This window comes from Rhipicephalus sanguineus, chromosome 4, assembly GCF_013339695.2.
Source record: "Rhipicephalus sanguineus isolate Rsan-2018 chromosome 4, BIME_Rsan_1.4, whole genome shotgun sequence".
NCBI lineage: Eukaryota > Metazoa > Arthropoda > Arachnida > Ixodida > Ixodidae > Rhipicephalus > Rhipicephalus sanguineus.
Genome location: NC_051179.1, coordinates 95,928,092 through 96,000,180, shown reverse-complemented (window position 1 = coordinate 96,000,180; position 72,089 = coordinate 95,928,092). Strand labels below are relative to the sequence as shown.

At 46.1% G+C, this 72,089-nt stretch overlaps 3 protein-coding genes across 3 annotated transcripts; all 3 read right to left on the bottom strand.

Annotated features, from left to right (window-relative positions):
* Positions 1-14,606: 14,606 nt before the first annotated feature.
* LOC119388890 (uncharacterized) lies at positions 14,607-23,132 on the bottom strand. Its single transcript, XM_037656260.2, has 4 exons — positions 23,021-23,132; positions 20,546-20,931; positions 17,367-17,513; positions 14,607-15,243 (listed from the first exon to the last, which is right to left on the bottom strand). Exons 1-4 carry the CDS (start codon positions 23,097-23,099, stop codon positions 14,911-14,913), a joined length of 945 nt encoding a protein of 314 aa, XP_037512188.2. The 5' UTR covers positions 23,100-23,132; the 3' UTR covers positions 14,607-14,910.
* Positions 23,133-23,810: 678 nt separating this feature from the next.
* On the bottom strand, positions 23,811-28,040 carry LOC125758259 (uncharacterized). Its single transcript, XM_049415281.1, has 3 exons — positions 27,864-28,040; positions 25,905-26,021; positions 23,811-24,091 (listed from the first exon to the last, which is right to left on the bottom strand). Exons 2-3 carry the CDS (start codon positions 25,951-25,953, stop codon positions 23,811-23,813), a joined length of 330 nt encoding a protein of 109 aa, XP_049271238.1. The 5' UTR covers positions 25,954-26,021; positions 27,864-28,040.
* Positions 27,933-36,363, bottom strand: LOC119388889 (uncharacterized). The gene is made up of 5 exons (XM_037656259.2): positions 36,183-36,363; positions 34,719-34,793; positions 31,392-31,664; positions 29,809-30,153; positions 27,933-28,004 (listed from the first exon to the last, which is right to left on the bottom strand). The coding sequence occupies exons 1-5, from the start codon at positions 36,267-36,269 to the stop codon at positions 27,933-27,935; spliced, it is 852 nt and encodes a 283-aa protein (XP_037512187.1). The 5' UTR covers positions 36,270-36,363.
* Positions 36,364-72,089: the final 35,726 nt, after the last annotated feature.

The window sequence follows — 72,089 nt, the reverse complement described above, 5'->3', positions numbered from 1 at the left end:
TCTGCAGAATTGTGCGCGCCATTCTGTTCGAGAGGGAACGCCGCGCTTATATAAAAAAATTGGGGGACTCTTAATCTTCGCCTTTAAGACTTGAACGCGACAGCGAAATCCGGCCCCTAGTGCGCACTTCAACCGCTAAATGCATACTTATTAATGTGTGTCATTACACACACACACGTGCGCGCGCGATGTATCTATAGTAATGGTACAGGTTTTCTATTTAAAGCACTTCCCTGTACTAGAGTCGAGACATGTTTCTCACAATGCCTCGCAGATGGCAGCACCTTATGTAATGTTTGCTTGGTATGTTTCCCGCTAGATGGTCATAGTTGGGCATTTTTGGAGCTGTTTGCAAGTTTGTGTGTTTTTAGCGGCGATGGGTGCACTTTCCCGGCTTTTTTCGATGCATGGCATTGCGAAAAAAACGTAGTTTCATGGCCTCGCCAATGCGTCTACAAATCGCCGGAATGGGCTCATTTGCGTCGTAAGGAGACTCCTTCATTACATGGCATTTATGTAGTGTTTTTTCCCGAAGTCACATCTGGCTTTGTGGTAGGACACCTGCTTGCCACGCAAACGGCCCGGGTTCGTTCCTCAATGGGACCGAAGATTTTTATTGTTTGTTTTATTTGCATTTTTCTTGGTTTTTCGCTCACAAGGGACGCCGTCACCGACACCGACATCGGAATTTCCGCGAAATGAGCTCTCTAACGCTATCGCGTTAAAATTAAGATGATAATCGTCGCCCTGTTTCCATCTTCAGTAAGAACGGGAATGCGCAGTTCTGCTGGTGAAGAGGCGTGGTGGTGCTGCAAGGAGAAAAACAGGTCGGCGGGGCTACTGGAGACGTGGTACGCAGCCCTTCGGCTTCAGTTGGTGTGAAGTGTCTACAAAACAACATCGCTTGCGGACGCTAGCAGTGGCGAATGTATGGATAGCGAATGGCGTAATGATTTTCTTCCGAGATTTACCGACGCCTATCCTGTGCAGTGCAATTCATTTTGTCTTCCCCGACTAGGAACTTCAAAAAAAAAATATTTCGCTGTTACAGTCCCTAGGCATCGCCTCGCAACATACACTGTTTAAAAAAAACGCAGTAGAGCGTTGTGAAGACTCTTTTCATGGACAAGTGCGTGTATGGAGAACATTCACGAAGCCAGAAAACTGGTGTCGGCTTACCATTGCCAAGAGCGATAAATAGTTAACCAACTTCAGTAAAGTAGAGAGGTGGGCGAGTTGGAACTGATGCATTTTGAAAACTTCTCAGCGCGAACGGGTCGGAGCACAAAGAAGAGGACACAAGACGAGCGCTGTCTAACAACTGAAGTTTATCGAAAGAAAAATTCAAACACCTGACAACCAACAACGCATGCGCAAAAGTTACCTGTAGTCAAAGAACTCATTAAGCTTACGTAGTTCACAATCTAAAAGGCAAACGGACGGCTCAGATATGCAATCATCTCCCGCATCTTTCATGAAGTATGCTTCCACGAGTTCCCGTGCCCTTTTATCTCTATGTTTGTGCAAGATGACAGTGTTGTCGAAGAACGGTTTACATCCACATGCCCTACAATGTGTCGAAAGGTGTGACGTCGGCGTTCCCCTTAAAGTGCTATTGTGCTGGCGGAGTCTTTCGTTGATACATTTACCCGACTGGCCTATATACACCTTGTCGCAGGAGAGGGGGATCCTATAGACCACACCAACAGAGCATGACACGGGGGGGGGGGGGTGCGATGCTTCACCATGCAACCCACACCCGAAGTTCCTCTAGCCTTGTTTCCAATCGCAGCACAAGCTTTACCAGCTTTTTGGTTTGACGAAAAAAGAACATCGACGTGAAAACTTCTTGCTATCTTCTTAAATCGACGAGACAGCCGGTGCACGTAAGACATGACAGCGTATCTTCAGCAGACGGGCTGACCCTCCTCCGGACGCCATCTTGAATCGCACAGCGCGCTATGTCGAGATGTTGGCTCCAGCGACATTCTACGTTTGAACTCTGTTGCTTACTTTAAGACTTCCATGTTCCTGCGTCGCCTATCTTCTCTCATTTTCAAAAAAAAAATGAAACATAGATAGCGGAACAAATACGAAACCATCTTTCCATTCTACAGCGTCGCTATTTCAAGAAAAAAGTGCCGTCTGTTGTTGCTGTTGTTGATTATTCTAATTGAATTTTTTAACAATTCCTGCATACAAATGCTCATTGGAATACATGCATACATGTTATCATTGCAGTACACTTACATCACAGCCCAAAACAATGCGAAGGTTTGCAAAGTAGGTTACTTACTCGTAATTTCTTGCACTTTGCCCCTCCTCTAAAGGCGCTCCTCGTTCGGGAATCGAACCTGACATCACGTGCATGTGCGTAATAATGCCATTGCCAAAGACACGCCTGGCCATTTGGAGTATATACCACAGATGATGGACGTAGTTTCAACGTACGTTGGGATCATTCCAACGCGACGCACACAGCTCTTCTTCTAAACATTTTGGCTTGAATCCATGGCACGCGCACTGTAAAGGGGTCCTGAACCCTTTTTTCAAGTAATGATAAACTTACCTCAGCAAGAGAGTTTATTGCTTCACGTATCGATGGCCGCAAAAAAAAAAAAAAAAAAATTCGAATTCGTCAAAACCGAGCGGAGTTCAGGGATTGTCGCACGCTTTAAGCGGCTTCTCTCATCTGTCGTCCCGACGAGCGATATGGAAGCTACACAGGGAGAGATGGCAAGGGGGAAAGAAGCTACGTCAACACACGTCATGACATGGAGCGCGCGTCATGAAATGCGATCGCTCTCTCCTGGTGTTATTCCGGTGCGCCCTAGTGCTGCTACTGTGCGATTTCAGCGCACTATACAGCGCGGCGCCCGGCTTGTGGCAACACTCCGCAGCAAGAAACGCTTATGCTCCAATCACCGCTCTTGGTTTACATCAGCTGTCGGCAAATAGCAGGAATTTGTTTTATGACAAAAAAATCTGCTGTATGATAAGCATTTCCACATCCAAATATGTTATTTTCCGCGCTTAAGGACACCGTGTGCCTGTTTGGTAAAAGGAAGTATGTAGCCACAACTTAACTTCGAACTGGTTCACCTATGGCTTATGTACACTAGTCCGAGAAGGAAGGAAGCTGTAGCGTCGCCATTTACGTTACGAGAAGATGTTATGGGGGACTCCCACTTTAGCTCAATTTGGTAACCATCATTTGACTAGTGCGTTACAAGGCGGTGGATTACCACTTATTCCACGCAGTCAAGTTAGCTTTCAAGTACACATAAGCCCAACACGCCCGCTCACAAGCATGCAACGTAACATAGGGAATGAAGGCGTTTCTCCAGCAGCGCTATGTACTGTCGTCTTCTGCCGTGGTGTGTGCGTTTTTCTCTCCTAAATCAGTTACAACAGGAATCTATGTCAACTCTTCCAACAAGCAGTTCTTTTACGACACGGATCTCATTAAGCTGTTGCGACAAGTAAATCTTATCCGCGGAAGATTGTGCGAAACGTAAATGAGACGCTGAAAATTGATGCGTCTTAATATCCCGACAAATGGCCCCCGTGTTCCTAGTAAACTCCCAATAAACGTTTTGTACTCACATTCGAAAGCCCCTGCGGCAAGTTCTCCACCGGACTGCTGACGATTTCCGGTGCCAGAAGAGCTAGCAAGAAAAGTCGCAATATACGAATCGCGTCAGCCCTAAGATATAAGCGAAAAAGCCATAGACATGTTGCTTGAAATGGTACCTATTTGCAGTTCAAAAAATTAAAATGGCGAATAACGAACAACAACCATTTTAAATATTTCAGTTCAGATTTGTTGGTTTTGTTTTACCTATACACAAGCCCTGCGTATGATTAATGGTTTATTCCTATTCCCATTTGTTTTGCGTGATAGGGGAGTTGCCCCGCGCAGTCGTTGATAATACGCACTTGTTGGGGCCATTTCTATGCTTCTATCTTCTATAAGCAAGCGAACATTGATTGCATACTATTTATGGCCTACATTATCATCAAAAGTTGCGTATGACTACATATTGTGAGGTCTGTATTATATATCACAGTCTGTGGATGTGCAAAGTAGCAACCGTGCATGAACTTATAGAAGATTGAAATAACGAAATGCATTCTGCAGTTGCAATGTGGACTAATTACTACCTCTATGATACACTTGCGTCATTACGAAATTATATATTCTTATATTGAACTGCTGCTTCTATATATTTGCTTCTCAATAATTTAGGCGCGGTGTGCACACATACATTAGCTGTGTCTTTATTCTTCCTTAGCGCCTATCCCTCACACAGTGATGCATATAATTCGTGACTATACCAAAGGGAAGCATTGTGCGTCTCTGTGCAAGTCCTTGCGGTCATCATTCATATGTCGACACCGCCGCGAAACATTTTCATCCTCGCGACATTGCTCTGTGCATTGTCTCGCACATTGCATGCTTGCAGTCAGGTTCGTGTTACGGCTTTCAGTGTACCCTATGGGCGGTGTGGCGCATTACCACGAGCATTGAACGAGATTAAACTTGCGACTCACACAGCCCGTTTCCTTCAGTAATGTAGAATACTGCAAATTGATTCAATCGCTAAAACGCGGACATAAGTGTACGTGTCGCGCTTGTATAGCGTTTAATATACCGCTTAGGTGGTTAGAGCTTTGTTTCTCACAGATCCAAAAAGCTGCGTTGGATTTGCACAATTTATTGGCGAGATGCGTTATGACTTGCTTGGGTGGATGCTAATTTTACGAGAAAGTTTTTCGCAGAGCAGACTGATGGGTTAGCTCGTACAGCGCATGCACAGCTTCAGAGTATAAAAAGGGGAAAAGACGGCGGACCGCAGACGAAATGAAGATACTGTGCCGCTAACCGCTGACAGTTTATTGCATATTGCTACAGCGTATATACCACAGTACTACAGCAACGAAGGACCGTACCGATGTCACCACCTGAGTATATTGCGATGGTGACTCTATAGTAATAATAATAACAGTAATCATGCCTGGTGTTTTACGTGCCAAAACCACGATATGACTACGAGGCAAGCCGTGGTGGAGGAATCTGGGAATTTCGATCACCTTTGGTTCTTTGACGTGCACCTAAATCTAAGTACACGGGCCTCTGGCATTTTCACCTCCATCGAAATGCGATCGCTGCGGCCTGGATCGAACCCGCGACTTTTGGGTAAGCGGCCGAGCGCCCTAACCACTGTACGACCATGGCAATCACGATGGTGACTGGTGATACGCTATTTCCATCCTCCTGTAATATGGTATATATGCTGAAGCATTATATCATGAACTATCATTCGTTAGTAGCGCGGTGTCCTGGCTTTTTTTCTGTAGTGCTACGTCTTTTCTTGCCCTAATGCTCGAGAACCTTTCATACTTCAAGCGGAAGTGCCGTCTCTTTCTTCGAACAAAGTGGTCACGTGCTCACCTCTCGGAACCTCCGGTCGCGGAATGAGGAAGGAGGCGGCGACGTCCACTGCGTGGTACAGCATGTCCAGGCCATCTCCTCGCTTCTTGATACGGTCCAGGAAAACGAACTTGTTGGTCAGTGGCGATTTGTAGTGAATGGAGTTCGCTGGCCGAAGGCACGCTAGAATAGACCATAAAAAAATTACTATGGGTACAACCTTACCCAACCTCACGTGAGACGCGACGTAGTACATATATATATATATATATATATATATATATATATATATATATATATATATATATATATATATATATATATATATATATATATATATATATATCTTTTTAAGTCTCGCCTCGTGTAGGGTAGCAAACCGGGTGCAACCTGGTTAACCTCCCTACCTTTCCTTTACCTCTCTCTCTCTCTCTCTCGCCCTACAGTGGTTGGATTCCAGCATGTAGCGTCGTTCAGTTGTGTCCATTTGTACGCGAACATCGCGTGACTGTATCGTGAGCCGCGTGGGCTACCTGCCAGCCGGGCCATGCGAAATTGGCAAAACAAAAAATTGGGCAATATATTTCCGGGAATGAGCAGAAGGAGCACCGAATTGTTTGGAGACGCAGCCAGGTCACGCCGGCGTTAGACGCAGGACACAAGGATTGCCATTAAGCGTTTTAATTCGAGTACATATATACAAGTTATAAAATATGGCTAAACTAGAAGTGCACACACAAATGAAAATTTACGCCAGTAAGTTACCGAACCACAGCTTCCAAATGTAGCTAAGAATAAGCTCCCCTTTGCTCTACTTAGCTACAATATATGCTACACGGCATAAGGAGATGCAAACTTAAATTGTAACGACCAACGGATGAGCTTTTGTAGTGAACAACCACGCACTACACAGTGAGTCGAGGCATGTTGGATGCCATAGTAAGAGGCAGCAACACAGTCATGTGGACAAATAAGCAAGTGGAGGAATTAGTTGTCCTAGAGCTGACAATGCAGGTAATAAATTCAGTAATATAAATACGGGCAGATATATCTCAAAGTTACACTGAATCGGTGCCACAGGAATGAAAGCCTACACGGCTTAACGCCTCATCAACATAATTGGACATGAACTATTTCGCCTAGCCATATTTATGCAGAAGTGTGTCTGCCGTTGCTAATGTGTTGTAAGTTCTTCCGTTTTCTCTCCTTGCACGTTATGTTTTCGTTGCATCCTTGGTTTTTAATGTCCTTAACGATCGCACTGCAGATATACGAATAAAAAAAGCAAGCTCGTTGAAAAAAATTTCGCCGTCAGCTCACCTTCCATAGCGTAAGCAGTATCAGAGAGCTTTGCCACGACGACAAAGTGTGAGGCACGGGCAACTGGCGCTGTTGGACCTCTGTTGGCCACTGCGTCTAACCAGGTTGAAGAAATTCGAATACACGGGGCTGTTGCAGCTCGAAAACCGGTCAGCCGCTGTGCAAGCCGTACTGACGTCCTCGCTACCCCGATTTCAACTTTTTTAGCACCTGGGAATAGATAGACAATCGTAAAGTTCTTCATACTGAAATATCTGCGTGAAGTAAACTTTCTTTTTGTGGATAAGTGCCTTATACAAAATACTGAACTTCGTTTCCACATGAATTATATTGTTCTCGATCTTCAACAGGTCCGTGCGTTCCACAAAAAAAAATTAGACATTCCTTTTCAACGTACCTATTTACACCCATAACTACGTGTTCTGGTTCACGTGTAAACGCCCATACGGCGTCCCTACGCGTCAGTGCTGCCCCAGGACACAATCCACTAGCAGATGGCAGATGCCGTGCTTATGCTGCTATTTATTTATTTATTCTTTTCGTATTTTTTTAATTTGTTTGTTTGTTTGTTTGTTTGTTTGTTTGTTTGTTTGTTTGTTTGTTTGTTTGTTTGTTTGTTTGTTTGTTTGTTTGTTTGTTTGTTTGTTTGTTTGTTTGTTTGTTTGTTTGTTTGTTCAAGTATACTTCGAACCTCGAAAGAATTATAGCATGTATGATTACCAATTTTGGAAATTCTAATCTAATAAAAATGCACAGCAAAATCACTTTCATATTGGTAGCGTAAGTATAAACAGCCTCGCACAAATAAAAAAAAACTATTTTTCGTTGCACACCTCTTGGAAAGACACATAAGAGGAAAAATGACTGTCACGAGCAAATGCTGTGAGCATTTATACTGCATATCAAACAAACGTCCATGAATATGTCCACATCAGACTACTTTCAAGCCCCCAGATGAAGCATTACATATTGCCACTCGCGCTTCTTTTTCTATTTTCATGCAACCGACCCGTTACACCAATAACCATTGCCTTGCGCGCGGCGCGCCGGAATATCGAACATTCCGGATTATTTGGATTGTTCGCATAAGCTTGAGCAAGCAACGAGAACAGTACAGTTTACTCTAGAACTAATGCGACCACCTACGATTAGGCAGGAACCTTCGATGCCACATGCATATATGCCGGCGCGCTTTACCGTTCATCAGATTATCACAGTGTACAATGTGTATTGCTTATAATTTGCAAGACTTTGCGTATGTACAAGCATGTTTATTTTTTAGATGCGGAGCATCTTATGGCGGAGTTCAATCCGGTGGTGGTGTGCAGCGTCACCACCCTTACTGCGCATGCGCAAGCCCTCTCCACACACCTCCCCTCCATTCCCCCTCCCCCTCTCTACTCCTCCTTGAAACGCGGGCTCGACATGCCGAAGCCTTGCTTCGCATCGCCTAATGGTTCGCTTTAGCGGGAGATGGTGTATTTTTTTTTTTTCGCTTTGTCTTGATCGCTCTTTGCAAAACAAAACATAATGTACCCTCCTTAACTCAATGTTCCCATGTGGAACCCGTGAGGTACTTGTAAAAATTAAAGAATAAATTTCACTTTTCGTTTCCCGGGCGCAAGTTCGCCCAATAAAGAGTTTCGTCTTTATTAGACCGAGTGCCGTGTTCTTCACAGTCACGCCCACGCGAAAATATACAGCAAGACAATGGCTTGAATATCGCTATGCTCAGGCATTAGATGATCTGCACCATTATAACGCTTGCAGACGTGGCAGCACTTCGTAGGAAGAGGGAAATTATTCGATAAGGCACACTGATATGGGGAAAGCAAAACTCCAGACTAATTTCACTGCGGTTGTTTGTGATGTTCATTTTTTTTCTGACCACAAACAGTTCAAAGGGGTATAGGACCTGACCATGATGCTTGCCCAATAATTACTGTTGGCGTCATATGTCCCAAAACCACGACATGGTTATGAAAGACGCCGTAGTGAAGGGCTCCGGAAATTTCGACCATCCTGGGGTGCTTTAACGCGCACTTAAATCTAAGTACACGGGCCTCAAGCATTTTCGCCTCCACTTAAATGCGGCCGTCGTGGCCCGTATTGGATATCGCAACCTCTGGGCTCAGGCTGCTCTTTATCCATGCCACGACTGTAAGAAAAATGTGGTTGTAGCTTTTTACGTTGGCTTCGTACCTTTTAACTCGCATGTACTGGGCGTTAGGCGAAATTCGCGTTGGTGGCAGAGTTTGTACAAACTTTTCGAGCGACGATTTTCTCCTATAGTATCTATAAAAATGCATTGAAGAGAGTACGCACCCAACGCCTGGTGTTCTTCTTCGTCTTCTTTATCATCCCATTAAAAACAGCTGCTCTAAGAAAATAGAGATTAAGGGCTGAATTTAGCCGCCTTTCATTCTGGTGTTTTCTCTCCTTCTTTTTTGTAACATCTCTCTTCTATCATCTGTTATCCCCCTTACCCCTTCCCCCAGCACAGGGTAGCCAGGCGGTCCAAGAACTGGCTAACCTCCCTGTCTTTCCGCTTGTTTCTTCCTTCCTTCTCATACGGAAGAAAAATGCACGACGGCTACGTGTTTCCTGTCTAGGTTGTTATGGACACTCTCTCAGCACCGTAACTTTCTATGCAAGATACAGTGGTGTCCTTCAAGGCAATTGGAAGTGATCGCAAAATACTCTTCCATGCCCCCCTCCCCCTTCTTCCACAGGGCTACTCTGTATCGTACCTTTGTCACTGATGCTTGCAAGTAAAAAGCATAGGACATACTTTTTAGGGTGTGGCCGATATAAATCACTGAGAAAGCGCCTTTTTCAACTTCGGCATCCTAAATTTCAACGAAATAGTAGTCACTTTCGGTGTCTCGGTATTTATTTTGAGCCCTTGATGCCAGTTCTGGTTTTATTCGAGCAAGAAAGTGTATACGCTTTCAATTCGTGGACACTTCGTAGTACGTTACAGTACAAAAAAAAAATGCGGGAAATTTTCACTAAGTCGCGCAAAGCTCGGTACAAAGAAGCACGGACCCGTCGTCGCTCGCACACCCCTGTCGACCGACACGCCTAGCTTCGAGATGCGCGGATTCCTCCTCAGGAGTACGCGCTCTCTTAGGACGTCCCATGACCGTCTGGGCACGATCGGGCGCAGCCAGGCTATGCACTGTTGAGTGGAGCGCGTGGCTTAGCTACTGCGCATGCGCGGCTTGGCCAGGTGGTGCGGCCTCTCTTTGGTTATCTTTAGAGAACATCTCTTAAGAGAGTTATCTTCGCTATTCTATTTCTCTCTTTCTCAATGTTTCTGCGCTACTCTACTCTCTCCCCTCCTCCTCACCATCACGTCTCTCCTCCTCACGCTCGCTTCCCTTTCCCACACCTTCGCTGCACTTTACTAGTGTACTATACATGGCTATGGTATGCTCTACTCGCGTTCCTGCTGGTTAGGACGACTGGTTAGGACGCTCGTCTTTGCATCGAAGGTACGGGAGTTCGAATCGCGCCCCGTGAAGAATCTTTTTTCGGCATGAATTTTTCTTTTTATTTCTTTATGTATTTCTTTCTGTACGTCTCTCTGTTTCTTTCTCTTTTTTCTCCCTCTGTAATCGTTCTCTCACCCATCAGGATTATTACAGGCCACGCAGGGGCGGTGAGTAGTGGGATTTGCCCAAACTTTGTGGCACATACCCGTTCATGATGATGGATAGTTTTTGGTCACGACAGGCATCTTACGCCGAGCTAGAGCAGCTTCGCTGTTAAAACAGCACATTTGTGTTAAATCCTTGTATCACTATTCTAAGATATGTCTCTGTTAACCGTTAAGCTGTCTGTTCTGCACACTTGCAGAATGCTTGTTGTGTTTTAGATACGAAGCAGCTTTTCCTTGGGGCTATATCCGGCGGTGGCATCCGCGCTCCACTGCGCATCGCGCATCGCGCTCACCGCCTTTTTCCGGCTTCTGCAAAGGGGCTGAGTAAAGGCGGATGAGCGAACTCTAAGGCGCTTGCAGACAGGTACTCTACTCTGTCCTGCAATATTAAAACACTATGATCCGAACACGGATGGGCGGTGCCCACACTGTGGGGAGACCTGTGATATCTTCCACATGGTGTGGGCATGTACTAAAAATCCCCACCTGCCCCCTTCCCCTACCCCTTCACGAGAGGCGTGGGAGACTGCCCTCCTCAACTGCTCCTCACTGGAGTCGCAACGGGCTCTGGTGCGACGGGCGCGAGACGGGGCCTCGTCATGCGGTGTCCCGGACTAGGGACGCCGACCATGTAGCGGGGTCATGCTTTGGCCCCCAAACTCTCTTTCTTTTTTCTTTTATAATAAATGTTTTTCATCATCATCATCATCCGCATTCTTTCCTGTGCAACGCCGCGATGAGCTCCCTCCTACGCCCCCCCTCTCGCGCGCCTCATTCTCTTCTGCGCAACACCGCGATGAGCGCCAGCACATGCGCGTCCCCTCTCCGTCTCTCTCCTCTCATACGCTCCCCCCCCCACTCTCGCGCTCCTGTCGACCGCGTTCCCCGCTCGCCCTGTGAGAATTAACGGCCAGGCTAGAGGGAAGACACGACGCGCGTAGCGTTCCTATTCGCGTTCCACGACGCTTTGAATGGATGGATGCAGCTTACAGCGCGGGACTTCGACCCAGCTTAAGAACCTGGCGAGCCAGCTCCTAAAGAAAACTACACCATCCCCCGCTCAAGCGAACCATCTCCCCGCTGCTTCGCATCCACACATGGTTCCCTTTAGCGGGAGATGGTGTAATTTTTACATTATCTTTTTTATCGTTTCGCAATAATATTTCAACGTTGGAGCTAAAAGTCCCGCTGCCCAGTTCTTGGCCAATGCCTCAGTAAAGGTATAATCTATGTTATGCGAAAATTACCATATCGTCACCCATGAGCCTTTAGCTAGGGGATGCTAAACTGTTTCTAGGTTGCTTCTAGGTTGTTGCTAGGCTTTAGCTAGGTGATCCTAGGTTGTTTCTAGGTTGCTTCTAGGCTGCTGCTAAGCTTTTAGCTAGGTGATGTAAGGTTGTTTCTAGGTTGCTTCTAGGTTGTTGCTAGGCTTTAGCTAGTTGATGTTAGGTTGTTACTAGGCTTTAGCTAAGTGATCCTAGGTTGTTTCTAGGCTGCTTCTAGGTTGTTGCAAGGCTTTAGCTGGGTGATGCCAGGTTTCTAGTTTCCTTCTAGGTTGTTGCTAGTCTTTAGCTAGGTGATCCTACGTTGTTTCTAGGTTGCTTCTAGGCTGCTGCTAAGCTTTTAGCTAGGTGATGTAAGGTTGTTTCTAGGTTGCTTCTAGGTTGTTGCTAGGCTTTAGCTAGTTGATGTTAGGTTGTTACTAGGCTTTAGCTAAGTGATCCTAGGTTGTTTCTAGGCTGCTTCTAGGTTGTTGCAAGGCTTTAGCTGGGTGATGCCAGGTTTCTAGGTTCCTTCTAGGTTGTTGCTAGGCTTTAGCTAGGTGATGCTAGGTTGCTTCTAGGTTGTTGCTTGGTTTTAGGTAGGTGATGTTAGGTTTTTTCTAGGTTGCTCCTTAGCGCAGGGAGGTTCGAGTTCAACGACAGTCACAGACTAGACACGGATGTCTAAACTCCAGTGACAAACTCGCGCTGAAACCGAGCGTTCGCACCTCCCATAGATGTAAGGGCTCGTCTTCGTTCGTGTAGGGCTTCCAGCGCTTTGGGGTCTTCTCTTAGCCGTCGTTGCCTTTCCCGCTCCCTAGTATTCTCTCGTTGTGTGTAGCGCTGAAGCACTCCGTCCGCGTGGTTCAGCAAAGCTCAAATATGCGGCCACGGTGTTTATCAATGGGTAAATCCCAACTGTTTATCAAAGCTTTTCTCAATTATTGGTTACGTCTTTCTAGAAACCTTAATTTGTGTGTGCCGCCCGCCTGTTGCCTTCTTCATTATAAGGCAAAAGCCTTTGTCTCATACTAGCGGTGTCCGTCGTCCGCCCGTCGTTGCCCTGGAACAGTCCCAGCTGTAGCCTCTCCCCCTCACTCTCTTTCAGCAATCACGTGATGGCACAGCTGCGCATAGCAACAGTTGCGCAACACGGCGGCGTCCGTCCGTGCCCCCTCGCACTCTCTCCGCAATCACGTGATGACACAGCGGCGCATAGCAACAGTTGCGCAACACGGCGGCGTCCGTCCGTGCCCCCTCGCACTCTCTCCGCAATCACGTGATGACACAGCGGCGCATAGCAACAGTTGCGCAACACGGCGGCGTCCGTCCGTGCCCCCTCGCACTCTCTCCGCAATCACGTGATGACACAGCGGCGCATAGCAACAGTTGCGCAACACGGCGGCGTCCGTCCGTGCCCCCTCGCACTCTCTCTCCGCAATCACGTGATGACACAGCGGCGCATAGCAACAGTTGCGCAACACGGCGGCGTCCGTCCGTGCCCCCTCGCACTCTCTCCGCAATCACGTGATGACACAGCGGCGCATAGCAACAGTTGCGCAACACGGCGGCGTCCGTCCGTGCCCCCTCACACACACTCCGCAATCACGTGATGGCACAGCGGCGCGCGCGGCAACGCTCCTTCGTCAGCGGCGCATCCTTCGCAACACGGCGGCGTCCGTCCGTGCCCCCTCAGACACGTCACAGCGGCGCATCGTTGAACACGCGGCGTCCGTCCGTGCCCCCTCGCACTCTCTCCGCAATCACGTGATGACGCGGCCTACCTTGCGCAACACGGCGGCGTCCGTTCTTTTCCGCAATCTTTCTCTGTCTTCATTCTCCGCAATCACGTTCACAGCGGCGCATAGCAACAGTCGCAACACGGCGGCGTTTCTCGCACTCTCTCCGTACTCGCGGCGCATAGCAACAGTCGCAACACGGCGGCGTCTCGGCCCCCTCGCATCTCTCCGCAATCACGTGATGACACAGCGGCGCATAGCAACAGTTGCGCAACACGGCGGCGTCCGTCCGTGCCCCCTCGCACTCTCTCCGCAATCACGTGATGACACAGCGGCGCATAGCAACAGTTGCGCAACACGGCGGCGTCCGTCCGTGCCCCCTCACACTCTCTCCGCAATCACGTGATGGCACAGCGGCGCGCGCGGCAACGCTCCTTCGTCAGACGTCTCGTTGAAGCAGTCTCGCGCCTACCTTGCTTTCTTTTTCTTTCTCTGTCTTCATTCTCTTTCTTCTTTCTCTCTGTACTCGTTCTCTCGGCCATCAGAGTTATTGAATCCCACGGCGGACAAATCGAAAGACGTGTTCTGGGAGTGAAGCAGAAGAGGAAGGCGATAAAGAGGAACATTAACAAAGCGTGGCGCTTCATGACGGTGATAATTTTCTATCGACGACACACGGCAAACCTCGATCATAACAGTTCTGCTGCAAACTACTCTTATAATCTGCATGGCCACAGCTGGTTACAACCTTCGCTGAAGCAATGCTATAGCGCTTTCTAGATAAAGATAGTGCGGGTAAGGAAAACTATGCCACTCTCGTTGGCGCTATATAATACGATTGGACAACGATATTTGATGAAAGACAACATAACTTTCGCCGTGACACACGTGTCACGCACATATCATTCGAATTCAGGGGTACAAGTTTTCGCTTTGATCACACAATACTGCGGAAAGTGGAAAAATATGAGATCTCTGGTTTAAGTTATCAGACATTCCAAATTACAACTGAGGCGCTATTTGCACTCTACATGTTATAAATAGTACTGGCTTAGAAAAATATTTCTTTTATTCGCTGAAACGTTGGAAATTAGCCGCATTAGTGAACATATTATACCCACATCGCGAGAAAGTTCAGCTGCTAAAGTGAGTGCATACACAAGGGCTGTCACGCCCGCCTAGAAGTTTTCAGTTAAATGAAGCAATTGGTTTAGCCGTGAATCAAGTGATCGTGTTCGCTAAGTCACTCACAACAGCCCATATGACTTCGCGCAATAGCGTATTGTATGAAAATGTTACAACAATCATGTCGCTGCCAAAACTTTATATACTTAGAGAAATAACATACCCAAGAGATACCATGCAGACGTTATTGACGATTATTCAACGCCTCTTTTCTTAAAACACATGAAATGTCAAACTCTGTTACACACACACACATAGTCACACAGACACTTCGTCGCCACACTCGTCTGCGCGGTGCATCCTGCGTCAAATGTAGCGGCATTGCTGCACGGGCAACAAGAGCGGATCGCGCTTGCACGGAATGGCTTCCGCAATGGATCCCCAGTCGCGCATCAGCACCGCGCAGCCGTCGTCCGGCATATCGGTGCCCATGGATCCCATGCGAGAGCAGCCGAGGATGCAGTGCTGGACGAAGAAGAGCACTTTGGGTGCCAGGTACATCTTGGGCAGGCCGTGGCTCCCGCTGCCCGGCAGCCTCCGCCAGGCGAGGTACGCCAGTCGGGCACCCATCACCCGCTGTAGAGGCACGCCGCTCTGCGCCGATTCGTTCACTGGTGCCACGGGGCGCTCCATGAATTCCTAGAACACACGAGTCCACCCAATCGCAGTTACAAATTCTGCTTAGCAAACCTTTTTTTTTTACTCTTTGATAAGGTACTGCGTGATTCCGCGATGCTCTCAATGTTTTGAGGCTCATCCTCTCAGCTGACGTCCCGCTCCGCACACGTTGCTAGGTGGGCAGCGCAACATCGACTTAGCAAATGGCTAAATAGAAAAAAAAGAACATCTGCTTTCAGCTACATTACTATTAGGAACTACACAATAAATACATACCGACTATCAGGAGACACAGCAATCGCTTCGAAATGAAAACAAGACGCTGTGAAAGCGCGATTGAGGCAGTGTTGACGCAATTGTCGCCAAGGTTGAATATAGTTTCTGTGTGAATCATCTTTTCAGTTAGCTGTGACCTATATGGGTAGGTCAAAACGCCCACCTTCTCGGGACAAGGGAACAACCATAATCATGGCGGTATGTGCGGAAACGGCCCTGCACCGCATCACGCTGTTTATTGAGGTTTCCGCCCAGCCGATCCTTGAGGCATCTCTGTCTTTGTCCCACTTGTTTCTTCGCAAGTTGACACTAGAATCGAATACACGGTTTCCGCTATGGTTCCGATGGGAGATGAATGCTCGAAGCGATGAAAAATCGCTCAACAAAGAATGTCGCTAGAGCCAAAGCGTCCACAATGGGTTTTTACCTTACGTGGACCTGGCGAAGGCTTGTTCGACGACGCCTCATGGTCGCACTTATAGCGAGTACCGCACTAGCTTTAGTACACGTATGATAACAGGTAACAAGACGCAGCAATAATTTTGATAAATGCCATTGTGCTGGAAGTACCACCGACATTCACCACAGTCCTGTTAAGTGGTCGAAGTGTCGAAACAAGCGCGACTGATAATGCCAGCTGTCGGGAAGCGAAAGAACACTAGGAAAAAAAAGTGAGTCAGAGGCCGGATATGTCTGACTTCATTATTATACCGTGCTCGAGATGCGTGACTACCCTCCACGAGAGTTTTTGAACTCATAGCAAACGTCTCAAATTCCCAGTTTCCATATGCACTCATTGTTCCTTTTTTATTTTTGTCGCAATTACTAATTATTTTCGGTGAGATTTCGCGTCACATGCGCAACTGTTCGCATTCTATTTATATTACGGCCTGCAGACTTCTTAATTTCATGTGTTTTGAAACGCACGTTTCATGGTAATTGATATAAAGAAATTTAATTTCGTCGCAACTAGGGAGACTATAAGCGCCAATATCAAACAAATTCATGTAGCGCCCATCATGCTCCTCTTATCTTGATGATCGCACGATAGCCCAACAATTTTCGCTGAAACAGATATGGACAGTTAACTGCTAGAAAGCAAAGGTTTCTTTTAAGCTACGAACTGCAAACTTGTCATCATAGCGATCACAGCACTGCACTCACAACACATGCTTTTTTTAACACTTTATGATTACATTGGGCTCTTCATACGTCGAGTGGCGATAATACCTTCCAAAAATTGGATGTTTTCAAAAATGTATTGTCGAGAATAAAGGCGGATCTCAATTGGGGATAAAATTGAAGGAACCCTGCATAATCACGAAAAGCGGGGTGGTAGTGGTTTGAAGAGGAAAAGGCGCCTAATTTCTGCAGCCCGGTCGGGAGCACGGCGCAGCGCCTAACACAAAAAGTCTGCTCGACACAAGAGGTGCATCGCAGTGCTTAAGAAATTCTCTCTCCATTAGACAGCAATCTGACGTTTTCGAAAGCTTCACCTACAAGGAACCGCTACTGCCTGAACATTTTAACATTTTTCACCCACGCTGGTTTCTTCAAGTGCGGCTTTCTTCCTACGAACATTTCAGCTTATATTTCATTATAAGGTAACACCCGTTCGTCACTACTGAATCAACTCTCAATCCTGTTCACATAAGTATGTGTCCCCCCCCCTTTCTTTTTACATTTTTTTTAACATTCCACTTGTGAAATAGCCCCTTTAAAGCTTCAGCATCTTTATATATAAATAATGTCAAGTTATCGTTTTCAAGTGATGCCCAGCTTTTGCGTTAGCATTCTGGTTCTTACAGCAGCTCCTCCTTTGCTTAAAGAGAGTAGGAAGAACCAAGGAGCACCAGCATAATTCCCACCTTCTTCTTCGTCGCCTGAAGGCAGTAGGCGGCGTTGAAGTCGGTCGCGGCCCTTTCATTCCAGAAAGTGCGCCACCTCGCCTTCGCCGCTTCCATGCCCGGGCTGTTCGAGGACGACAATTCCGCCACGGCGCCCTGGGCTAGGATCTGACATACAAGGAGGAATCCACACGCAAAGCACACATGTTACAGCTACACACTCCTATGGATGCTGCCATAGTTGATCGCGTGGTGATGCGTTATGCTCACGAGCCATATTCGGTAAAGTCAAATATGTGCAGCCCGCATATTACGTTTACGTGACGTCACGTTGGTGTGGCCCAGTAAGCCGCGACATCGGCGTTTGAAGGACTTCTAAGAGGTGGCGTGCGAACTCTTCAAATTCCAATACAGTGAATGTTACAGGCAAGCTTACCACGACAGAAATGTAAGTTTGTAAGGCTTCATCATGAAACAAAGTAAGGCGTGCGCAAGCACGGGCATATGAGAAGAGTATCGATTCGCTCTTATCTTTTGCTTCCGTATCTGCACGCCATTTCTTATTTCATGACGTTCTAATGTCACGTATTCGTAACCCGTGCTACTTAACCCTTGTCTAAGTGTCTCAAGCTCTGCCATATTGCTGCCCGTTAGGACTCATGTTCTTCATTACAGTGCTACACAATTTAAGCCACTGCAGCAAATCCAATTTAGATACTCTTATCCAAGCGCCTTGCTTTTTTGTTTTTTGTTTTTTTGTAGCAATTCGATTAACCTCTCAACCTCCTTCAGTCAGTTTGTGTCTATCTATCTAGTCTTGCACAGCGTTTCCTCTTCAATAACAAAAATACCTTATTTCAATGTTATCCTGCGCCACACTTCTATTGCGCCATTAAGTCAATTGCAAGGAAAATCTTTTATATCAAACATTCAAAATCTGAGAACAAACTAACATTAGTTCTTTATTTTTCGTATAGTAAGCTTCACAAAATTATCATATAAAGCGAGTTACAAGGATAGTAAATCAATCTAGGCTGAGTTGGTATTTTTCGCTTATGAAAAATACCTCTGAAAATGAAGACAGATGAGTACACATCACAAAGAGTATTTCTTTGTTGCCCCTTTAGTGACCCTGTCTTTCTGCTTTTCCAGCATTTGTCATTATGCCCTTAATCAGAAAGGTCGTTACCTCGCATCCGTCTGAAAGTATTTCACGCTTAACATTTCTGCGCATTTCGTCTGCCGTTTAGGCATTTGTAGAACTGCTTTGTATTAAGGCCACTTAAAGCTATGATTCGTCCCCTGCGTCATTAAAGCATAAGCTAACAAAGGCATGATTTATTTTGTTATGCCATGTCCCTCTATTGCTTATGCGATGACCACGCAAAAGCAGTTAACATAATCTAGCCCCTACGAGGAACGCAATAAACCAAGCCTTGCAGCACACGCAAGCTATTACCTATAAACAATTAGTTTACAAAGAGCGCGCATTAGGTGAGGTATCAGAAGGGAAGAACCTTGCTATGTCATTCTATGACGATATCGAGATGCATGCGTTGCTGGCGCGTCAAGGGTTCCAAGCTCTCTGGAGCAAAACAATGCGTTTAGTTGCTTAAGCGAATAACCCAATGGCATGTGTCGTCATGCAACACTAAATCGCTTGTAATGGAACTTGAATAAATTGTGCATAACATGGTGAACATTGTCGTGCAACTCATTCAATTAAATTAGATATGTCCTGCAGCAATTTCTTCGATACCTATTTTATTTAGCACGGGCAGAGTGCTTCTTCCTATCACCCCAATCAATTATAGCAAATGTTTGCGTAGCAGCTTTTGTCAGCTAGCCATCTTATTCATTGTCATTTCAGCTCACTATTACTCCTTTCCCAGCAATTGTTCTGTTCCTCCTCTTTGTTGTGGATTGCAGTTCGCTAGATCGCGAAATTACTCCAGGACTAGCACATCTCAAATGAACCCGATACACATCTGCAATACTGCCTCAGTATATCGCAAGTTATACCACACATTGTTTTAGACAGCGCGTCACTTTTTAAAACTTAATGTGGCGGATAGTCCAACTCTAATGTTGAAAGTACTTTGCCGGAAGTGGTTGGCATTACTCGCAGATAACATCGACATGCGGATGTGACTACTACACAGAATATCAACAAATACGCGTTCAGCTAGCTCCTTTATGAGAGATTGCAAATGACAAACTGTAGCCGGCAATGTACAGTCGACTGCGAAGGTTTATGGAGCACGCGAGGGCTTTCCAAGCTGCCTGTCTGCGCCACCTAGCAATGCGTCACCTACCGTCGCCAGCAGAGCTTGCCCGGAAATGACTCTTGTTGTTATTCCCTGGCATATTAATTTTCCACTGCAGTATAGCGTACTGTTCGTTGTTTTTACGCAAAGCGCTCATCTGCAGTAAGGCTTCTTCTTCGATAGCAGTATAACACCGCGTGCATGGAGCGGTGTACCACTGGGTAGACTCTGGGCGAAGTGTTGCGACTGATGATAGCTATACAGATATACTGCTCAGGAGACAGAAGCGCGTCGCCGTAGCTGACAAAATGCGCGTCGAGTAACAAGAGAACAATATAAAATATTCGTTCTTAGTGAGAAAATAAATTGGCTATTGATTAAGGGAGGGATTGTCTTCGGCGCCGAGATACTGTCAATTGCTGCTGATATAAGGAAAGTGTCGTGAAGAGGCTGTTTGCCAGGCGTTCGCGTGGTCCCTACACTTTTGCAGTTGACTGTGTGTACATTCGAATGAAACGAATTCCAAACAAACGAATTCATTTACTTTCTTTCCGGTTCTTATACACATAACCTTCCTCGTGCTTGAGCCACTGATATGTGTCACAGGAGATGTGGCCACTGTCGACGAGCACTTCACAGTGGCCATGTGTCAATTTAGCACCACGATGTGTGCTTTCATTGTATTTTGACGTGTCCCCTGAACCTCTCATCGCCATTCTTTGCCTGACCATCATCATACATCATCTCCAACCTCATCATAGAGAGGAGTAATAGCTTCAAGAGACAAGATTACACACGTCTCATCCGCCACTAGCATTGTCTTGGTAGCTCGAATGAGGTTCACCACATTCATATCCTTGTATACTGTTTAATGTAGTATATGTTTCTGCATTCTCTCTCTCTCTCTCTCTCTCTCTGCATCGTGCTCCTCACCTGCCCCAGTGTGGCGTAGTTGTATGCTGTGAGTCCGTCTTCGTAGTAGTACGGCGGCCTGAACCTCTGGTACAGCCTGACGGGCTGGTCTCCAGCGAGCCTCATGGCCTCCAGCGCGGCCTGGACTAGCGGAGGCTGGGCGTGTCGGATCCTCAGCTCCCTCAGCCACACGTAGAGGTAGTGGTGCTTGCTCGCGTCTACACCGTCGAGCAAGTACACAGAGTTTTTCTTCACTGCTGAGTCCGGGTACTCCAAGGCGAGCCCCAGATCCGTCCTGTTCTGACGGACGTGGCCCGGTTCTTGCGTAACGGCGACCAGCGTGTCCATTATCGACGCCATCATGATGGCCACCTTGCGAAGACGCTCGACTGGTACCTCGAACTCAGCTGCAGAGGGATTGTTTTTAATACAGCGAGCATGAAAAATGATGGAAGGATCGCCGACATGAGATTTGACACTTTACTCCTTGCCCCACACGATTAAAACTGCTCGCGTTGCGCTGACTTTACTTAACATCGTGTGTTGCACGCCCTTATATTTATTTTATGAAAACGTTTTTTAAAAATTGGAAAGCCTTAACCAAGATTCACTTAATGGCATAAAAAACCATGAATATCTCATCACTAAGCAACCGGTAATTACTATTCTGCTTTATTGTATTTTTTGTATTTCATCTGGACACTTTCAGTCCCGTTCCAATCCTTATATGGATCAGCATGTGATCGCGCTTATGAACACAAGAGCCTCTACTTCCCACGCATCAACGAGCTATCTGTCTATCTATCTATCTATCTATCTATCTATCTATCTATCTATCTATCTATCTATCTATCTATCTATCTATCTATCTATCTATCTATCTATCTATCTATCTATCTATCTATCTATCTATCTATCTATCTATCTATCTATCTATCTTAACTTTCTTGCGCTAAAACAAAAGCCGAAACTCTCGAAACTAAGGAAGAATATTCCAGAAGGGGGGACGTTTGGGCGTGTTGATTGTTCATCGTTCTTCAGAAACCATAGCGCAATAAAGAACACGGGACAAAAGCGCTTGTCCTTGTCTCTTTCTTGTCCCGTGTTCTTTATTACACTGTGGTTTTTGAAGAGCGAAGAATATTCGCAAGCTCACAAACGCCTTTAACAACGCAATGTAGTATACCTGCGTAGGCCTCAAAAACGGACGCGTGTCCTTTCCTGTGTCTTATTGTAATGCTTTAACCCTAAACTTTTTCAAAAGCTTGCTTCAGTTTTGACGCAAACAACGTAAATCCTTCCTGATGTCATAACATTGTCAGGGTTACAAACTGGTCTTCGGTAAACATTTTCTGGCTGGCATATTTGGTGTCGTGTGGCGCGCAAAAATGTGCGTACACTTGATAACAAAATCAATGAAACAATGTTGTCGTGTCTATAAAAGCAGTATGTTGACGAAAACAAGGTTCATTTTCATTGATAACATTGCGCGCCTCTAGTTGAGATAACAAAAATGTGGGCCTCAACCGACCACAAAACGCGTGAAATAAATAACCGGTGGTCAGTTAGAGCACTGGCGCGCTCACAAGAAATGAGAAACACAGCTATAGATGGCAGAGGGTTAGGTGGAATGTGGACAGAGCTGCCGGTATAAAATCAGGGGGAGAGGCCTTCGTCTTGCAATGCACGTAAACAAAGGCTGGTGATGATTGTGATGATTACGACAATCGCACGGCTACGATGATTGCGGCATCTCATAGTGATGGAGATAACAGCGTAAAAGACGCAGCCGCATTATCGGTGATGTCTGTCAAGATGCGAAGTCGCAGCTTCTGGTAAGGAATGAGAATGCCCGCGTAATTGAACACTCGGGCAATCTAGCAGTCTCATCTGCAAGCTGTCACATCTGTTAAACTGATAAACTGAACATCTGAAAAGTTGAACCATCACGAGTGAATAGCCATCTTGTTCACGTATGTACTATAACGACCACTGGACACTGTATTCTGCGTCGCTGCTTTATTATTTTTCTTTTCATCTGTTGCAGCACACTGACCAACAAGCTTTCTATAACCTGCGAAGAGAACATTCTCAAAACAGTTCTTCTGATCCAGCGGCAATATTCAACACCTGGCTTGCTTGCGCTTTTTTTTCTTGAGAACTCGGCGCTCGCCACTTCCGAAATCAAGAATATTGTGTCACAGCTGATAACACGCATGCCGTCCCCGACCTGGAATTAATGCGCGCAGCGATAACGCACGAAAGACACAGGTGATAGAAAATTATTGTTGCAGGACAGAACAACGTCCCAAGTACGCCCTTTCTTTTTTGAGAGAACGTCAATGTCGTAGTGTCCCGAAGTGTTTTTTACCATATGCGAATTGCCCTGCTTCAATCTATGAATTTGCGATTGGCGGAACAGTCTAATCAACAACTGAAAATCAGTCGCCCTAGAATAAAATTTTCGTTTCTTCTTTTTTATGCTGATATACGTACTCAGGGTGATGGGCATTACACCACCAGGAAAAATCAAGGTTTCGTCGGCGTACTTCTTGCAGACGCTTTCTTTCGTCATCTGAAATTGAAATACCAGTAACACGTGAGCATGATATCAAGTATTGCTCCTACTATCTATTAGGCTGCCCGAATTAGGAGGCTATCCGGCGCTAAAGAGATGATTGAGCGCTCTAAAGAACCGTGTTGGCATGAAACACACAAACACATTGCAACGGAGTGTTTATTTTGTTCACCAACGACAGCAACCTCTATGTAGTGGCGTGCAGGGCTTTTTGCATTCTCCATGTTTGCGCGGCCGCGTGTGAGCATTATGTGCATGCGTTATTGGCGTAGCCAGATGGTTGGGGGGAGGGGCTCAAACCTCTTTTCGAAATTTGTACACTTTGTATGCATGTATACATGCACACATACTAGAGCACGCACGAACTTAATAGGGAATCGGTCCCCTGTAAAAAAAAATCTGGACTACTCTCCCGACATACATATGTGTCTGCGTGGGTAGTGTAAGCAGGTGCCTGGTTGGGTGACCGATTACCATGCATGTACCCGGTATCAAGTGTACTTTTATTACATTCGTCGCAACGTTTCTTCACAATAGGCGAGGCAGAAATCATGGTTCAATAAAACCGAATGGTGGATCAGTTCGGTACTGCACATCGCAAGCTTTAGCGCAAACAAACGAGGGCGCTCAAGAAGACACAAGGACCTTGTTTCTTCTTTGCGTCTTGTAGTGTTTCATCGCGCAAAACGTTAAGCATCCATGGATTCACTACTGGCGTTTGCTCGAATGAAAACTGCCCCGCTGCCGACTTGCCTCAGTGAAACCGGCGCGGTCGAAGCGCCGCAGTCCATTCATCAGCTTGATCACGCTCTCCTTCGTGTCCAAAAGGAGCAGGCCCAGGTGGAAGGCCAGCATGCGACGCATGGCTGTGCTCTCGTTCGAGCGCGCAAAATGCCCCAACACTGCCAGGGCTCGCCGGTTGGCGTACACCACGTCGTCCAGCTCGAAGTTCGAACGGCCGTAAAGCACCAGGAGTTCTTTCCAACGAGCTACGTAAAGAGCAATGCGCTCAGCTGATTAGGACGGCTTTGCCAGCTGTTATTGCGAAATAAGTATTCTTGGCAAATATACGTCTCCCGGTTACTGTTTCACGTCGGCATCTGAAGTGTCAGACATTTGTTTTAACAACACTGTTTGTTGGCCTAGTTAGTACTTGCTTATGACATTTTTTAGCCGCGAAAGAGCACATACACAGAGCAAAGAAACACACAACGACAGGACAGGCGGCACTTCCAACTGAATTCAGCTGGAAGTGCCGCCCTTCCTGTCGTGTGTTTCTTTGATTTGTGTATGTGCTCTTTCGCGGCTGAAAAACGTCATTAAGTGTCAGACATATAAGCGCTTGTCTTTCTTTTTTCCTTTTAGTTTACTGTCAATGATTCACTTTAGTAACAACAAATATTTAAAAAAATTGAAGTAGATAGCAGCTTGTCTTCCCTAGTTCTCGAAAAAGTAAAACTCTTTCTTTTGGTACGTTCGCATATGACGTGAGGAGAAAAATAAGAATAACGCAAAAGGAACAAACACTAAACAAGACGATTTAGGCATTAATTCTTCTGTTTTCGTCTCCTCCTTGATCACATAACGCTACAGTTATTTCCTTTCCCCACAAAAAAGAAATGCTTATTTCAAGAAGTAAAAGAAAACCAACTAATAAAATACGGCCAGTGGAATCCCAGCAAAAAAAAAAAGTTTACCTATGCTCGACGTTGCGCAAAACATTTGAGTCACTGTCCTCAGTGAAGCTATTCTATTCGCCTTCACTATACCTCTCAGTTGCTAGGCATATTTGGCGCTAAGTAGACCCACACAGAAGACGAAGGCGACAAGATGGGTGGCCTTCAAACACACACCAACTAGGCCAAGAACACGTTCTCTATTGCAACGCAGAGTACGCTACATTTTACTCTTCGCGAGCAGAAAATAAGCGCGCACTCATTCTCGGTGCGCCAATGCCAGCAGCCACCGTCACTTATGACAGGCCGCTGCAAGAGGCGCATGACAACCATAATTATTCTGTGCGTCTGTTAGAACACATTTGCGCAACCAATCACTCCAGATATTTCGCAAAATTTAAAGTGTATGATAACTAAGGGAATTGGCCATGAATACTCGTTGTGATCGATGGTTTCGGATACCTCTGAATCTTTATTACAACGCATGAAATGAGGGCTGTGCTTAGTATGGCTTTTGATTCAAAGGTAAAGCCTAATATTCTCGATGTAGTGCCTAGTCAACATAGTTTATAAAGGCAAGGACAGAAACTCTAACATTATTGTCACAAAGTTAAAAGTCAGCATCATGAGAAAGGGGAGAGAAGTTGAACAGCGAAAAGGAGAGGCCACGTTCTCAGAACGAGAACCCAGACTCCCGTACGCCAGGCAGCTCACATGTCGCACTTATGAAGACCTGTGGGTGCCCGGCGGCACTGCAACTCGAACCTAGTGCTAGGCGGCTCTCTATCATTGAATAGCGCTGCGGTCTGATAGAATCACTTTTCCGCTTTCTTAGTATCTTTAACCCCCTTCCCATCCCCACCCCCCTTGCCGCTGCACCATACACCCTTATAGGTTGCAGAAATTAAGGTATTTCCGTAACCTGAAGCCTTCATCTGTCCTTCCGCAGTACATTTCACGTGAAGAGCAGTTCGATGGCGGCAAGAGTTTAATCCAAGGCTAGAAAAATGTGCATTCCTGGTGCATAATGATAAGAGCACAACGAATGCAAGTTCGCTTTTGCGCTGCATTCACCCCTATCAACACCGTTTATAAGCGTCAATATGTCACTCAATGCATGTCTTACCAGCGCTAATGTCGTCCTCGGTGTAATTCGCCAATTCAGCAATCTTCATCGCTTCCAGGCCACCCTGGATCGTCTCGTTGGTGACGGGGTCAACTTCCTGTTTGACTATTTCTGAAACTGAGCGAGGTAACAAATGTTGGGAATGCAGAAAGAATGTTGACCGTGAAGAAAGGACGTCGCGCGAGAAGTCATGGAAAGGAGAAACAAACGGCACAGCTATTTGTATCCAGTGTTGACATGTCCACACCTGAATGGAGGGAATAAATGTTAAATTGCATTCACTGGTCTTGATGTTTTTCACATAGAAAGACAACTATCGTTCTTACGTTGTTTTTTTTTAGAGAGCTTCTCAAGCTTCTCGTAATACAGATATTGCGTGTTTGTGCAGGCGAATGTCTACAAACTTTGAAACTACGCCTCTCTTCCCGTATGTCCCCTACGGTTAAACAATACAGGAGTTACATAGAGGTTGCTGGGAAGTGGTAACACATGCAGCACATCTCAAGAGGCCTACTATAAGTTTTCGCGTGCTTTTGACGGCCGATCATTAATGGTTTTGCTCCGATACTCATTCCGTCCATTTTGATTTCTTCCTAAACCGCGTTCGCCCTAGCTCAATAAAGTGGACGATGCGAAGCGCAGGTCTATGTTGTTCTGTCCCTCTCACACGCATGTCCACAACACAGAGGCTTATGGTTCCCTTTGAAAGGCGCCGATGTATTCAGACTACTATTCTTGTAACAAAACAATAAACTCCGTTTTAAATAATGTGTTATCGCTAATATTAACACGTCCACTTAAATGGTCCCTAAACAACTCTGAAAATGCAAAGAACTAGCACGGTATTTTCTCCTGCAGTTTCCCGTCTTTCCGGCCCAATTCGTGACGCCAGCAGTCCGTTCACGTGACGTCATGAGGAAGTAAGCTCTCGATTTATCTATATATGAGGGATATGACTTTGAATTGTCTCCTACACTGAGTTGCCATGCAGTCGCGCGCCAGTTAGGCCTTGTTTCGCATGGCTGTCATACGCGATCAACTATAGGCTTCCAAAGCAACGTCGAGCGGCGCCACTGCTCTTATCGCAACTGGGGGCATCCACGGCCGCAACGCTGCCGTCTCCGCTTCCGCGCGCGGAGTGCATCTGTGGTGCGTCACAATATAACTATTGCTGACTAGCAGTGCTCTGGGCCGAATGGGGAGCGCATGTGCGCACGTTTCCTTGCCGCCGCCGCTGGCAAATCCCGCGACAAACCGCCTACGCGGGCAGCGTCTGCCCCCAGTAACGCATAGCTCACCCGCGCGAGCGTCGCGCGCCAAACTTGAGCTTGGGTTGCCTATTTCACTTTCTTTTGCGCGTTTTCGACTGCGCAAGCGGAGATAATGTGTAGCCGAAAACCGCGAGATCCTGATGGGCTCGACGTTTAATGCCTGACATTGTCCACGTGCTTTATGAAGAAATAAGCGAATAAGTGGCGAGGAGGAGATACCACCTGCAGGAAGGGTAGTGAAGCCGAGAAAGAAAACACTATCCCGTCTGCGAGCTCGGAGCGCTTTGGGAGCCCCTTAAACACCACGAATTTGATTATACGTTGAACGACTGACAGCTTTACAAGTCCAGTTGTCTGTCAACGACATAGCAGTCTGACCGTTTAATGTTACCTAAAAGAACAGCTGCGCAGCAAAAAGAAATATTCGCTCAGTTATTCGATTAGCAGCTGTCTTAGGCACCAGTGCCACTTGAAACAGCTGGTTTGGACTTTGAGCGAGTTAGTGCGCTGATAATGAATACGATAGCCATACACACGCTACCAAAACGTCAGCATTCGGTGTCATAACAAAACTAAATTTGAGGTGTATGTACATCAGAATAGCTCTTTCTCGTGTTCTGCGCAACAATGGTAGTTATGACAAGCATTCGAGGTGTTGCCGAGACGGTATGCAAAAGTGGGTGCGTACTTTGGCTGTCGCCTTCGGTGAGTTCCTTGCTATCCTCAGGGTTTTTGATCCAAGGGCACTAAGGTCTTGTTATAGAAGCCAGGCCGAATCTCTCTCGCTCCAGTACCGGAAGTAATGCTTCGCCCTTTCCGTAATGTCGATCTGCGAGGAACGTAAGCAGTAAAATAGAGTCAACGTTAAATTCTGCCTTGCAAGTAACAGTCAAAAAGGGAAAAGAAAACAGCAGAGGGGAAGGTAGGGATGTTAACTAGTGTAAAATAACCGGTACGCTAACCCTAGTGACAGTCAATATTTCTTAAGCATTTCCATAAGTTTCTTAACGCAAGTGTTGTCAGTTTCACCCCGAAAGCAAAGCATTGAAAAGTAATTTCACAAGTTTCACTTTCGCTTTAGGTTACTAAGAATCCAGGCTTGATGACCGTGCTAGAGGAGTTGTGTGGTCCACCTCGGTTCTGCACTACATGAGATTGAGGAAAAACCATCACATCCGTCAGCGTGCTACGAATGCATCAACCACTTCGCCACCTGCTTCCATGTTCGTGGACACGACTTCTTGAGCAATATGCACAACAGCAGACTGCCCAGTGTCATTGAAAAGACGCGTTTCCATCACGTAGTGTCCTTTACGCAAGCTCCAAGATTGAGCAGTAGTCAGCTTTGGCGGCGGATGTGCACGCATAGGGAAACGGCGGTGAGCAACTCGCGCTGCTACAGGCTGCTTAGGATAAACCACATTAAGGTTTCGCAATTAATATTTTCGCCATAGAGAGTAGTGTGAACAAACGTTATACTATCGGTATTTTGGAATCATGTCAGAAATGTTCAAAGCACCTGAAAGTGTGAATGTGCGTTTATCGAGGGTGTTTTGCGATGTTCGCAACTAATGTCGCCGTTTACACACACCCATTTTTTCACCCTTTCAAAATGAAATTTATGTCGCAATGTTTGTTTTTTTCACTGTACTTGTGGAACGATATGAAATAATATTTTGCAAGCTGTATTTTCCTTTTTTTTTGCCTACATTTTTTTCCTCGGTAGTGAAGGCGCTAAAAATTGCGGCAGGCCCAACGTGCCTTGTTTTTCACCCAATGCTCCGAGGAGCGCTACGCGACGTGCCTTCCTGGGCCTGCTCCAACCCCTTCTCTAAAGGAGCATGGTGTTAACAACTTCGACGACCACTTTCGACCGAGTCTCAGGGAGGCCTTCGTTAGCTTGGTTATAACTGGAGACTTAATTAACTGGCTGGAAGCAGAATCCGGAGTTGACTTACGAGTCTGAATATGGAAGTCTAAAGTGGATTAAGACTCTAAAACTGGAAAACAATGAATTAAGAGCCCGGAACTGAAACCCACCGGAATTGAACGTAACGCCGGAATTGCGTACTCGGAAGCCACTTGGGTGACAGGCGCGTCTCGTAACTGAGGTTAGGTGTGACCTGCCATCGCTCTGGTTAGTGAGACTACAGACCTGCCGGCTCCGTGACCCATAAGGCAAGAGAGCAGTAATCCCGGTCGGGAAAACCAAGGGCAAGTGCGCAGAAAAAGCTTCACCTTTATAAACTGAGCTCGACTTTCGCCATGGCTTTGCATGCACGCCGCTGTGATACAATAACACTAATTACATGCAGGACGCTGACGGGAGCAGTGGAAACCAGAAAGCTAATTCACAAACATTTTTAATAGTTAGTGCTCAAGGGCAGGTATAGCTTTCATTATGATTTATATGATAGTTGTTATGGTCGATCTTTACTAGAGGTATTACCTTTTACAGCTTTATTTCGGAAACTTCATACGCCGACCGAAAAGCTATTCGAAATGTTGAAGTTTATGAAGGTGCATCGCACTAAAGACAATCACATTAAAGAAAAACTCATCTACCTATATAGAGCTTTTATTTCGCTCTAGAAAAAGTGAACAAAAAATGCCGACGTGTGGCGCTCACTCACCCGCAGTTCGAACGGCTCCGACGGGTCCCTGGTGTAGCGGAAGCGCCGCACGAACGACACGATCGGGTGCAGGCCGTACTCGAGCGACAGCTGCAGCATTCTCGCCACGGGCTCTTCCTTCGAATCGTCCGTGACGTTAGGGTAATACAGCTTGAAGTACCCTGTCACCTTTTCTACCACCTCGAGAGAATCCCTCAGGGACTCGCTGTACAAGTTGCACTGGTGGATCATTATATCTCGCAGAGCTTGCCCCCCGGCCTGTATCCTGGGCGCTCGTCCGCGTACCAGGCGCTGCGGTGCCCAGAACGACTGGCCCGACGTATCAGTCTCCGGCACCGAAGCTTCCTGGGTAAACGTGGGTGCAGTTGATTGTGTTCATTACTATTGTTCTCAGCAGACGCAACTTTCGTCGTCGCCTGTGGTACACAACTTGTGCAGAGTGCAGACAGATTTGGTTTCACGTGAGCAACGGTGTACTGTACCGCTGCGGCGTCCATGTCATGTCCACCTTTATAACGACTGCGCCATCTTCTGTTACGCAGCTCGCCAGTCTGCGAAGAGTCTCCGTGCGACGAGCAAAACATTTCTACTCTCTGCCTCACACACTACGCGTAGAGTGGTTTGCGAGTATAGCAGCGTTAAGGTGTAGTTTGCTAAGAAAATTGCCGTTAACGCGTGCGATGGCCGCTTTTTTTTTTTTTCCCAAACTGTGAGAGGCTGTTTTAATTGATGCCATTTTGTCAGCTAAAAGACAGTTCTTTTTTTTTCAGTTTTAAAAGCGTTCCAGGCTTAATCTGCGGTCTTCGACCACAAAAATCTGAACTTGAGAAACAGCTCGACATTCGTTGTCCATGTATGATTTGCAGTTGAAGTACTCGCAATGGGCTGCGATGGGCAGTAACGCGATGCGCCATAATGCCTGTACAATTCGAATTTCTACCGTCGCATGATTGCGGGGAAATGAACTAAAACGTCAAAACGCGGCGAAAAGTGTTACTTGATCTATTTGATGGAAGAGCTTGTGTCCCGGAACAGAGTTAGACAGTCAAATCACAGCGATAATGACTTGCACTGTGGTCAGTCATTAGTCGTTTCATCTGTTACCTGTAGATGTCTCGCCCTCTATTTAAGGTTATTTCTGGTTGCTCGTGTTATTTCGAGGATGCGTAGGGTCGTGCATAGTTATGGGAAACACTCTGGCCATTGTTACAGCGCGCACGGCAGCCTATATTTGGGATAACATTCTGCCCCGTACTTTTGCTCAGTCGGACCTGTTACGTCATTGTTTAAAGACCGGGGTGATGGCCACACAGATTTTTGACAATAATGGCCAAGGACTCCTGACCTTGCGTTCCCAGAACTGTTTACTTTCTACCTATACTGCCGGAAAGCCAGGGACCAAAGGCAGGCCATTGTGAGAACCACGTGATCGCCCTTAGTTTTCATTTTTTCATCCATCGTTAAGCTCGTTGTCTTTTGGAATCAACAAGAGGGGGGGAGAGGGCTGTGACGACTTCCCCCCCCCCCCCTAGTGGGGATCCCTGCGCACGCCTATGACAGTAACCACTGGAGCGTATCCGCACCTCAAGGTTTTCTTCCTCCTGTTCGATGAGAGCTCGGCGGTCACCGATGCTGCACGAAAAGAAGTTGAGGTTCCTGCACGGGTTCATAAAGGGTTCAATGGCCCCCAGCAGCCTGTGGCGTATGGCGAGACAGGCCGGAGTGGTGCAGCCTTCCATCCAGGGAAAGGCGTCGGCAGTGGGATGCATCGCGAATTTTACCCAGTACGAGCCTGCTGCTGGTTTCCCCGTCGGCGCCTCGGTCCATTTACCCGGATGACCAGTAGTTATCCGTTGCTGTTGGCAAGAGACACAAGGCGTGACACTTCAAATGCATAGGATAATATAATGCACTCGCGAGTCGCGCTACGTAACAGCTTGCAAGTATTCCGGCGACCGTGCTTCAGCCATTTCTTGGACGCTTTGCGTAGTTTTCTCCAACATGCATCATTTAATTCTACTGTGATATCAGTAACCTGAGGCCTCCATAACGCCAGCTCGCCGCGACAAGTCTACGACTGCGTCGGCCGACGGTCGTATTGCGTTTAGTTGTTTTCAGTCTCCTTGAAGAAGCAGGTCTGCGTTTTGATTTGGATAATTCTTGGTATCGGCAGCGTGTATTTCGATCACTTGGGAGCATACCATTATCGGCGGCTCTTCAATGGCGAACACAAGTGGATGAAATGCTCGCCACCACGTTGCGCGGCCGCGTCGGGCCCTACGCGTTGAGATTATGTAAATAGTTTTGCGTAGCAATCACGTAATAACACTTTTTAATTTAATCAGCTATAGCGTGCTTAATTTTTTTGTCACGTCGACAGCAAACAGTTTAACAATCTTCACTGAACGTCGTCCAGGCCAAATCATTGAGCCCCGCTATCTCTCAGCTCTCTGCTTCTCTAGCTTCTGAAAAATGAGTTCATTGCACCAGTGTTGCGAAACACTTGGATAGAAAGGAACCAGAGGAAAGAGAAGAGGCGAAGTCTATTTCCTGGAAGCAGATACTAATGAACTGCATTATCGAAGAGAAAGCGAATAGGCGGGCCAGAATTGCGTACAAAAAATATTGTGAAGTAAATTAAGGCCAGAATTTCAATGGCCGTACAATTTAGTGCATACTTCGTGGAAATTGAGCAGTTGTGGCGGTGCACATCTCCACAGGCGTGCTGTGCGCGCAATTATAAGAACCGTCTTAGTGAATACCCTGTCTTTAATCATTGTCTTGCTTGTTTCAACCACAAAACTATCAGAACGTGGTATAATCATTCTTATTAAAGCTGCCACCGATCTACGAGCTATGTAACCATTTCTTGCAGTTATGTATCCATTCACAATAGTAACATACTCGTCCTGTTCCTGAAGCAAATGACGAAAATTCATTTTCTTTAACAAACTTGCCGCATTACATCGCAGTTGTGTACCGCCGTACACCCGCAGAAAGAACTTTTCACAGCCAGCAGGTATGTCGACTTCGATGCAGGCATTGTGCGGCGTTTATTCTTTTTTATGTAAATGAAGCTGTTGATTTCGTCCCTTTACCTCATGTTTGATCGTATAGTGTTGTCACACAGATAACTAGAGGCACATAGTAAGCACCAATGGATAGATGATTCTCTGCTCGAAGGCATGTCTAGTCTTAACGTTATTAAGTAAAGAAGAAGTACCACTTGGTTTGTATCAGGATATGTTATATCAATAAGTGTGCACAGCGACGCATTTGCCCACCTTGCCCCTTAATCGCCCGTAATGTTTTGATGCCAGCGCGGAAGAACAGGTGGAAAGTAAGTTATTAAATGCATTCGGATATGTGTCGTAATCTTCTATGCATTAATTTATATATGCCTTTTGTGAACGGCCTTACACCAACGGTATCATACATTTCTTCAGTGGTCGTAAGCCATCTTAATGAACGCTCCAAGTAACGAGGAACTTCTGCATCGTGTCATCTGCTTTCCTGCCTCCTTACTGACTCACACATGCTTTACGTCAACCACATAAAACACTAGACATTTCTTTACTACATTTTTGAACACTTAACTGCAGTCATCAGAGGACAAAATAGCCATACAGCTGAATATATAAAGACCCCACAGAAGCAGCCTCTACAGCTTCTTTCGAAAAAAAAAGGTACAGAAAATTCGGAGCTTAGGTAAAATCGAAAAACGCAAATTACGATGTGCAAAGATGCCTTCACCGCAGTGCTTCACAGCTACGCAAAGAAGCCAGCGTCGCGCAATATGCAGTGATCATTTCGAGAAAATTTTACGTGAATCGTTGCTGAAGGTGTGGGTTAGGCGTGAGAAAATACGGATACCTATTTCTTGAGCCTTCCTTTATTCCGCAAGTTTGCCCAGCACTGAGTTACTCATGCTGTCAAAGCAATGAACTCTGTGTATGTGAATACGCCGACGTGCCGTAGACCGCCGGTGCCGATCTCTCTACAAGCAGCCTATTCGACTAATCAGCGGCACGGATTACTGTCACGTGGCCATTGTGGCCTCGCTATCGTTACTTCAGATAATTTGGGCTCTGAGAACGGATTCGCACTGTGAAACACAAAAGCCACTTCACATTGCATGAGACAAGTCCACTTTTTGTTCTTAAATATGCCGGCCAGCCAACCCTGAATGAAGCCTTCATGCACTTCATCATACACCCCTGATGTGGTACAAAAGTAGGGGAATTGTTCGAAGGGCTCGATTTTCTGCACAACTAATGAAACCGACAGACAATTAAGGAATAGGGGACATTTTTGGTGGTTTCTTAACTGTATTGTAATGATGCTGACTTAAATCGAAAGAAATTAAAATGCACGAACAATCACCCTTTTCGTCGATGGGATCTGAACCCACAGCCTTGGAATCATACGTCCGCTGCTCTACCATTTGAGCTACGACGGAGGGTGCTCCCCCGTCCACCGTTTCTTTTTCGTTTTCTTTTTTGTAAGGTATTTATGTGCGCTGAATAACTGTGAGTATTCGTCAGCGCCTGATGTAAGAATTACGTGAGTCTTGCTGAACGGCGCTTGCCATTTTTCGTTCACAAGTCGTCTTCGCAATTTCACAACCAGCTTAGCAGACACCCATGGAGCATTGTGAGTTTCTGTCAGCTGGTCTTAGGAATTCTTGTACCGTCAGATTTTTGTAATGGGACTTGGCTTATAAATACGGCAGGACTGCTTGACACACACAGGACTACAAAGAGCAATAGCTTCTGACAGCAGACCCGCAAAGTGCATTCAGACGTAGTAGATTGTTTGCTCGCAGCATGAAGTTCTCATTCGAGCGTGGTTTCAGTAGCGCTTGTTTTCTGAAGCAATTCCGCTTCTTAATGAAGTTTTTAAAGGCTTACCGAGCTTCTGTTCTTCAGTTTGTCTGAAAGCACGAAATCTTCAAATTTCGGAAGAAGAGGGCTCGTAGTCTCCGCCTGAAAAGAAAAGAGCCTCTCTGCTTGGGAAACATCAAAAACACAGCATAGTAGTCCCACCTCAACATGTCGGTACTGACTATTGAATGAACTCCGTTTCGATTAGAAATCCTGCTATCTAATTAAACGAGCTCTCACGGTTTCCGCCCGGCCAAATCAGGGGCACTGACACCACTGACAGCTTTCGACAGTACAACAGTAGAAGACGGGGCGTTCTTTTCTGCCTCTATTTGCTTTTTAAACGTGCTAGATTGTCGTTCGCTATCTGAAAATACGCAGCTTTTTCTCATTAACGGAAATATTCCCATGACAGCGCACAAGCCGTCAGTATCCAGGTTTTGGACAGAGCCCATGATCTCTGATGCCAAGGCAGCATACGCCCAATGCATCTCTCCCCCTGCCAACAAAACCACTCGCGGGTATGTGGTGCGCAATTTATTCGAGAACTTCGTGTAACGGACCGTAATGCAAGGGACGTATACTTACCTTACGTATGCGTTAGCGTACCCGGGTGTTGTCTAATTATTCCGGAGTACCTCCTACGACCTCAGTCGTGGGGGGTACTCTCAGTATCATATTCTGGCCTGGGTATGTAAAATCTCCCGGTTTTTTCTTCTTTTTTTCAGTTTCAAAGAACTAAATAGGCCCATACATTGACGTTTACCCGGATGGAGACCATGTTCGTTGTTTACCATAAATTGCAAGCTGCAGCAAGGCGAAAAATTGTTGTCAACACGATCTTCAAAAAGTGTTTTTATGAATTTGACTCTCTTGGCTACTAATCACGGAAAGAAATTCTCTGAATGTCTGCCACTGGAATTACAAAGGCATTCTTTCGGTAGATATTCGGAATATTTTTTTTTTTAGATTGTAGTTTTATTGCTGGTGAAAGTCAACTGAGCTCTCTGCGAGCAGAAACTTCGACCCTGAGAAGATCATTTCGTAAGCTTTATGTATGATGTTACTTGCAAGCAACTAAGATGGGAACCAGCCGACCAGAGTCGAAGACAGAAAACGAGAAATTCCCATGACGATGCTTCTTCTCTGTGCGTCTGTTCATTGGTGTGCACCAGTGAACTTGCCCTTGTACCAAGTCGTCCAGCACTTACGCTTAATATAACCTTAGGAAGATGCTGGTTTTGCTCAATTTAAATGCTATGGGCTCCTGTTTTACAGCCGTTTGTTTGATGCCAGAGGGTTTCAGTTGTGCTATGCTATGCAGTAACGTATTTGAACCAGAACGGTCGAATTGACGACTGTGTGAGGTTGCATAGGACTCTTTTTTCTTGATCCCCTTGAAAGATTGCTTGACAACAATATTAAAAGCTCGTTTTTGTACAAGGGCGCAATTTCAGCGAAATCCGTTCTTCGTGGAACAGGACTACTCACCTGCTGTAAGCCGTAGCCAAGGCTCATGACGACGAACACGATCATTATGAAGAGCGTGAGGATGACCATGCACGCCATGAGTGACATCTTTTCATCTTCACCCTCCGAATTCTCCGCGGTGTCCGTCCTGCTCCGACGCACTTTTACTCGTGGCGGACTCGTCCTTTGACGGCGACTTCACGGCCGCATCGTTCTCTGGAACTCTGGGCGCACTAGGCGCCCTGAGAAACGACATCGACAAGCCCTCTTTTATGAATGGACGCGACGGTTTCTACTAGCATGATACCTGCTCGAAATGATAAAATTTCAGCACAGTCCCTCATGCATTCACTTAAGTCGACTCGAAGGTGAAATCCATCTTTCTTTTCTTCTCCGTCGACGTACTGATCCTTCCCCGCCACCCTTCGAAAGCTTTCTGCACCTAACGTAGTTTAGCGCTACCTCCAAGACGGGAGCTCCTCACAGGAGCTCCCGATCGCCTCCGTGATCGGACCATCTTTGACCAAGCTAGGATGTCATGTGATGACCTCATCGTGTGACGTTAAGTCAATGACGCCATGATGACGTCATAATGAAGTCAGAGTTTGGCGATCTCTGGCGTCATCGTGACGTCATCACGTGACGACTTTTTGCATCACTCGTCCCCGACGCCGCGGGGCGCCGACGGTCAACTTCGCGTTTGATGAGGCATTTAAGGCTTTCGCCTTAATACACCCACAGATAGTCCCAGCGTTCAAATTTTTCATTCATATATAACGTTCATGCTGCCGCGTGCTTCTTATTTATATGCACGTAAACATTTGCAGCAGTTTAAAAGTGGCCCTCGCTGAGAAACTTTCGATATTATGAACAATAATTATGCCCTTGTATAAAACGTTCTCGCTTAATCATGAGAAAAGGACGCATTACTTCTTACTCTTTCTCGGCAAGTTCTAGCTTGCCACATAAGTAAATCTCTACCAGATGGACATTACCCTCTTTCAAAGATCATTATCTTTACGGAATATCTGTAGTACATTCTATACTCCCTAGGGATGCGTGGTTCTCTAAAAGACAGTTAACATGTATGTTAAAAGAGATTTATATATTAGGCAAGTCAGGACTCGGCAAGAAGTGTAACTGATTTCATTTTTTTCTTTAGAGTGTACACACCCCGTTAGATCACCACAACTGTGCTTGTATTGACTCTCCCGTTCATTCACATTTCGATCACAAGATGACCAACTAGTATGTGTGACACTTTATATGTTTGCTTTGCCTTTACGTCACGAGTCATTCTTTTTTTTCTCAAAATAAGTAAATTTTATCAGAACATGCTGTTCGTCTAATTTATTCTTGTAGAAAATGCTTGCGACAAGTACAAGTGACCTTGCAAATGTACGCTCTTCCCTGTCCAGAATAATTGGCCTTGTGTGGCGTCACAACCGTTTTGCTTAAGGTGTACCTTAACTTCTTACTTTTTTTTCTGACCCGAGAACTCAGTGGTCAGAAATCGTCTCTTTCTCCAATGCCGTGAACACAAACGTGACCGGGTCCTTTGCTTACAATAATACGTGAATTTGTAGAAAACGTGCTGTGCTTGCGAAAGTCTCGGTTTTGATGCCCTTAGACAACGGCAGTGGATTGAATAGGCCCGACGTGTTGACAGAAAGCCGCCCACGCACTCAAGTAGTCATAGGCGTGAGCAAGGTTCCCTCTTAGACAGCGGGGGGTGGAGGGGGTGAGTCTCACCGCAGTCCCCCCCCCCCCACCGCCGCCCATTGGTTGAGTTCAAACAAAAATAAACATCGCAGTGGCTGCAAAAAGGAAAAATGAAGCGAGGACGTGCTTCTTACAACGACCTGCCTTGTTGTATCTGGATATTTCGAGGGTACAAGTGCGAAGCTAACAGCCTTTGGAATGCAACATCAGTGGTCCTCGGCCAGCATTACCGTTAAAAACCGTCAGGGCCACAACCTATCACTTTAGGCAATGACGGGACAGGGCCGACTTGGCGCCCCTCTCTGATGATTGGCGGGGGGAGGGGAGGGGGTGCAGCCACGCCCTATGCCTCCTCGTGCGTACGCCTATGCCAATAGCTATCACCCCGAAAGTGTCCAAGACAATCCGCTGAAATTCACTTACACAGCGTCTCTGCTGCCACTTGGCTGCGCCGCCACTGGCGGGACTGCCGTGGCTCCCGGTGCCGTGAGCCCTTCTTTTTGTAGAAACCGAAACCTGCACAGTGAGCACATCCCATGACACTAAGCCTTCTCAGGTGATTCGAGTTACGTGATGTAAATTACGTACACTCTGCATCGCAGCCACGAGAGTGAATTACGCACACTGAATCTGACGACCTGGAACCTTTCCTTGTCAGCCCCAACTAATTTCATGGTACAGTTTTTTAAATAACTCCACGACACTCCAATAGTTGGTCACCTCGGAGTATCCTGACCTGTCGACTGGATGCCACTGTGGAAACGTGCTATAGCATTGTAACTGTTGGTCACTCACGGGCGGCCGCTGCTGCTGCTTCCTGGAAGTCGCGCCGGAGGCGCATCACCCGGAGTCCTGACCATCTCCCGCCTTGGAAAGCCTGCGAGAGTATTCGAAGAGTGCCTCGAGAACACGGTGAGAGCTGTCAACGTGAGCAAGTGCACTTTTTTATACGTGAACATATCGGTTGTCTGTTTCGTTTTTCGTTGTACTTCAGTTTTGCCACAATTCAGCAGTATCTCCAGAGACCGCAGTCAGTGGAGGGAGGGCTTCTGTAGTTGCAAATTCAGCGCACGAACACCGTGTGTCCGCAAGTATATGTCAATAGTAACGCACCGCTACGTGTGAATAGATAGACCCTTCTTTATCTCGTATTACTATGTCGCTGTTTTTTGTTTCCGCGCGGTTTGGACCAGCGGCTTCAGTTAGCAGCGGTGTGAGCGGGGTCACTGCCCCCTCTCGCCTCTCGAGCTTGTCTACGTGGAAGCGCAGTAACCGCAATGACAGGCAAGTGGTAGAGCATCGCCATCCACTGCTGAACGCACGAGCTTCAATACCCACTGCCACCCGCAGGTTTTCAACATAGGGAGAGAGGGAAGCCGACCTGGCACGAAGCGGTGTGCGTACCCATCTCGTGGAGGTGGCCTCTCACTCCCTCACGCTCCTGTCTTTCACTTTATGCTGCAAACGAATTTACTTATTGACCTTGCCTGTTCAGTAAGCCAATATGTTTACAACGGTTGACAGAATATATTACACTCCTTTCTAATAAAGACAAGGTGGCAGCCGACGGATGAATACACAAAGTGTGGACATGTTGATTGAGCGGAGGAAGTGCCTCAGACAAGCTGGCTGACGTTTCGTTAGAAAGACCTGTCTTAGTGTAGGGCGCCATGTAATCCTTGGCGTGGATAAGGCGCCTTAGACAACGATAGGTCCTTCTATGGAAACGTCGGTCAGCCTGTCTAAGGCGATTTGTACTGCTCGTTGAACTCTGCATAATAAAGCGCATACACCTTACGGTAATGAAAAGCAACAGCCTACGTAAAGCCGCGCGTTATTCCTTCTAACGCCAAGCAGCGCCACGATTCATAGAGAACTCGGACTCACGGATTCATAGGGGTAAGAGCTCGGGCGCTGGGAGCATTGTACGCTTTCATGGTCTAGGCGGTTGGAGACAAAAGGAGATGGAGGAGGCCTACACCGTGACTCGCAGATATGCTGGTAACGATGATAATGTCTATTTTTAATGATGCCAACCCACTATGAGGAACGGGGCACGAATCGGGTGACGTAATTCTAGAAAAAAAAATTACGGCAGCGTCGCACTAGTGCTTCCAAGCCTGAAGAAAGTGCGGAGTTGGGCAGTCTTCTTTGTTTCTCTTCGGTTTTCTCTTTCTTTACTCCTCTTTTTGTTTCCTTTTCTGTTTTCTGTTTTTTTTTCTGTCTTTTTTGCTCTCTTTATTCTATTAATTTTTTCCTCTTTCTTTATCTATTTCTCTTTCTTGCTGTTTCTATTTTTGTGCCTATTATTTCCTCTTCTTTCTCTCTCTTTCTATTTCTCGCTTGCTTTCTTTTTTTCTATTTTTATACATGGTTTCGCCTGCGTTACGCCAAGCGGTGACAGCATACGACAGCCGGAGCCCCTAAAGTGCTCCGCACTCATCATCATCAAGGCGCTCGAAGAACAAAAGGAAGAAGACTTCTCCTTGGCGCGAGCGCGCGCTGAACATGCTACAGATGGCTATGCTATTCGCGGTTTTGCCTGCGTTACGCCCAGCTACGACAGCGTACGATGACAGCACACGACAGCATACCAAAGGCCGGGCCCTTAAAGTACCCCGCATTTAACATTATGATGCCAAATATAATAAAGAAAACAAGAGCCCACAAGGACGATATGCAGCATTCATATACCGCAGCTAATTACGGTATTCTGTCATATCAAATGCTCGACCTTGCTTGGACATTAGGAAGTATATAAAAACAAAAAATACCGTATATACGTGTGCAATGGCCGCGCCCATGTAATCACCGCACCCAGAACTTTGTTAAAAGAATCCCCCAAAAACGTATATTTAAAAATTACCTGTGATACCGCACCCTTATTATTTGAGTAGCTTAGCAGTGTTATTGGTTGTGCGGTGCAATAATTCCGAAGAATCATTTTCTTCTGCGTTTTTTTTTTTACAGTGGCAAAACGAGGCAGCCGTGCCGAGTTTTCGGCGCCTCCGGGTAGCAAAAGTACAGCCTTCGAGATTTAGCGCCTCCCTTCGAAGAGCTGCCATCGACCAAACAACCCCGACTCGACGGCTGAAAAGGGCATCCCTATAGGGGTGCGTACCACTGGATGTTCGAAGCGTGGGGTGTGGCTGTCTTCGAGACGGTGGATAAAAGCTTCAAGGTCACGACAATCTCGAACAAATACAATGGAACGGAGGATGTCCTCAGGTGGGTCAGAGGCAAGCTTGAGGTTACGACAAATAACGAGGAGGTGCGCTTTTGCAAACGCATGAAAGTGGCATAGGTTGTTTTTCGCTTCTCCAGGTACAATGGAGTACTGCACTTCAATAAAGGCAAGTAGCATGAAAATATGTACGAAAAAAAAACGTTGTGTTTTTTCTCCGCGTAATGGCCACACCCGTGATTTTCAACCCAAATCTTGGGGGAAAAACCTTCAGCCATTACACCAGTATAAACGGTAATACAACTTGGTTTGTATTCACAAATGCGCTAAAATTTTTCGTAAGAGAATATATCAGCCAATCGAAATCTGCGACATATCATTATCGAGGCCGTCTGACAAATGGCAAGACGCTATTACGAAAGAGAAGTTTTGTGAATTCATCCCCTGGTGCTTAGGGTGACGTGCTCAACAGTAAATTAACTTAGTTTCGTGATTTCAGCCGCTGATGATTAGGGTGACGTGCTCAAGAGTAAGTTAACTTAGTTGTGTAAATTCAGCCCCTGATACTTAAGGTGACGTGCTCAAGAGTAAGTTGACTTAATATTTTTTTTAACTTATTGGTTGACAATGTACATTATTATGGGCTAACTCTAAGAGCCACTTATGGTGGCGATCTCGTTCGCCGCCACCGCCACTGGTGTCGGTCGCAGCTGTGGCGCATGATTCGTAAAGCATGGTTGCTTTAGTATTCTAATAACAATATTCATTAAGAACAACCATTCATTCTAATTGACGCCATAATCTCTAATATGGATTGAGATGTTTAAGATCATATGATGTGCCCGACTCTTGGGTGGGAACGTGACAGTCATCATAACAGCGTCCTCGACATCATCACCAGCGAAGCGGTGGTATCACCTGATCCGATAGGTACTGTTGGAGGACGCTTAAGCTTCGTGTTTGAGAGAGCAACGCAATAGCATTATCGGGTCCCTTTCGCATTGCCTTCTTCCCTTGCCATACTTCGCTTCCCGGTGTACGCCTCAACAGTGTAGTGAATGAAGGAACGTCTGTGAGCGTGACATTGGCCGTTGCAAACTTTCTTAGGGCGTTTACTGCAACTACACCAAATACAACGGTTACGCTACAGAGTTTATGTATTGCATACCAATTTAAATACGGGAACCTCAATAGGGAACCCAACCCATCACGTCTTGTTCTCACCGGCGCAGCAAAAACCTCTTAACCACTGAGGCTGATAAAGAGAATTTAAGTGCTTAATTTGTGTGTGCCAAAAAACAAAACGTATTTTATAGGTATTTTAATTCCTGGTAAATTCCGCCACTTTCAGGCAGTAAGCCGTAATAAGCTGTTGTAGTTTTCAACGTCTTACGAAATAGTGGATCCAAGGGTGGGTATGAGCCGCATCTTTAGTGTACAATAAAAACAACTAGAAGAGAAAGAAGAAGAAGAAGAGGCACCATCTGTCACTTTTGTTCAGAAATCGAATCAATAGAGCATTATTTTTATTGTGTCGACGCTATATATTACAAAGAAAAAGAATTCTTGAAACTCCATGTGCTAAGCTGGGGGTAATTTTAACAATAGACGCTATTCTCACCTTCGGTACTTCGGATTTGGGCGTCAGCCACAGGAATGTCTTTGATGCTGTAAGTGATTCCCTTCATGAAACAAAACGAATGCGTTTTTAAGTTCTTAACTGCAAACCTATTCCGATAATAGCAATGAATCAATAAGAAAAAAAATCAATAAAAATGAAGACGTTCGGTATCACATAAATTTCATTATTCTCATCTCTAGTTAGGATGAGAAGTCTGGGCTGAATGTAGAAATAATTATTGCACTAGTTCTTTTTTATGTTTGCTTGTCTTTTGTGTTAACTCAGTAGTTTTAAATCTTCATATCTACAATCCGTGGCCAATCCCCCAGTGTGGGTATGAGCCATGTGTCATCATCATCATCATCATCATCTTGCGAAGCGCACAGGTTCGGGGAACGGCATTGCAACACCTCCGGATGGCTGTAACTTCATCAGTGCATAAATTGATGTAAGCATAGCTTTCGCCCTTGTATTTTTCTCTGAATGCTATAGTTCGTTCGATCTTAGTCCTAATTGCTTCCAGTGAACAGTATCATCCCGCAGACCGATTACCGTGGATGTCCATCACCTACTATTCGTTTCTGTGCAACCCATGCATGCAGAATCAAAAGTGGGCGTACCTCCTTTTTTTTTTTTTTGCAGCTAACGGCCGGAGCAGTAGCCAACTTTGAAACCCCGAACCAATTTATTCGTAGTTCCCGCAGGCAGGCTAATTGCTGCTTCGGGGATTCCCATTTATCGTCTATGCCACTGGCTGGCTGTCTTTACTAACCACATTCCCGGTGATAAGACTGGCTGATTCATCTTGAAGGGATCAGAATAAAGGTACCGGCGTATTTCATCTTAAAGAGACCGACATCTGGCCAGAACGTGTGATTAGATCCTGATAGAAATGAAAAGGCCGCCAAAATATAGTGACAGATTCCAGCGTCCGTTTTGCGTTTTGAGTAGGATCTATATTTTTAAATCGTGTTAAAAAGTAACAAAAAGCCGATATGTGGCGCAGCCTAGCGGAAGAGCCTTCAAGCTGGATTAGGGAGTCGATAATCTTACTGTCCGTATTCACGTAGTATGATACGGTCATGCGCGCCATGATTATACGTGAAGATTAGAGTATATATATTATTAGCTCTCCCCGCTCTATTTTGTGCTGCTTACAAGGTAAAAGGAGTTGCACGGTGAGAAGCGGCTATGCCTTAGCGGTAGTCAGTGGAACATGTCGAGCCGCGGAGCATGCGCGCGGAGTGCACGCATGCGCAGCAAACCGCCGCGCTCGAGCACGAACCGCTCTCGCGCTCAATGTTTCCAGCATGTGTTGTCACGTGTGTATACGACTTCATATTCGCCGCAGATAAAAGGTTCTGATTACAAATGTTTCACGGCGTTTTCCACGTTACCTTTCCGTGATTAAACACTCTCACCGGTAAGATTTGCGTTGCGCTAAAGAAAATAGGCAACACAAAAATTGGTTGTCGGTCCCTTTAAGGCATATTTCTAGCATAAGCACAGTTTGTGAATACGGGCCCGGATAATTTAGCCACGTAATGCTTTCTAACAGATAAGCGTGTTTGCATTGCGTTGACGCGTATGTTAGCGAACCACATTTGAAGCAACGGTACCTGCAGAACGAGGGTTTGTACTGCTATGCATGCTGTATCTTGTACAGTCCCCTAATTGCTTTATTCATTACAATTTTATTTCAGGATTAAAAAAACATAACGCATGTCGTGTGTTCGCTACTTGTTGGACCATTCTTGCTGCTACCTGGAGCGATTAGCGCGGGTCACTGCAGATAATTCACTTGCTCTCTGTCTTACATTGTTTCAGGGACAAGTTTATAAGCCTCAAGTAAGTTACCTTTGTGTATTTTCATTAGGCAACGGCATACGTTAAAAAGAGCACAAACGGGTCATCTTCCGGCCTATTGCAGAAGTATAAGGCTTTCCTGGGTAAATGGTATACGCGCCACGACTCCGAAAATTGGGCCAGTGCTTACGAGAATTTACATGGAAATTACTTTGATAGAAATCAACGACAAATTTTCATATCTTTATTACTTTCTCGGCCAGTTCAAGCTTCCCATGTGGCTAAGGTTGAAGCCCTTTGTACTCGAACATGTCAGCGTACTATATAGTTGTTATACGTCAACATAATCTAGAAATGTTTACATTGATGCACTATTCAACAAAGACTTCGTGCCTGCTTTTCCCCACAGTCAGAGTTTTTTATCCAATAGAGCTGCTCCTTCGACAAGCTGGTGCTTTTATTTACAACGCACGCTTGTTTCTGGCAGCAAGGACATTTCGTGAAAAGGGGGAAGTGAAGCGACGGGCAGGAAAATGCCAAACTATCAATTCGTTTAATGACAGTAACAGATACAAACGAAATATATTTGGGCGTGCCCAGCAGAGCCAAATGGCTGTTCAGGCAAGCGCGGTCAGGTGCAGCAGCGAAACAAGAAAGATCACCGGTTGATAACGCGGCTTGCTCATCCTCAGCGGGCAATGCAAACGAAACGATGATGTCGTATGTAAATGCTGCTGGCATAATAATTAATGGCGCTTTGTATACCTGCATGCAAAACGTGGAAACCAACGCCAATTATGAAAGCGAAATAGTGTTTCTCGACTCAGGAGCTTTATTAAGCCTTTATTAAGCCGCTTCATGCTTTCCGCACGGGGGCGCCTACGCGCGGGACACCTCCCCGGCATGCATTTCCGCTGTAGTGTCTGCTATCGCTCGAAAAGCTTGGCTTAACTCCGTTCAGCGACGGCATTTTCCTTTAACTGCGGAGCAGTCTAAATGACCGTCCTGCCGTCGTCTCAGGTTCCACGTATGATACACATAAGCCGATTAGACTACACGTTTGGAACGCCAGCGCTTGCTTGCCTGTGAACGCCAGCGTCGCCAAAGGGCATAATTCGTCTGTCCGAGCCAGCGAAGCGACAGCGAAATTTTAGCGCCGTGAGGCAGACACAGATCTACGGAAGTGAAAAGTGGAGGCGAAACGCCAGCGCCGGGAGTTAGGCGCATCGCTCTCGGAGCACCAAACAGTAAAAAGAAAAAAGACAGTATAAAGGAGACCTTAGAGCCAAAAATAGATTATCGCAAAACAAATCAGATAATCACAAGATAAGAACTTAAAAGTATATGGAATATCACATATTCACACGAAAAGAGCAGAAACGAGCAAATAAACACAAGGTAAATTCAAGGGAAACACAGGCAAGTCAATGCTCCGCAGTTGCTACAGCTTTCACTCGGGGTGAAACTGACTGATTTTTTATGCTGATATCTGCCCGTCTCTTTATTATTTTCATAATGACGCTGCAGTCCTCCCGATGACACCGGAGAAATGTCACCCGAGCCGTTGGAACAATCGGAGCAGGCGCGGCCACCGGTCAGGGTACCGTGGTCGGGATCGGACGCCTCCGTTCTCCAAGAAGGCTTTCACCCGATGCACTGCCTGATCATGTGCGTCGTCTCGGGAGCCCTTATCTTCTCAGTGATCTACCTGGCCGTAACCACCGATTTGGTACGCGCGTGCGGCCGGCGTCGTGACTGAGCTGCGCGTTAGGCACAGTTTCGCGAAGACGCCGTACGCAAAGACCTTGCGCTGTATTACTGTTTCGCGAAGAAAATACGTGACGATAATCAAATAATCACGTACTTCTTCCGAGGCGTATTGTACCTTCTTTTGAAACCTACGCCTCATTGGTATTCACATCAACTTCAACGTATCAGCAATTTTATACAAGCTTTGTGCAACGTGCTCAGTGCGAATAGTTAATCCCGACCATTAAATGTTTCCTAATGTGAAGGTCATTCGGTGTAACCAACAATCGCGAGCACCACTGGCTCTTGTTTGAGCTCACGTACATAGGAGTCCCCTCCACCACACTTAGGCAAGCCCATTTCGATTGCCTTTGCTTTCACTGTTCCTAAAAAGTGAGACTCTCGATGCCGTATCTGGCTCACAAAGTGTCCATCTTTAACGAACGTTACAATTGTCCTTGCTTTGCTTTCTTTTTTCATTAGACCACCTGTCATAGCGACTTGCCATTTGCTCTTAAGACAGCTTGGTGAAATCACCCATGTTATGCCTATTGTGCTTTCTATTCGTGGCGCACAAAACTTTTCTTGCCTGAAACCTCGTGTCATCTCGAATCGCAAAAAGAAAATGGGGGTAGCGAGGAACACATCGCCGCCTATACCCACGAGCTGAGCTCCCAACAGTGAAATTAAATTTCCTATGGTATATGCAGAGGCAACCTATAGCCTCTGTCGTACCGGGCAGCACCTCTACTGGCCCTCTGGAACTTACCACGCGCAGGCTCTCTCAGCGCGATACGGCTTTCTAAAACTGCTTCATCCGTAAAAGGCTTTTTAAATGTTGAAGCGAATCTGATACATTTTTCCACGAATCAGCGTATAGGCTCGAAGAATTACTCTAGAACCGGACGTGCATTTTACAATGATTAAGGTGTACATTTCCATCCACTGATGTTACTGGGCCTGCATAGTATATGGTGGTCCACAAATGGGCGTATGCCTTCTTCCTATTAATGCACCTCGAATTAGAGAGCAGTACTTCAATAGCGCATGCTTCATCAGCCCGAACGGAATGTCATAAAGAAGGTCCCGCGTGCAAAGGGTGTGTTGATACAATTGACGCGTTTTCACAGCGGTAGCTGACGAAGTGTCCTCGAGTCCATGTTATGCTATTCGCACTGACAGTGATAACTGACACACAATTCCTACTGTATTTTTTTTTCTTGTTTTCAGCCATTCTTCCACACAACTTCACCGCCAATCGGGCCATTTACGGATTTTCCCGAGCGCCCAGGAAAGCGAGGCCACTCCAAGGTATTTAAATATGCCACGTGGATGTTAGCGCGCTGCCAGTTTGCATTCGCCGTGCAATTCTAAACCACACGGCTAAATAGGCGTACATGTAGAGGATAAGGAACATCTAGGCCTACCTAGGCTAAGTTTGCAAAATCAAGTACAGCTATTCCGATCTTTTCTATTCCGAATTTGCTGTTCACGAAACGCGGTTGGCTGACATCATGCCCACTTTGCCTGTCTTCAATACCATGCAGTGAAACCACGAAAGCTTCCCTTTTCAAACTGACATTTATTCAGATGGCTTATACGCAATCACATCGTGCAATACCGAAAACTTCACTGCCGATTCAGCCCGTCTGTCATCAATAATAACTTTGCATATTTGTCGCACGTTTTCTAGTTTCGCCGCCAGCGCCCGTCCGTGGCGTTGCGGAACAAGAAACGATACAATCGTGCCACGATGCGTGTACTCACTATAAAATGCAATAATTTGCTGAACTAAATTCAAAACTATTTCGCGTAAGATGCAGCGTTTCCCTTTCTGAAGTGAATACACGATGGCTGCGCACAACTTCTCGCGCTGGCTGCATCTATCGCTTCTCCAAAGAACGGACTCAGTCCACTCTAATACGTCTTCGTCGCTCTCGTTAAATTTAACGCCTTGTTACAATATAACCAAGGGGACACGAAGCATTTGGAGAACAGGTGCATCCCTGATCTCTGGGTGTTCCGCTTTTCCTTCGCGAACCCGATTTCAGAATGAAACGAAACCAAAGGTTCCTGTAAAATACGACTGCATAATAGGGCTGTTCAGAAAGAGTTGCGGTTGCCCGCCCGTGCTTCCGTTCAGAGCTGACGTGAATATATGACCTCAGGCAGATTGGAATAGAAATACAACTGATTAACTTTACGTTATCGCGCGTCTAGGCGCCTGCTATACTCTAAGAAAAAAGAGTAATTTGACTCCTTCAGGAGAGTCCTGATTTGCCACGTATGACTCTCTTTAATGTGGCACGGGAGTACAAGAGATATCATTGTACTCTCCGGAGAGTCGTGTGACCCACAAGAGAGTTAACGTGCCTCTTTAAAGAGAGTCACATACGTGGCGAGTCAGGACTCTCCGAAAAGAGTCACACATACTCTTTTTCTTTAGAGCGTATCGTACAATGCTTATGTGCACGTGTTTTGTCAACTGGCAAGTATGCTTATCATTCTTAACGTTAGAACGGTAAGTGGCGCCATCTTGTGCTGCATCTGTGCATTTGTGGCGCTATCTTTTGCTGACGGGACTGACCATAAGCGCCTCAGAGCTGTTATTGCACTGAGGAACAATAATGTGATTTACTGCTGCAATCGAGGGTAGGTTTTCCATTACTATTCAGTGGCTCATGTCCTGCCAATGTCAACACCCATGTCACAAAATAAAGTGTAACCCACGTTTTACAAAAGCCTCACACAATATCGCGACTAACGCTACTTTTATCGTACACGTGTTCGATAAACCGGTATTCTGCAAAGCGAAACGTGCTCAATGATAAAGCAAAGCTCTCATAGTTCCGTCCAGGTTGCGCGCTGACTTGAAGAGAGGGATTCATTATTGACTGGCCGAAGCTCTCTCACGAACAAACGAAATATTCACATGTTGTGGTTGCTTTTACACTGAAGAACATTTGCTAGACCTTATGGCTTACTAATTTTTTTTTATTCACATACCCTAAAGGCCCTTGCCGGGCATTACATAGGGGGGGGGAGGGGGGTTACAGTAAACGGGGTGGGGGTGAGGTTACATTTGAATAGAAATACACTTGTTGACACCAGCATAAGCGAGGCAAATAATAATGAACACTATCGCACACAAAACAATTTACAAGGTTCGGCATACAGGTCTTAAAAAAATAAATGATAAAAAAACATTTTTTCTTTATCTTTTTTTATACAATATTAATCGAATTTTTCAACATTTCTACAAACGCGTCGTTTTTTAATGAATCGCGTACGGCAAGCTCTAAAAGAAGGAACTGCTCATGCACTGCGGCGGTCATTTCTTACGTTAGGTTAGCCTTTAACAGAGAGAAATATAGACATTTATCGCATTGCTGGCAGAATTTGTAGAATTTTCTGACGCGGCTTAACGTGGTTGCCCCGACATTTGCGTGGTTCAGGCGTAACGTGGCTTCGTATGAGCTTGCACAAGCAATTAATTTAATAATTAGTTACAGGCTTAGTCATTTTATGGTTGCATTTATTATTTAAGCCAGTAAATCCTACTGAAATCCTCGCATTTAGTGGTGCTCAATTAACTGTGCTGAACAATGAAGTCGGCTAAAGCAGGCTTCATCAGTTCAAGCTTCATCTGTAGGCTGAAGGGACTTTTCACAGCACAAAATTGCGGGAGCAAACTATCTCCCAATAAAGCCCACTGTGTTCCTTGTCGTCACATTAGTTTTCTTTTTAAATACCAGGACTGCTTTACACCTAGCTACTATGACTTGCGAACACTGGAATTAACCGCAGACGTCAACGTGAGCAGGACACATCTGAGGTGGGGCCTGGTATATATATTCTAGGTAGTGCTTTGAGACATCCTACTTTAAATTATACCAATCGACAAATGGAACATAGCGAGCCTCACAAACGGCCCATTCTCATGTGGCACTGCTTTCATGTTACACTTTGTGTCTAAAGTGTCCCCTGCCTAATGACTACTTCTATTAGACAGTTCAGCCCCGGTGGTACAAATGATCATTCAGTTAATTATTGCGTAGCAACGTCTGTAACAACAAGGCATATTATAGTAGCAGCGATCAGTGATACAGTGCTGCATTGAGAATAATTCAAAGCAACCACAGTTTCTTCTTTCTTTATTTTATTTCAGGCACCTCCGAGCGAGCAAACTACAGTAACAGTAAACAGCGACCAGACAGAGGTAACCTAAACATTTGTTAATGCTTAAATATGCAAATAGAGTGAAACATAATACAAAAATGCAATTCACACAATATGAGCTCAATAGAATATGCAAGCTCCTAGGTGGGACCACTGCTGATTAACGTTAAACCGGCATGTTCGCAGATGTGATTCACGGGAAACGTTGAAAGAATTGAAATTCTGCACTGGTTGTGTACTTCTCTGGGAAATATTCCAAAAAGCTTGGGTAGCCTAGGGTAGAGAACTTGCGTCCCGTATTTCATGCGGCAGGCGCCAACCTTCAAGAGAGGAGGCCGATTTTAGAGTGTAACTTGAAGAACAGTAGACACCAGTATAATGAAGTGTTATCGAAAAAATACTTTTACAAGAAAACTTCACCTTTAAAACCTATAAATAAAACTTGGCTCCCTTCGCCGCACTGCTCCCGATAACCACTATTAAAACTGGGCTCTAGTGCACGCGGTTCTACACGTTATACCACACCAAAGTAATTAAGCCGAGAGTGAACCACCGTACAATTCACTTTTAGAACAATATGGCATAATACAAGTTAAGCATACGGAGGGATTTGTAATGTGATGTGTTGAGAAAAAATACCTGGTGTGGCCAACACATTCCGCAGCCAGAATTTTATCTAGTGTTTTTTAAACAAGCCTCTCTCATAAATACAATGCGGGTGTTGTTGAACTTTTGCAATACTCTCCCGCACTTGTTATCAGCGATGGCAAACATAGTTTCAGAAATCTCAGTTTGCCTGGATAATACGCTACCTCCGCTCATTGAGCTAGGACGGTTTGGCAGTGACGATAATAATAATAATAATATCTGGGGTTTAACGTCCCAAAACCACTTGGCAGTGACGAGGGGGAATAAAAACAGTAAATATATAAAGCATTTCATTAGAAACGTGGATGGGCATTTTTTTTTTTTTATTTTTAGCGGCTCTCCCGCCGCCATCTTCAATTTCGGTCCGGGACCGAGCAGGCACCCCCCCTTTAAATCTGGTCGGATTATCCTTCACTGTAGGCGGGGCGCTTGCATAATTTTCACTGCAAATGAAGCAATACAAGTATACGTCATACAAAATGAATATATACTTACATGCATTAAATTATAAATTTTAAATTGCAGCACAAACCGGAAGAAAAAATGACAAAGAAAACACGTATATACGGTGTACATAAAGAATTAGTGAGATGTATTTTATTGATAGGTTATCCTAGAATTTAACAGGAAGTTTTTTTTACATAAAAGTCTATGTCATGCTCAAGATGGTTTAGTAGCCGGGGTATTTAATACTCTAGGGTCTTGACGTCCGTAGCTAGTTCGCATGCGTGGTGGCATTCTCGTTTGGTGACGTATTTGGTATCGAGGGGAAGAAATGGGTAGGCTACTAACTTCTCAACCAAGATCGTTTATGAAGAATCGCACGGTTTACAATGCACACGTGTAAATCATATCAATGTACATATTTCTTGCGTCTAATTGCATAACTTTTTTTTTCTAAAAACTCGGGATGATTCTTTTTCAACCTATGTTTTGTATTAATGTATGATTGGTCATTCATATGTATGCGGGTGATCGGCGCTCTGTCAGGCTTTTTGTGTCTTTATGCCGCTCTCATAGGCAACTATGTACTTTAGTTGTCTGTAATAAAATACGTTTCACGTTCCACTTCCGGTGAAACTCTGCAGCCAGTGTCCAGCGAGTCCACGCCTTCGACGACGCCAGTCCATTTCCCCCAGCCCCAGCACGATCCCGACTTCGATGTGTTCCGGTGGCTCGCTGGATGCGAGAGCGAAGACTGCTTGGTAGTGGGCATCGGCCTTCTGAAGATCATCCTGAAGGGCCAGGTCGATCCGTGCCTCGACTTCAACGCGTTCGTCTGCAACGTTGCTTCTCCATCGCGCCGCCTCGCAGAACCGACAACGCAACAAAATGACTGGGAGGTGATAAGTCGCAAAATAATACTTCGCTCATCCATTCATCGTGGCGTTCATCGAGCCGTCCGCTTCCACTCAATTGATCAGTCTAGTTTATTTCTTATTTGTATAAAACTTAGGCTCGCAAGGTAACATCAGCGTCGTAGCTTTGTTTTGCGGCCTTCGCAATTCCTTAAAGTCAGCAGCGTGCGTAAATGGAATTATACGAAGAGAAAAAAATTGTTCTCCACCTTTTTGCGTCCTGAAGCCACAAAAAAAAGAGCAACACGTATGCATTTTTCTAAGCAAAAAGTTCCACGTTCTAAGAGAAAGTGCGCTCCAATACGTGACTTGAACCCGGGACCAACGCCTGCTTGGATCCGGCCGCTCTACCTTATGAGATAGCCAGTGGACTGGCAAACCACGGCGAGGCGCAAATGTCGGACACAGAACATGGCAGATAACTTTTGCGTGAGCCTGCAAGTTCAAGGAAGGTTTTTCTTTTTTGGTGAAACTGCATCATAAGCTTTTTTTTTTCATATTTCATAAACCTTCCTTCACTGCGCATTTGCACAGTTTTCTGTCCTGAATAAAATCAATACATTTCTTTTTAACTTAAACTCAGACGGCAGGACATCTTTCACGTCAAATATAAAGACAAATATTTTCAACAAATGTATTTAGCGTCACTCAATTAGAAGTGCATCTTTTTGTTTTCAAGAGTACAGTTTAAATTCGAATTTGGTCGCGTAGGCAACGTTTAAGTGCACCTTGAAACTGATTGTTTTGCGGGCATGGGTGACTTCGTGAAGTTATGCCATGCGTATATCAAAACACCAGGAATTCTTCTTGCTTTTATCCATTCGTGATTCATGTCAATTTACTGAGCCACTCACTCACTCACTCACTCACTCACTCACTCACTCACTCACTCACTCACTCACTCACTCACTCACTCACTCACTCACTCACTCACTCACTCACTCACTCACTCACTCATTGAATTTGGCAGCTGGCCCATAGGTCTAAATATGTAGAATTTAGCAACGGACAGTAGCGACAGACCCGCTAGATAGCACTTGAGAGGATCTCTAGCTGTAGCGTTACTCTGTGCTACAAATCCATGTTAACCGTTCGCATTTTTTGTTCCATGCTCAGCGAGAGTGGAGTCAACAATAAAGGACTCCTGACATCGAAATTTTTGTTTGCGACTTGTTTACTGAAATTTGTAGCTTCGTGTCTGGTAAAACCGAAAATGAATTGTAAATGCTTTAACGTATCGTATAATTAATGTTAGCGTCGTTAATTGCGACAATTTTAGTGTCACTTCGAAACGCCCGCCTAAAAATCATAAGAAACTAGCGCCCCATGCGGGGGAGCGCACTTAAGCTGTGGTGACGCTCGAAGCGCAGTTTTCAAATCGGAGCCCCGTGCGCAGTAGATAGTAATCTAGGGTTTAACGACCCAAAACCACGATATGATTATGAGAGACGCCGTAGTGGAGGGCTCCGGAAGTTTCGACCACCTGGGGTTCTTTAACGTGCACCTAAATCTAAGCACACGGGCCTCAAGCATTTTCGCCTCCACCGAAAATGCAGCCGCCGCGGCCGGGATTCGATCCCGCGACCTTCGGGTCAGCAGTCGAGCGCCATAACCACTACACCACCGTGGCGGGGCTGCGAGCAGTAGAGATGGAAACGATGATGGGTGCATCGGTTACTCGAAAAACCGATTAAGCGCGTGTCCCCTCACGAAAACTACCTCGACAGTAGCTTTACAACAGAGCGAGAGTGGTGAGGAACAATAGCTCTCGCCGGGTGACGTTAGTGGTATTTTGTGCGCCCCGCAAGTCTTCTGTGACGTCCGCAATACTCGCTTTAGTCGTGGAACGTCACGCGGGGCCTCGATCTACGTCATACCAGTGGCGATGTCGCGAGGTGCTGCCAACTCAGATGAGCACTCATGCTTACTTTCAAAAATATCTTAAAGGCAACGTTAGCCACCAAAAATCGGTCAGAAGTGCCCACGTATACAGGAAATCCAAACAACACAGGCGTCTCGCGGTTTCAATTTTGGTGTCAGGTTGCCTTTAAATGGCATTGATGTAGCGCATCAGAGACACGATGAAAGGACGGCACAGAAACACACGCAACAACGTTTACACACACAGCCCCATGTATGTGTTGCTCTTTTGTTGTTTCGTCAGGTGTCATATGCGCCACACCATTCGCGTTTATTAGGACACACCGAGAAGACCAAGAAAAGGCTGTATTCCAATAAAATGCAAACGTTATGTGGGCTGAGCAGATTAGAAAGTTTGCGGGTATAACGTGGCTGCAGATAGCGCAAGACCGTGTTAATTTGACAAGTGCGGGAAAGGTCCCGCACGCAGTGGATAATAATATTATCTCGGGTCCTGCAGCGAGCGTAGTCATGCTAATTGTGATGATAATGACCAACACGGTGAACGTTCGCCATAGCGAAAATGAACTTCAGGAACTGTTCTGGCAACGACAATGTCGGCACTGGGTAAAATTGAAAAGAAAAGGTATATCAGAAAGGAAAGACACACACGGCAAACCCATATTGCATTCCTTAACCGCCACCTGAATAGAATGACATTCGAACCACTGACCTTAGTCACGGTGAAGCGATGACGATATGTCTTCATCACACATCGGCGTGCGGGGTTTCTTTATCGGCGAGTAACTCCTAGACCATGGATTACGTCAGCGTTGCACTTGAAACACTATTAACTTCGGCTTGAGCAGTCGACGTGTTCGAAAACAAAGAACGCAAGACCTGTATATGTGGCGGTATGTCAACGTGTGCCAGCGTTGCTTATCTTGTTCCTTCTCGCTTGATGTCCGTGTTACAGCAGCCTGTCGCATATCGTCAAGACTCCTGTGTTAGCACGTCACCACTCATTACGCCACTCTCAAACTACTGCGAACGAGCCACCAACGTACATGCCATTCACGAGAATTACTGCAGAATGAAGTTACAATAATGCATTTAAAGAAAGCTGCTCGCTACGTTTACTCGAAATACAGTGGTGTGGAAGTAAACGAAAACGAAATGGGATTAAAATATCACTTGCTGCAGGTAAGAGTTGTATTCGTATTCTTGTCATGAATAATAAACCGTGCTACACTGCGACAGCCATACTTTATCGCATGCAATCAGGGTCATTTTTTTAATAAAGGCCACGTAGCAGGTTATCTTACATGAAGATAAATCAACACTTCTTAATTCCAGGGTCTTCATATGCCACGAGCGAAAGGAATAAGGTGATCAGAGGGGCTCGCTTCTTTTTTCTTTTTTTTGCGTTAATTACAACCTAAATTTACGCAGACACATACGCCAGCAGATCTTTGGTCGTCTACAACGCCATCGCATGGATTCGGCACCGTGCCGTCGTTCCTGCGGCCTTCTCCAGCATCGTCAGCAGGCCTGCTGAGCTATCCGAAACCGCGCATAGAAGCCGAGCTCAAGAGATCGTGCTACGCGTTCGCTTCGTCACTGCCCGAAGGAGAACACAGCGTGAGCCGCTTCCTGCATCACTTCAGGCTGCATCCAGCCTACATCGCAGTTAATTCTGAGGAAGACCCCGTAGCTCAGCTGTTCCAGCTGGGCTTTGAGTACGGCGTCCAGCCGCTGGTGACCTTCGACTTGGAATTCATCTTCTCCAGGGACGCGTCCGAGCCTATCGACATTTCGGTGTGTACATTGACTAAAATTTATTGAACCTAAGTTGCAGCGCCAGTGTTAGCATGTGCGCAACACATCTTGGACGTGCTAAAGCACAGCGATCTTCTTTAGTGCATAGCCAGATCGCATTTCACCCTATCTTGTGGATTTGCGATGCGAAACTTGTCCGTTGAGTCGGCCGTCCGCACGGACGTGTGTGCATCCTTACTGCGATTTTCCTGCCGGGGAGCCCGTTTGCGCGTCAGCAACTCGGGGCCACGTGAACTAAGCAGAAAACGTGACGTGTGACGCCACTGGTACAGCGGCACGTCACTTTCGAACCTGGCTCTGGTAGTAATGCTAGGGAAATAGCGAAAACCGCGAAGCGGCACGGCGTAGATTACTGGTCCCACAGTGACACGGGCCAACCACCGACACGGGCAAATAAGCGATACGCACGTAACACCCGGTAGAACCTTGCCCTTCGTTAAAATTGTACGGCGGTGGCATGACGTCATACGTGACGTTTCTGCTTGGATCACGTGACCTAGATCTATAGTCGGATACAACATTAGAAGGCAGGAGAGACGCCGCCCAGACGACCGAAGCGCGGCAAGCCGATCGCCTCCGCGACTAAAGAAATAGTCCCGCTCATGCACGCGCCAATGTTCTCCGAAGGCGGAGCCACCGGCCGTCCCGCTCATGACGTCAGTCCTGAGTGCGCACCCATTGGTGTAGGCTTGTGTTAATCCGCCTTTGAGGAGGAAATGCCGCTGCCTTCTGAAGTTGTATCCGACTATAGCTGTCGAGGTGCAAATAGACTATCCCTTTTCATGTGGCCCGCGCGGCAATCCGCCTAAGTTATCACTCGGGTCATTCGGCCTTCAACGGCGCACGTTGTGAAACGAATACGATCTAGCAACAGTATACCATGCATACTGTAGATGTATACTATACTATAGACTATGTATACCATACTAATACATTATAGATGACGCAACTGAGCGTGCAGTTCCAAGAAACGGGCGTTTATAAATGTGGCCCCATCTCGCTTCCAGATGTACGTAAATGCCCAGCTACGGGCCTTCTTCGACCAGTGGTCCCTTGTGAGGAAAGGCGCCTGGCTGCCCTTCTACGACACGTGCCTCGCCAATTCGGGATCTGGCATGGGCTCCCACGCTCGCGCCAGACTGCGCCAAGACATCTATAGGCTCGACAAAGAGCGTACGTTCAGACTCTCTGCACCGCGCCTCTGGCGATCGAATTAACACCGGCATAAAGAAAAGATAAAATATGGCGTTCGTAACCATACCGAGCCGCATGTACTTTTTTTGATACGCGGCACTTGATACTATAATGTTACTGAAGTGTCTAAGACGTGAAGCGAAATCGGTGGTTTTAGAACAAGCTGTAGGAAAGCTTCAAGTGTAGGTATTTTACAAATGCTGAGAATATTTAATTCCAACACTAGCTTATGATTAACAGTTTAAAATTTTATAACATTTAACTTTAACATTTATAGCTAACATTTTTTTTTCTCGAATGAACTCTTAATTTTGGAAACTCACGATGAATAATGTCTGCATTTTTTTTTTCTCAAGTTCGGCCACCGTGGAATTCGCGTGATCTAGTGCGCGTCAGTAAAAAAAACATGGCTGATCCCTTTGTCCTAGCAATCGGTATAAAAGGAAAGTAAAACGTGTCATCACAGATGTAGTTGAGCGTTTGTTGTGCATTGTTTCGCCCCGCGGGCGAAGGAATCAATGCTATAGCAACAAGTTGCAATGTCACGCGAAGAACGGCAAGCAGCTCGAAACTTGCAACGCGCTGCTAAAGCGGAAAGGACGCACGGAACGAACATACACAGGATGAGCGCGAACTAACAACTGTCACAGCTCGACAGTTAAAGCGCGCTGGTCAAATAAAAAAGAGGAGGCACGAAACGAACGCACAAGAATTCACGATAAAAGGCAGCGCACACCGGGTTAAGACAGAAACACAAAAAACGAAAAAAAAGGACGACACAAGCGCTGATATCTATCTGGCCGCCTACGTATGGGTGCTCTCATGATCGCCTCCTTAACTTGGTGTAGACCAAAATTTGCATGGGAGGGTAAGAGGATTTGACGAATATGATTGCGCGTCATGACATGATTAACGTTAAAATCCTGCCGCGTACGTCGCCAAACCCTTTCCACTAGACACCTGTGGCACATACCCGTTTACCACGGGCCGCGGTGTACGGGTATGCGCCACAGGTGATTGACAGTTTATATCTACCCAGGAACGGCTTGGTAACTACTTAAATGCTAGAGCGTTAAGGAAAACCAACATCGGCAGCGTTGACTCAAACAATGGAAAGAATGAAAATTAGGATCCCAGCAGGAATCTAACCCAAGCATTCTGCGTGGCAATCAGGCATTCTACCACTGAGCCACGCCAGGTCTATAAGTTGGTTTGGAAAAACAGCCTACGTGGGCGTAATAACGGTGCAACCTCAATTGTGGTTGTGGTGCTGGCTATCTAATTTTACAAGAAAGCAATAAACACTACATGATGCTCCTACGATACAGGCGTATCAGATTAACGTCTGTAGTTCCAGTGTTGGCTCCGCTTTTATAGCAGTGTCATAAACATCACGTTTGCATTTCTATGATTCAGCAAGCTATATTGAAGCATTGCTCGACCCCGGAGGAATACATAACGAAAGTTACATATGACATCCACATAACCGCACCGTACAGTGCACTTCGTCCACCAGAACGACGCAGTGTCCTCTTCATTTCTTACGAGGCTGGGTGATGGCATCATGGTGACCGAGCATGATGCCAGATTGATTGACAGCCGCTTTGTAGACTAGGCTACGTAGGGCACATACGCCAAGGTAGTCTACGAATACGACAAACACCATCCACTGATGTTGGTCTACGTAGCACTATCCAGGCCTACCAGCCTCGACGGCCTATACCTCACCAACGCGAAGGGTGACTTCAGGTTCCGACATGTCGCCGGCTCTATCTACAGACAATTTGTCGACGAAGTGACCGAGGCATCCACGATTTCCAACAGCTGTACTATACCTCATACTTCACTACACATGAACCCCTCGTCTCCGCGATTACGACCGGATCCGACAACAAGTCATGACCAGCTGCTGGTGCTCACTGATCTCGGTGATGATTCCCTTGTTCAAGAACTGTCAAGAACTTCTTGCACACATGCACACGTGTTCGTGATACGTGCGTGCGTTCTCGGGACACGTATAAGTACTACATATCATCTTACCGTTTCTGCTGTTGGTAATACCCACGTTGCCATTGGCAGCGTTACCCAACCGTAAACAACTGGATATATAACACATATGAGGCTCTTCAACATATATATGTGGGCGTATGAAATTTATACAAATCTTTAGCGTCATTTTGTAACGTGTCGCTCAGTAAAAAAAGTTACGCCACAGTCACCTACCCGCTGCATGCTTCGCATAACATCAGCTCCCACGGTACGTGCGATCTGCCGAATTTATTTCTTCTAGTTTTTTCTTTGCCATATGTTAGTTTTTATATTTTACAACGTCATGTCCGTGACGGAAATGCGTCAGTGGAGCCGTGGTGGACCCCGGCATAAAACACTTTCTTGTTAAAAACGTGATCGCGTGACCCTGCTTTCCAAAGCGCGTTCGGCACACAATTCGCAGCGTGAAGGAAACGGTGTCACGGAATGCTCTTCTTGGGGTAAGTCCGTGCGCGCTTCCTCTTGCTAGTTCCACTGATCGCTCCAGCGCTGCCACCACCATTATACCAATATTCCACGTATACTATAATGTACTATACTGTATTATACTATGCTATACTACACTATGATATACTGTACTATACTATATCACTATATACCTATATATATAGTGGGCCATCCAGTAAACGCTACTCATGTGTGCATCTTTCAGTGCGTGAAACCAAGCGTGTTTAGTTACACGTTTAGTTACATTCGCGTTAATCCACGAGGCTTCATTCGTCTAAACGCTTAGTGCTCGCCTATTGATATTGCCAGTTGCGCTTCTTCTTGGTATTTTTTTGTAGCCGACCAGTTACAAGAGTAGCCATCGCTCGGCGCAGGCCGTGCCAGAATGTCGGGAACCTTTCGGTTTTAACACTTCTGATACAATTGCGAGCACGACGCGCGTTTGCGTGGCAGAAGCGTAGAAATGCGCCAGGCGTCAAAACACGTGAATTGCGCAATTAGTGGGTGTTCTGGAGGCCCACGCATTACAACGCGCTCAGACATGTTTTATCATCATCATCGTGAAAAGCATCAACAAAGTGAGCAGCTGCGTAGGTTTGCGTGTTGCCTTACGGACGCGTATTGGGCCCTTCGCTTATTCGCAATAGGAATAATTATGGCGTAGTGGGCACTTAATAACTGTAACTTGTCAAGATGTACTTTTGGGCTATTTGGTTCATATTCGCAGTAAAACAGCGCCGGCGAAAATAACACACGAGACGAGGAGAAGGACACGTAGCACAAGGCGCTGTGTTACGTGTCCTTCTCGTCGTCTGGTCTGTTGTTTTCGCCGGCGCTGTTTTACTGCGAATAATAACTGTACCTGCCGTAGGCATTCTAAGATACTTTTTAACGGCCAATGTTACACACACAGTCGTTCGTTTCCTTACCGCACGGTTGAGGCATGCACCGAGAACCGAAGCGAGGCTAGCAGTTGAGAAGGCGATGCGCACGGGGCCGGATTAGGCTATCGCGTTCTACTCTTGAAGGCGAAGCTCAAGCGTCCTCGAAGTTTTTTTTGGCCGCGCATTACAGGATGATGATGACAACCACGTGACAATATCAACGCTTGGAACTGCCGATTCTCGAAGGGCACTTTTTGTGAATGCTTCTTGTTACGGGCCATAATGCACACTCTTTTTCTTGTTTACATATTCTGCCCTTTGTTTCAGTTTCAGACTTCTTTCGTGATGACGTGGATCCCGTTACGAAGGCAAAGTACCAGGAATCTTTCTCGCGGTATACCGCCACGGCCCTGGCAAAGTACACTGCTGGGATCATGACAAAGGGTAATCACCTTTGCTTAGTATTTACCACGGCGTCTCATCGAAGTAGCACGGCCGCTCGATCTCCCCCCTCTGGTGCGGCCTGCCGATTCGTTTCCCGAACAAAAGAGCGCGCGTGAAAGGAGAAGTTCACTGACTGGCCACGACGGGAGGTGAGGGCGCTGCACATCGGCGAAGTAATCGCCTTTGCACCTGCTTGCACCGCTTCGCGCGACGTGTGGTCAGCATGGGATGCCATTTTGTTTTTCTGGACGGCTGTTTGGTTTAAAAGTCTGAGCTCTCTACCAAAAAGCTACCGAGTCCATTCTTGGCCAACTGGGCTGGAGATCTTAGCAGCTCGCTAGAAAACATGCTCAAACTTTCTCGGAAACCACTTTCCCGCAAAGTCCTTCCCCTGTGAAATCCTGCAACAATTGAGCAATAAATCATGCGTATCTGAGACTATTTACGAATATTAGTCCGAATCACGTTATACTATGATTTATGTCACGGAAATAAATACGTCACGACGCGCAAATAAATTCGCTCGTGCCTTTATAAATAAAATACACATTAAACCTCGGTTGACACTGAAGTCACTACGTCTTAATCATCCACAATAACATTATTAATACAATGCTGGGGCCTTCAAAAAATGCTTCAGCTCTTCTCCTTAGCTCGTTTTATGCCACGCCATTTCGGATCACTTCTTCTTCAAGGGATGGATCTGTGCGCCCAATATAATTTTGCATTGCTCGTCATTTGTCACGTGTTGTTGTTCTTTGTGATTTTTTTAGGTAAATATCTTCGTATTCTGTACAATTAACGCAGTTGGAAGTTAGCGCTCATCTTCGTGTGTATCCTTGTCCTTTAGTTCTCAGTCCGTGCTATAGCATTCATCATGACATACCAACTAGCCCAAGCCGCCTCCCTTCTAAACCAATATCTTCATTTCAGTTGTCTTCTATTTCAAATGTACTGTTTTGGAGCCAAAGAAGGACATGATACTGTAGCGCAAAACCCGAAAAAAAAACACTAAGAGACAGAAAGTAGGAAAGTCGGCCTCTTACTCATTATATTCGAGTTTTGCCCAGCAGCTTCATGTCCTAGAGTAAGTATCAACTTGCCCAAGAAAAACCAATTATGGAACGAACGCACTATAGCAAAGAACACAAATGAAATATAGTTGGATGCTTCCATATGTTCATTGTTTTGGTCACGATTGTTGACGCAGCGCTGGTTTAATGGATCTGGCTCAGTTTGATTCAAACAGATGCAGGATTTGGCCTATTCTTTATTCTAAACAGCCTTTTTGAGTTCTCGTTACGATCAGGAATTGCCCAATTTCGATTACAATTGTGTGAAAAGTGGAAGATGCTTAGGCTCGCTTTACGCTCCCGTGAAATTTAGCCCAGTTTTGGTTTCTGGAGCTCGCTCCTTTAGAAAAAAAAACGCCGTACATATCCACACAAAAGAGTAAACGAAGAATAAAAGCAGCGCTGGACCCGGGACGAGAAGGGGACACATACGCGGCGCTGACATAAATTATTACACAAAATATTATGCCTTAAAAGTCTATGTCGACATACAAAAAGGAACACAAAGACAAAGGTTACTTATAACTGTTTAAGCCGGGTTCCTCATATATATCCATTCGTCACGCATGCGCATACAGGAATAAAGTAACACGTGTACATTGGAGACGGTTGCGTATAAATTCAAATTAGGAGTCCAGCAAAGTGAGCCGTCTATCGCTTTGCTGGACCCCTAGTTTTAATATATGCGCCAACGCCTCTGATGTATACGTGTTACTTTATTCTTGTATGCGCATGCGGGACGAAAGAATATGTATCAGGAACCCTTCCCTGCTAATAAACAGTTGGTGGGAGTAACGCTTGTCTTCGTCTTCTTTCCTGTGTTCGTCCTTTTATTCATTGCGCTAAAATGTCTCAGCCAGTTATCTGCCTCTATTCCACCTAAAGTGAGTGCAGCTTGTTAATGAGAGGGTCTCAAGTGAAGCATGAGAAAACACTGAGCAGAACCACATGAAATTGCCCGCGCAGATAGCTCACTATGGCTGAAGGGAGCTTTGGGAGAAACCCCCGCGTCGCCGATAGCGAGCGCCATAGCCGACGCAGCGGGTTGAAAGGGAACTACCGCTTTCACAGGCGGAGAGGAGCACTCGGCGTGCCGCACCAAAGGAGGGAGATCGAGCGGCCGTGGAAGTAGTACGGTTTGTTTTTCTCTTATTGCCATAGGTGTTTCTGCCACTCTTGTGTTTTTTTTTTTTTTGCACTGCTGGGCCTCTTGCACTTCTCAAGCGACTCTTGTAGTTTTTCTCTCGAGGCCCATTTCCTTAATTTCGCTGGAAATAAATATTCATTCATTCATTCATTCATTCATTCATTCATTCATTCACTCATGGATCACAAAAACAGTATAATTAGTAGTCGATTGCGTGCACACGAAAGTCTGATCGTTCTGTTATTCTGGGTGCTATTTGCAGTCTGCGTATTATTCGCACACGTGTGTTTGATGCGTCAAAATTTTCAATAGTGATCATTTTTTATTTCCTGCCTTTGTCTTTTGTGAGACTCCTGAATTCAGAATTCCAAGCTGTCATACATTCGTGCTATTCAAAGTGGAGGCGCACTAGCTCTTTTTAAAATCTTGGACGAGGAGAATCGATTCAAGCGTTACGGAAGTTGCGAAATATCTCGCTGTTACCTACATCAAAGGAACCGTCTGTGTGTTTCTCCAGGAAGCGTTGAAGATTGTCCATCGGTGCCAATTTCTTGAGCAATGAGGAATGTATTAACACCCATTCTATGCACTCTACGTCATAAAACGCACTGACAGGTATACCTTCGCCGTGCCGCCATCGGCCGGGCAACAAAGAGATTAGAGTGACACTTGCGAGAACGTTCAACAGGCGCATAACAAAGACATAGGAGGAATTACTTCCTGTATTGTGTGAATGTGTTTATCTACACTGAAAGCCTCCAGGACAGAGGCAGGCTTGGCAGCAAATATACATCGTTTAAAGCAGATTATTTCTTCACGGCCAATAAAGCCTCAGTTTCTGCCTATGAGTTGAAGCCTTTGGTATATCATAGTTAGCATCGTTTGCTTGCTGTTGCTAGCGACCTCCTTATCCATTGCTGTACTTTCATTTCGAACGACTTGCTGCCATTCCGCAGGTTTGATGATATGGCAGTGGTGACAGATAGTCTACAATTAAGGTGCAAATTTTTGCGACTCTTAATAAATTATACCAACTTTATCGCGTTTTCATTTGGCAACACCACCATCGGCCGACCTCGAGCTCCCTTCATTGCTCGTAACTGTCTGTGCTCACACCTGTGCGCATACCTCTATCGAGTGCAGACAAATGGCTAGAGCTGCTTCGGAGTCAGGGCCGCGTCCCGCTCACCCTCTACAACACGGTGCGCGCCAAGAGCCGGGCAGTGGCGCTCATCGCTTTCATCGGCCGCCCGACCAAGCGTTACTCCATGCGGCAACTACTAGGCTGGCATCTGCTCGTCTACTTACTGCGGTGAGTTGACTCAGTTGACTTCCTTACAGCCCTCACCGTGGTGGTCTAGTTACTATGGTGCTCGACTGCTGACCCGAAGGTCGCGAGGTCGAATCCCGGCAGCGACGGCCGCATTTCAGTGGAGGCAAATGCTAGAGGCTCGTGGGCTTACATTTAGGTGCACGTTAAAGAACCCTAGGTGGTCGAAATTTCCGGAGCCGCCCGCTACGGCGTCTGTCATAATGTTGTCGTGGTGTTGGGACGTCAAACCCCAGCAATTATTGTATTATTTTCTTTATGCGTATCGGGGAATAGCGAAACGTTATCGCCTAGCAATCAACACCGCGCGCGATGTCATATCGCTTCCCGTTCATGTAAGTGTGTTTTCAGCAAAAACACCTGAATCAAATGAAAAAAAAAGAATTCCGCAGCTTGCATAAGGGAGCCAATCACGATCAAGAACCTCCGTGAGCAGGAGGACCGATCAGCATCAAAAGTGGCCGTGCAACACCGGTATAATACATTAATACAATTTCTTGCCCTACATGAGGGCTCCTGCAGATGAGGCATCTACAGAATGTTAGTTGCAGTATTACGCTTATTTTACTGTCCTGACCAGGCAAAGAATTATTTCATTTGTACTGCGTGTTCTAAACGTGGGGTGCTGTATTACCAACGTGGTAGCGGGGTAAATTGCGAAGAAATGATTTGCCTCCAAGTACTGCAGTGTTATCAGTTACATGCTGAAAATTCGTCACAGATGATTTCAAATCTCACAGCGGTAACTGAAGCTATTCTGCGAAATCATGGAAGAGTGCGATAATAATTTCAGAGTATACAGGCCTCGATCATTGCGTTTTAGTGCAAATTGATTCAAATGCTCCACAGGCGCGATTGACGAGGGAGTAAGTATTCTTTTATTGTCATCAACGGCATCATAAAATAGTGTCGAGAAAGTTCATAGATAAAAAAGCTGTGAATACCTTGTGTGATTTTCTTACCACGTGGTGGCCAGGCTGTATGACTACTACAGACATTCCTTGCGTGGCTTTGTCTTTTATTGTATCGAAAATCTGTTACAAAGTGAAATAAAAGACATACAAATAACGAAACAACTTCAAGTGGAAATATTTCATTCATTTTGCTACATAAAAGGGCGCCTAAACCACGCAGAGGCAGAAATTTAGTTATTACATAATGGTTGTTGGGGGTTTCACGTCCCAAAACCACGACATGATTATCAGGGACGCCGTAGTGAAGGGTTCCAGAAATTTCGAACATCCCGTACACTTTAACGCGCACCTAAATCTAAGTACAAGGGACTCTAGCATTTCGCTTATATCAAAATGCGGCCGCCTTGCAGGGATTCGATACCGCAACCTTCGGGTCAGCAGTCGAACACCGTAACCGCTAGACCACTGTGGCGGGTGTCGGAATTTAGTTGTGGCGTTGCAGTTGTGCACGAGTCCGTGGCGAAAGCTAGCAGAGTTACACGCGTTTCATATTCGAAACTCGGCCCTTAATCGTTTCGCTTTTAGGAGCTTGCTCCTTATGCTCGCGCCTTGTCCGTTGTCGCCGGCGTGCACACTCTTCGGTGATTTCAAAAATTCTCACTAGATGGCGCGCCGCCGCTCAAGGCGGTGCACACCATGCTCTCGCGTGCGCTAGTTAGGTGACCGCTAGAGGGCCGCGCCTCTCGCTTGGCGCTCGCGTTTGACGCGCTTCCTTTCTCTTCGCCGGGAGCTCACTCAGTGAACAGAGAGCCCGCCTCTCATTTGGCACTCGCATTCGCCGGGAGCTCACTCAGTGAACACTCTTCGTTGCCGCTCGGCAGCATGAACATGCTGCTGCGCGGTGGGCTCGCCGCCAAGACCCTGCGATGAGAGCCCGGGAGGCTGAAGCAAAGAGGGCTAATGTATATATAACAACGTTGTCACGTCTATATATGATGGCAGAGGAAAGTGTACGGAGGATTCGCGGGTTACCCGATTATCTCCGAGCAAGCTCCTCTAACATGATTCACTTCGTGGATATGGCGGTGATTTCTTTTCCTTTGCTACGCTCCTTTCATCGGCTCGTCTCTCCACCTATCCGAGTGCTCCTCCTCGCCGTGCGACGAGATATGAGCAGGGAGCGCACGCACCTGCTAGCAGCCAGACCGTTTTCTTGTTCGCCCGCTGGACAGCGTCAGTTGCTCGTCGGGACATCACCTAATCGGACAGCAGGCGTCAGAACTGACGCTGGGGATGGCGGAAAGGCACGTAGGGTAGCACGCGAGCGTTTGTTGGTGGTTTAGGGGCTGGTTTTACGAAATGGCTTTACGAAAGTAACAAAAGGAGTAGTCCACGATATTATTTTACAAGAATCTTGTTAGTTATTCCATGAAGCCAGACGAGGTACATGATTTAAACTCGTATATTCACTTTCAAAATTCTTTCGTATTATATTTTAGCTTATAAAGTAGGCCAAGATTTCGGAGTAACAAATGACTTCACTGCACAACCTCCAGGGTCAAGGAAGGCGTCATCAGGACAATGGAAAGCGCCATTCGAACTGGGGGAACTCCGTCGGGATATATTCGGGTAAGCCTAATTATAATGCGTGTTTTCGTACCACGCGACGCTGACTATTATCGCCTTTTCTTTATAAATTAGGAGGGAAAAAAATGGACGATGTTTAAGCTTTGCCCTGAGAACGGGACGGGATGGCGTTTACTCCGACACGGGTTCCTTAACGCAAAATCATGGCATGGTGGTGCGACCTCGCTGTAACTCACGTAAACCCAGTTTCCGCTGCTCGTGACGCCATCTAAGAGTAGCGACGATTTCAGCGCAAGCTTTAACGTCAGAAAGCGCTTGTTCCCGCGCTCATTCGCTAGGTGCCCCTTCATTCAGCTTCAATATCCCAGCCGTCCCAGCCATTAGGGTAGCCAGCTCGCCTCGCACCTTGAAGGCCTGGGTTCGATTCCTATGCCGACCAAGACTTATTTTCAGCTCAATTGCATTACTTTGTTTACAGGAGCTCTCCCGATAAACATGGTGTCGATCCGAATGTATCCTTCTGCCTATTTCAATTCTTTGCATCCATCGGGCTTTTTCGCTATGGTCAATGTGAGTGAGGGAAGGGATACCAAGGAATAGGAAGCGCATGCAGGCAAGGGTGGCAGATCATTAACGGGGAATTAGATGGGAATTAGATGGGATTATATACGAGCTAAAGAATTTGAAGGCATAAAATGGAATCAACTTGCGCAAAAAAAGGGTAAATAGGGCTCATTTGAAAAAGTCTTCGTTTCATAGTATACAAAAGGCACCCTTGTGATGGTCATGAGGATGACCTAGAACTACTATTAGGAATCACGTGTATATTTCAGTTATATTTTGACGAAAGTGACATAGTGTTAGGGAAATAAAGTGATATTCCGGGTGTTTCAAAAAATGTGTCCAACAGGGTGGCTACTTGGGCTAGTTGGTAGTGCATTCTAAAAGGAAAAATACGTTATTTGTGCGCAAAACGTTTCAGAAAACAAGTCAGATAGGACAGAACGCACACTTACAACCAGTGTATTGCTCAGACGGCGCGAAAATATATACAATCATGAGGGCGAGCAGATGACACACAGAGAAAGGGAAAGTGACGGCACACGTGCAAAAATATCTTGCACATCCTACGCTGCCCCCCTCTCGCGCGCCTGTCGACCGCGTTCGCCGCTTGCCCTGTAAGAATTCACGGCCAGGCTAGAGGGAAGACACGACTTGCGTAGTTTCCTCTTCGCGTTCCACGACGCGAGGTCGGTAGCATGCCCAGCGAACGCCAACGGAACGCGATCCCGCAAGATCTCCGGCTTCGCATCGCCTCATGGGCCCCTTTAGCGGGAGATGGTGTAATTTTTTAAATGCGAAGCATTTCTTAGCGAACTTCTGCGACTTTGAGCGTATCTATCTATCTATCTATCTATCTATCTATCTATCTATCTATCTATCTATCTATCTATCTATCTATCTATCTATCTATCTATCTATCTATCTATCTATCTATCTATCTAGCCGCCTACGACTTTGCGTTCTCCTGGTCGCTTGGTTAATCGAATGTACACCAAAATTGGTATGGCGTAACATGACTGTATGACGAACACTAATGACAAGTCATAACATAAAAATCATGACACGCATGTCATGTACAGCATGATTTACATGCCACGCTCATGGTGCGCTGGCGGCGGTTTCGCTAGCTTGATGTACACCAAAATTGGTATCTTGGGACGTGACTGTGTGACGAAGATAAATAACACGAGTTAACATGAAAATCATGACACGCATGTCATGTACAGCATGACTTACGTGCCACGCTCATGGTGCGCTGGCGGCCGTTTCGCTAGCTTGATCTACCCCGAAATTGGTATTGCGTGACGTGACTGTGTAACGAACATAAATAACACACGAACTAACACGAAAATCGTGACACGCATGTCATGAACAGCATGACTTACGAGCCACGCTCATGGTGCGCTGGCGGCCGTTTAGCTAGCTTGATCTACCCCGAATTTGGTATTGCGCGACGTGACTGTGTGACGAACATAAAAACACGAGTTAACATGAAAATCATGACACGCATGTCATGTGCAGCGTGACTTACGTGCCACGCTCATGGTGCGCTGGCGGCCGTTTCGCTAGCTTGATGTACACCAAAATTGGTATCTTGGGACGTGACTGTGTGACGAACATAAATAACACGAGTTAACATGAAAATCATGACACGCATGTCATGTAGAGCATGACTTACGTGCCACGCTCATGGTGCGCTGGCGGCCGTTTCGCTAGCTTGATCTACCCCGAAATTGGTAATGCGTGACGTGACTGTGTAACGAACATAAATAACACACGAACTAACACGAAAATCGTGACACGCATGTCATGAACAGCATGACTTACGAGCCACGCTCATGGTGCGCTGGCGGCCGTTTAGCTAGCTTGATCTACCCCGAATTTGGTATTGCGCGACGTGACTGTGTGACGAACATAAAAACACGAGTTAACATGAAAATCATGACACGCATGTCATGTGCAGCGTGACTTACGTGCCACGCTCATGGTGCGCTGGCGGCCGTTTCGCTAGCTTGATGTACACCAAAATTGGTATCTTGGGACGTGACTGTGTGACGAACATAAATAACACGAGTTAACATGAAAATCATGACACGCATGTCATGTACAGCATGACTTACGTGCCACGCTCATGGTGCGCTGGCGGCCGTTTCGCTAGCTTGATCTACCCTGAAATTGGTATTGCGTGACGTGACTGTGTAACGAACATAAATAACACACGAACTAACACGAAAATCGTGACACGCATGTCATGAACAGCATGACTTACGAGCCACGCTCATGGTGCGCTGGCGGCCGTTTAGCTAGCTTGATCTACCCCGAATTTTGTATTGCGCGACGTGACTGTGTGACGAACATAAAAACACGAGTTAACATGAAAATCATGACACGCATGTCATGTGCAGCGTGACTTACGTGCCACGCTCATGGTGCGCTGGCGGCCGTTTCGCCAGCTTGACCTACCCCGAAGTTGGTATTGCGCGACGTTACTGTGTGACGAACATATATAAAAGGAGTTAACATGAAAACCATGACAGGTATGCCATGTACAGCATGAGTTACGTGCCACACTCATGGTGCGCTGGCGGCCGTTTCGCTAGCTTGATATACACCAAAATTGGCATCTTGTGACGTGACTGTGTGACGAACATAAATAACAGGAGTTAACACAGAAATCGTGACACGCGTGTCATGTACAGCATGACTTACGTGCCACGCTCATGGGGCGCTGGCGGCCGTTTCGCTAGCTTGATCTACCCCGAAAATGGTATTGCGTGACGTGACTGTGTGACGAACATATATAAAAGGAGTTAACATGAAAACCATGACAGGTATGTCATGTACAGCATGAGTTACGTGCCACGCTCATGGTGCGCTGGCGGCCGTTTCGCTAGCTTGATATACACCAAAATTGGCATCTTGTGACGTGACTGTGTGACGAACATAAATAACAGGAGTTAACACAGAAATCGTGACACGCGTGTCATGTACAGCATGACTTACGTGCCACGCTCATGGGGCGCTGGCGGCCGTTTCGCTAGCTTGATCTACCCCGAAAATGGTATTGCGTGACGTGACTGTGTGACGAACATATATAAAAGGAGTTAACATGAAAACCATGACAGGTATGTCATGTACAGCATGAGTTACGTGCCACGCTCATGGTGCGCTGGCGGCCGTTTCGCTAGCTTGATATACACCAAAATTGGCATCTTGTGACGTGACTGTGTGACGAACATAAATAACAGGAGTTAACACAGAAATCGTGACACGCGTGTCATGTACAGCATGACTTACGTGCCACGCTCATGGGGCGCTGGCGGCCGTTTCGCTAGCTTGATCTGCCCCGAATTTGGTATTGCGCGATGTTACTGTGTGACGAACATAAATAATAGGAGTTAACATGAAAACCATGACACGCATTTTCCTCAATGACATACAAGACGATGTATGCAGCTCTTTGCTGGCTTCTTCGCATTACATCGATTCCCACAATGCGTGGGATCTGCCGGCTTTTTTTGTTTTGCTTTTCGCTGGTTGCCTTGATGTTCGCGTTTTGTTCTCGCCACGATGCCCGTATGGTCTGGTTTGAAGGCACGGATAATAGATCTGGCTTTTGGCTCAAGGTTACTTGAAGGTTGCCGACAACGGTAGCTGAAAGCAATTCATGCTTATAAAGCACTTGTACTCGTAAAGTGACCTTCATGAAAACTAAAAACACCACGCTTTTCGCAAGGAGAGGCTTGGCAAGCCGGGTAACCGGCGAAAAAGAAATACAGGTGCCGAGGCCGCTTTGACGTTCCCGCACTAACTCACAATGACGTCATAAAATTGGAATCGCGTCTGCAAGCACCTACGTATTTCTTTATCAGTAAAAATAAATTGCATTGCTTTCCATGGGAGCCAGAGAGCTAACATGGCAAGTTTTAGGAAGTTTGTTCAGACAGCGCGGCTGCATTACGAAATAAATGACATTGAAATCTATGACGTCACGCTGACAATCAAGTACCAGGGCTCCGACGTGAAATTACAAACAAAACTAATCTTTGTCTTCAGTTCTCATAATGAACCTACTGTCACGAAATTAACGACCGTATATATGGAAAAGAATATTTTATCCGTGCAAAGTGATTTAATGGTTCACATTGGCGTCTTCTTAAACGGGTTCAGAGTCTTTTTTTTTATTTCACGTCTGCAACCTCTCAGGTCACTATCTACTCATCTTCAGCGTTACTATCACTCTTATATAGGCCTACGGTTATACTGAAGTCTATTCACACATAGGCGAACGCACGAGCGTTCATGCACCACCTCAATATTTAGTGACCA

Excerpts from the sequence above, each read along its gene's own strand:
- LOC119388890 (XM_037656260.2), bottom strand. The coding sequence starts at position 23,099 with ATGACGAAAGAAAGCGTCTGCAAGAAGTACGCCGACGAAACCTTGATT. Across the intron at positions 20,932-23,020 it reads TGTAATGCCCATCACCCTGA|CTGAGTTCGAGGTACCAGTC; the intron begins GTACGTATATCA and ends ATCCCTCTGCAG. Across the intron at positions 15,244-17,366 it reads TTCAGGCGACGAAGAAGAAG|GAATTCATGGAGCGCCCCGT; the intron begins GTGGGAATTATG and ends CGTGTGTTCTAG.
- LOC125758259 (XM_049415281.1), bottom strand. The coding sequence starts at position 25,953 with ATGAAGATTGCTGAATTGGCGAATTACACCGAGGACGACATTAGCGCT. Across the intron at positions 24,092-25,904 it reads CGAGGACGACATTAGCGCTG|CTCGTTGGAAAGAACTCCTG; the intron begins GTAAGACATGCA and ends CTCTTTACGTAG.
- LOC119388889 (XM_037656259.2), bottom strand. The coding sequence starts at position 36,269 with ATGTCACTCATGGCGTGCATGGTCATCCTCACGCTCTTCATAATGATC. Across the intron at positions 31,665-34,718 it reads AACTGAAGAACAGAAGCTCG|CAACGGATAACTACTGGTCA; the intron begins GTAAGCCTTTAA and ends TCTTGCCAACAG. Across the intron at positions 28,005-29,808 it reads CGGAGCCGTTCGAACTGCGG|ATCGACATTACGGAAAGGGC; the intron begins GTGAGTGAGCGC and ends CGTTCCTCGCAG.